Below are 69,686 nucleotides of genomic sequence, written 5' to 3'. Positions count from 1 at the left end.
CACTTGCTTTCTTCCATACTACTAGACCAATACTCACCATCTAAGGACTGACCCAATGTGCTTGAAAAGCTACTATTCCAAGGGTTTACCTTAGTTTCAGCAGTACTGCCAGGAGTTCGAATCGAGCTCGAGCTTTCATTGTCTATCTCGTACATAATATCCTTGTACCCAATCATCAAAATCTTTTGACCAAACCCAATTTTGTGGCGTTCATTTCTTTCCATAGTTGGCCTGGTTTCTTCCATACCTGCCCTCAAGAACCTTTTGTTCCTTTGTAACATCGATACCTTCCACCTCAAACTGTTGTTTCGGACTTTAACGAGTGAAAGAGACGAATCGTTGCGATGAGTTAGAGCTTCGACTTTCTTGAATACGTAATTCTTGGTTTTCTTGATCGCAAGAATGATCCACAGCATCGGGTGGATTATTTTTCCTCCCTTTTCTTTTCTCGCTAGCTTGAGAATCTCGAGTCGATGTTTGGCTACGGCAATTCCCATGCTCTGAAGAAATTCATGGTTGAAATAGAGCATGTCGTCTTCTTCAAGCTCGTTGTAAGTGAAAATCACAGCGTAGTCATAGACATGAGATGGATCGAGGCTGGTTTTCGATAGCCAATCGAACCAATCCATGACTTGGTTTGATTTTTGCAAATGCAGCGATGATTCAGAGCATTCTGAGAGTACACAGAACCAAAAAATTACAAAAAATATTCATTTCCAAAAGGGTCGAGGACTGCTCATACTGACCGCTATTTGATGTGTTTTGGGAAGTAGATCAGATCACTTAGAATTAATTGGCCCGAATAAAATTGGTTGGCAGTTGGAATTGAGAGAGACAAATCAAACTGTACACTTCGGAATAATTAATGCAATGTCCCCGTATGGAAAATTGGCAACTTCTGCCCCACTGTTTTTATTTAGATTGGAGTCATGTATTGCTTAATTAATAAAAACATAATCACAACTGTTAAGGTAAAATATATATATTCTTGGCATATATGTAATAACAATATGTGAATCATTCATTGTAGAATATGACAAGATATCACAAGTTAGGAAAATTAGTCCACTAAGTGTTATTTTTTTTATAATTTCCCCAAATTGTTGTTTATAAGGCAATTTGTTTCCCAAAATAAAATGGATGCGGTTTTAAATGTTACTTTTTACAAATCCAAACATAGTATTTTATGTCTTAAAAGTTTGGTATAATAGTTTTCGACCAGAATTTGGTTTTGTGAGAAGAAGATATATTATATAAAGTGTGAAGGTTTGTCTCGTTCTTTTTTCTAATTAAAAATGATATTTTTATTTATGAATCGGATCGTATTTGAAATATATCTCGTAAAATTGACTTGTGATATAAAAATTATTTGTGCATTATGTATATGTCAAAATAAAGTCCCTTTTTCATAGCAACATGGATGTTTTTCACCATCTCCCAATTTGGCAAGGATCCCATGGGTGTCTTTTTTCGAAAAGGTGCACCTCTATGCATTTGGTTTCATATCCAGTGTTGTCAATCAACTATTTATATTTTTTGAGAATCATTGTATTTTCGACATACATGGATGTTCATCTAAAATTCTAGTAATCTAACTGACGAAATTCGTTTAAATTTTGTTCTCAAACTTTGAAAAATGAACTTCCGTGAGTAATTTAGGTAGCCGTGGAGTAAATCAGTAAATGAAATTTCAAGAATAGTTGGGCCTATTTTATTTCACACAGGGGATTGCTTACTAACTGGCCAAGGATGAAATGAAATCAATGGAAACTAGCACACTGGTTCCAAGCTTCCTAAAAACCACACCACCAAAACAATATAGAAATGTACAAGTTTTAACATGATCTTCAATAAGTACGCGATGTAATTTTAACATCGGCATAAGAAAGAACCTATGAGCAATCTTTCATCACACAAGAAGACAGGCCACGAGAAAAAAAAAAAAAAAGGGAATAAAATCAGACTAATTTCAAGTTGGTTTCAAGTTTTGAAACATTGAATCCCACTTGATCTCTTTAACAACACAAGACCAATAATCATCATAATCTTCACTCAATTTCTCATCATCCCTTTCGATATCTTGCAAAGCATTGTGCAGAGAATTGTCCATCATCGAACTAGGCAAAAGTGTGGGGCATCTACCATTCGTGATCAAAAGTGGAGCTTCGCTTATCTTATCAGGCGCAATCAGCCTCTTGCTTTTCTTTGCCTTAGCATTCTTGTATCTTAAACTAGGCATGATGGCTAGTGCCGACTCATCACGACATGCCCAAGATTGAAAATTTGTTGAAAACTTGGGACTTCTTTTGCTTGATCGCGATGAGTAACCTTGACACGAGATGTGGGGCGCTTTCTTTTTCTTTTGTAGCAATTTTTAGGATTTCTAGCCTATGTTTTGCTATGGAAATCCCCATGCTTTGGAGGAAGTCGTGGTTGAAGTAAAAAATGTCATCTTTTTCAAGCTCATTTTGTGCGAAAGCCAGGGCATATTCGTAGACAAGAAAGGGGTCTAAGCTTGTCTTTGACAGCCAAGAGAACCAATCCATGGCCTTTGTAATATTGAGGGTATGCTTTAGAACCATATATGGATGTAGAGAACTGCACAAGACGGATTTGATAGGTACATCCACTCACTTTCTTTTTCTCAAAGTGCGATTTTGCTTTAATGGGTGGGAGTTTGTATTTTAGTGCTCAACCAATATATTTTCTTTGCTTATTGATTACAATCATAACAGTGAGATTTGGGGATTTCAAGGCTAATACATGTTGTTACAAAACTATGGGGGGGATTTTGGAACCCATTCTTGTCAAACTTTTTTTAAAAAAATAACTCTTCCAAATATATTTGAGTTGTTTTGAACTATGATGGTAGTTTATCAATACAAGAAGGGGGTTACTTTAGTCTGTGGATTTTTTTTAAAAACAAAAACAAATAATAAATTGAAAACTGTTTTACAATTTTGAATTAGGCTAAAAAAAAAAAACCATACCTTAACTGAAATAATTTATTTGCCCCTTTCCGTATGATTGAGCACAAACAAGTATTGGATTTCATCACCATCAATCACGCTTTCGGGAAGCGCATTCCCTGGGAAAGGCGAAAGACAGCAAATAAAGCAATTGATTTGGCCATTTTCATGCTAACATTTGGAGGGTAAAACGATAATAAACATATAATATATGACTTTTGTTCTTGGGCCGAAAATTTATGGACGGTACAAAGTGCGCGGGCCCAACTAGATTCGCTGCACGCCGTCCAGTAATCTTTTTTGCCTTTCCTTCTCTCTTTTAATTTTATTTTAATCACAATTTGTAATTTCCATCACTAAAACAAGTTAATTATTTGTTTTTCACTTAATAAATCAGCTTGTGTGTTTTAAATTCATATTATGCATTTACTTCTGCTTAATTTAGTTGAAATATGGAAACCGTGGGATGTTTATTCTACTTCTACAAAAGTGGTTCCGTAAAAAAAATTAATATTAGAAATATTTATTTATCAAACACTTGTCATTTATGATTTTTCACTTTTGTTTTCAAACATTACTCATGGTTTTTCTTTTACTTCTTCAGTATCCATAAATTTGATATCTTTTCTAAAAGGCAGAAGTTGACCATGCAAACACTCTCTTAATTATCGAAATCTAGCGCAACCATTCGAGATCAAAATTTTTGTATCAAATTCATTAGTAAATAAAGCAGAATTAAAGAGATAAGTCGAGACACAATAATTTAGAGATCCGAGACTGCAAATTGTGATATTAAAAATGATCGTGAAGTGAAAATTTGATAAGGGATGTGAAATTAGAGGGGACTGTCCCTATCTAAAGTTCGGTTACTTGACATTAAATAATATATAATCAAAATAGCCAAACTAGTTAAGCCAAAGTTCCATAAAATTCAAATTTTAAATTCAATTTATTGATATATTCCACTTATCTATTAGATTTAAAAAAAAAAAAGGAAAAAAGATTGAAATTGAATCAAATCAAACTAACTAAAGGCGTCGGATATTCAAATAAATATTAATAATTTACCGATAAAACAAGCCTACGCAATGAATATATTTATTTTGATTGATTATTTCGAGTAAACCAAAAATTTGGTGCCTGCCAGTTTTAAGCAGCTTTGAATCGCTATTAACTCGCATGATTTAGGCTCAACCCCCCAAAGTATACCAGGAATTGAGGTAAAACAAAGCACAACTATTTCAAATGAAAATCGTTCAAAATCAATGCTCGTTGATTTGACACTAATATCTTAAATTTGAGACGAAATCTCTGATTCGATACTCGAGTAACAAAGTTCCTCTACCAACTCCAAAAAAACACAAAAATGTCCAAAAGCATACTATAATTTCATGGAAAATAGTTTCTTGAAAGTAAACCTCGACACCCATAGTAGAACGTAGTGTAGACACTAAAGGGATATAAGGGGGTATATTGCAAAAATCAACTCTGTGCTTTTTTAAATATATGTTAAGATCTACAATAAACAAATTAAACGTTCGTTTGTATTTTTAAATTTGAAGCTGAAACTCCCATATTTTAATAAGTTTACTTGTAATTCACCACAAAAGGGTGAATTTTTTGCAATTTACTCTAGTATAAAGGGTTAATGAAAGAGTTTCTTGTCACATACACGTCACTGAAACAAGAAATCGACTTTCTTGGCTCCTCAATCCTCGTACCATTAGAGCTGTTACTTTAAGGAGTGGGTCTCATGTGAGACCGTCTCACGGATCTTAATCTGTGAGACGGGTCAACCCTACCCATATTCACAATAAAAAGTAATACTCTTTGCATAAAAAGTAATATTTTTTAATGAATGACCCAAATAAGAGATCCGTCTCACAAATACACAAGTTTTTGCCTACTTTAAGAACAATCTTTGGTTTTCATGTCTCGACATTATATCTAAAAATAAACAGAATTTCTTTTCTTTGTTCCTCGCTTTAAATAATTACAACAATCTCTACTGCTGTATATCTTGACCCGAACAAATATCATTGTGGCGGAAACGAAAATGTAGAGCATGCATCAGTAAATAAACGTTGTATTTTGACAGAAGATGGCCCTTTAACAAAGCAGAAACCAAAAGGAAAAAGGGTCGTTATGATTCGCTTTTAAGGCCATAGATATTGCCAATAACTCCTGCAATGCTAACTATAGTTGCCAATGTTAACATAAACCAAGATAACACCACCTCCTTGCGGCTCAACCCATTCCCTTCTCTGCTTAACCTTAACGCAATTAGAGCCGGGAAAGTGAAACCCAACGAGACTGCTGTTGTTGCTCCCGTAAACTTAAAAGCAGTCCAAATGTTTGGAATCATAGTCGAACCTAAATACACAAGTGCCAAGAGAACTACAGTAAGAACCAAACACCTTTTCCTACTCTCAGAAAGCGGATTTAGTCCCTCAAACAATAGTGTATCTACCGTTTGCCTTAACGAGAAATTAATTACGGGGAACACCAAAATCAAATGAAAAACATACCCAATGCGTACAATGTAACTCAAAGCTGTGCTAAACTGAATTCCAAGATCCTTGTCAAAGTTGGTGAGCACATCAGATTCGGTATCCATTCCGAAAAGTAAGTAGCCAGCAATAGCAGTTGAAACATAAACTAGAACACAAATAACCGTTGTGATCCTTCCTACACGATACATTTTGGGAGGGGTGCGCCCTTCAAGCTCGTTATAAATAGGTTGCACGTTGAAGTGACATACATAAGCATTTGACATGATGGGAATCACAACGAGCAAATCAATAATAGCTTTCTTGGATCCAAAGTCGGGCGACATCCTTGGAGGCTCGATTTTCCCTTGTACGAGTTTAATGAAAGCAATTACAAATGCGACAATAACAAACACCACTGCGAGTGCCACAGAAGCAGCCGATGTCATGCTCAATGAATCAATCTTGTCTAAAGTACAAAGGGGAGCAAGAAAAAGCACCAATACTATAAGAATAACTAGCTTCCTGTGATCCCAAACACCGTGTCCCAGCCATTGATCAAAAACACCGATATGCCGAATCGAGCCCGACATAACATCACCGATGATGATCAAATAAACGACCAAAACTCCAGCATTATTAACAATAATGCAAATTTCAGATAAAATTCTAGCTGTTCTGCCCAATGCAGCCTGAACAACTTCACCATATGACGAAGCCTTACATTGAACTGAAAAACGTACCAGCATTTCGACACTAATTTCCGACAAAATACCCATTAAGACAATCAAGATCACACCCAAAACCAAGCCCAAGACTTTCATTGTGGCAGGCAAAGCCATAATGCCAGCCCCAATAATAGAAGTGGTGAGATTAAAAACAGCCCCATAAATATCCGACCCAGTTTTTCTTTCCCCAAATATAAGGGGTAAATCATCAAAGTCTAGCACATCATCAACATCTAAATCATCCCCTGTATTGGGATGTAAATACCCATGTTTTTCTTCATCTAAAGAACCTAATCCCAATGGATTCTTGAATCCGAAGTTTCCATTTTTCACATCTAATCTCGCGTAATTGCTATCCATCTATTGTTTTCCACTATATGCACACAAATCAATAGAGAGAAGGAGAAACTTACGGAAGAATCGATGACAAGTTCGATATGGGATTTCTGTAATCTATTGCATTTTCTGAAAGGGGCTCTAGATATCAGTTTAATTGTTGACTTTCATCCTTTGTATGGTAGACCAAATCCGTATAAAACACGAAATCCATACCATTTGAGGATATTAACCTACGAGAGAATGCATTTATGACGTCTCAGCTATGAATTTGCGTTTTGCGAACTTTTGTTGATACTTCTTGATAGTTGGGAAAAATCACATCTTTTATTTAAATATATTATATTTTGGATAAATAGTTTTATCGTTTTTTAACAAACATATAAATAATAAAAGGGTGTTTTTTTATAATGAAAAAAAAACATTTAAAATATTATATTATTATTACATCAAGAGTTATTATTTAAATTTCCTTAAAAAAAAGAGTTATTATTTAAATTAAGATTTGTAAAATTATGTAATGATTTTTTTTAATGGAGAAGTTTTTAAAATGCAAATTTTGCTTTCAGGTCTCGGATAAAAATTTAGAGTAGGTCTCTTGACGATCTCACGAATCTTTATCTGTGAGACGAGTCAACCCTACCGATATTCACAATAAAAAATAATATTTTTAGCATAAAAAGTAATACTTTTTCATGGATGACCCAAATAAGAGATCCGTCTCACAAAATACGACCCGTGAAACCGTCTCACACAAGTTTTTGCCAAATAACGTAACAATATATTACCATTGTTTATTATTTCTTTTTGGTTACAATTTTGATTGGATACTGTTTGGGTCTTGTCACTGTTCCTTAGGTCTTATCACTCTCCTTAGGCTGCCAATCCAATTAGTTATAGAATGGAAACTGGGCTTCATCAGTACCAATTACAGGCTACAACCTTGCCGGGCCCGAATTTTGAACTTCAAATGAAAGGTATCCAACTTTTTTTAATGACATAGAAATTCACTATCATTATTTTTTGATACGTGAATTGGGTAAATTTTAAGATTAACACAAAAACTTGTAAATCATATTATTCAAGTATATCACATTCTACAAGCTCTATGAGATAGGACCGTCCAAAAAAGTATTAAGCTACTTTTAATAATCTGTGACTTAGTATACATTAGTGCATCGACGCTTGTACAATATTTTTTTTATAATTCATTAAGTTTAAATTTAAATGAGGATCAAAATATAATTATAAGAAATAGTGAGAGGCTATACTGTAATTTTGATATATGAATTAAAAAATAAATAGAAAAATAAAGAAATAAAAAAAGACTCAAGTAAGAATTGAACCTACAACTTAAAGCATAAAAAACAAAGATTTTATCTACTCTCAAACTTAATAATATAATATAGTTAGTATAGATATAGTATAGATGTTAAAGTTTGTATTGCTTAAAGATTTCATATAAAAACATTTCAAGTTGTAGTTTCTTTCCATAAAATATAATATACATATTCTTTTAGGATGAAAAGATAATTATCAAATATTTTTGTAAAAATAAAATAAAATCAGACACGTACTTATTTGGAATATGCATATCATTCATATAATGTTGATGTTTATTTGTACTATATATAAAGAGGGAGAGGGGGGGCTAGACAGACGAAATGACAAAATACTCCTGAACAATTTTTATAATTAAAATGTAACATAAACTTTCAAAAAATCAGATTTTATAAATGCACTCAACGAGTGTGCGATAAAAAACCGATCAATTTTTCGTAATGAGAGAGGAATAGGATAACTGGTGAAGATGTGTGGCACACATGGAATCCTATTTTTTAAAAAATATAGATATAATAAATCGAGGTCTTTATTGTTACATAGTTATTTATTTTCTTCTTAAGAATTTTTTATTATCCTGGTAAAAAAAAAAAGTTGATCTATAAGTATTTTACATTAAAATTCACGCGTTTTTTATTTAAAAAAAAAAAGAAAGAAAGAAAAAATAGAAATCATTTAAAAATATATATATTCGTACCAATAATATTCGTACGATATAAACGAACGATTCAAATTATAACCAATCAGAAGTATTTTAATTGGTTTCAGGTACTACTCAGTCGCGAATAATTCCTGTGTTTCATATCGGATTCACTTAATTTATCGGGAAAAGTTGGCGAAGCTATTGCTTTCATAATAAAAAAATCAAATTGCACTTATAATTAAAACTTAACGTGTGTTAAACTCATTGATTTTATTAGCATATGTTTAGTCAAGAAAATGACCTCATGTCATGATCTCGTGCTCCATGATGAACTCGTGAGATCCCTTCGTAATGTCAAAGCCGATATCTCTTACATTTTCTCGTAAAATATTTTTCTCATTGAATCAATCGTTCAAGGATGTGACTCGAATTGAGATGGATTTGGGCGGACGTGAGAGGAAAACTAAATAGAGAAACTGGAAGGATTTGAAATCCGGTCTCAGAAAATGTTGGGAGGGTAGGGATTTTGGGTCTGTATGTTTTACGTCTTCAAAGATCTTACAAAATCTTGAACTGACGATTGTGTTTTGATTCGGTTCTAAACTTTATATCGTCTTTGCTATCCATTTATATATATTCTAAAATAAAATAAAAGTAATTTTTTTATAAGACAAAAACTTGTGTGAGACGATCTCACGGGTCGTATTTGTGAGATGGATCTCTTATTTGGGTCAACAATGAAAAAGTATTACTTTTTATGTTAAGATTATTACTTTTTATAGTGAATATCGGTAGGGTTGACCCGTCTCACATATTAGAATCCGTGAGACGGTCTCACATGAGACCTACCCTTTTTATAATAGAGTCTCATTGATTTATATACATCTCTGAGATATATCGATTCAATGCATATTTGACATGAAGTATAATAAGTTTGATAAAAAAAATATTTTTACATAAGTTGGGTCGGATAAAAAATATGTATCACAAATTTGAACGACGATCTCGCAATAGTTTTTTTTGAATAAAATAAATACCAATTTAATGATATCAACAAATTTTCTTATGTCTAAATTTGAATAAAATAAGTCAACTTTGTGGATTTATCTTCATTTTTTTCGATATCAGATATTGTATGTCAATGTGATGGATAATTATGTCAATATAAAACAAAAACATACATGAAATCAAGACATAAACAACTCGAAATTTAAAATCTAAATCGTGATGATAAAATATAAATCGCTAGATAAAGAAAAAACATTTGAAATAAATATTTTATACAAATTTATATGACATCATCTTTTATAAAGATCATAATTTTTATGATAAATTTTATAAAAAAAATATAAATTAATTGGATTTTTAATTTTTTACATGCTAGACTGCTAGTATATAATGTCCATTTATAAAGTAGGAGTATGTCTCTTGTGATACGCTCTCACGAATCTTTATCTGTGAGACGGATCAACTCTACCAATATTCACAATAAAAAGTAATACTATTAGCATAACAAGTAATATTTTTTATGGATGACCTAAATAAGAAATCTGTATCACAAAATACGATCCGTGAGATCGTCTCACACTAATTTTTGTCATAAAATAGATATGATCTACCCGAAATGGGGGGCTCCACTGAACTCGGCCAAACCAGCTTAACCAGTCGGCAGCCGCTGTTCATTTATTTACTTCCTTTTTAAAAAAAATAATAAAATATATATATTTTTTTCTTTTATTTTACACCGTATATAATTTTTTATTATATTATTATATATACGTGGGCCCCATCCATCACGTTCCCCCACAAATTCATCTTTAATTTTTTAAAAGGTTATTAATATATTTATTTCTTTTGATAGGATAATAAAAGGTAATATTTTTGAATTCTTGATATTTTATCATCTCGTTTAAGAATATATCGTGGATTTATATATCTTTTCGTCTGAAAATAAGATTTTCATTTCCCAGTGCATTGATACGACGACGAGCAGGACGTGGCAGCTAGTGGTTCCATCAATTATGCTCTCTTTTTTTTCTTTTTTCTTTTTTGAAAGAAAAAGGGCCATGATACCCTTTCTTTAATACAATATATTTTACTTTAACGACACTTTTATTTTTATATACTTGTTGATTAGACTCCACCTTTTTTTAAAAAAATTATTTTGCGAGAAATCGAAATATTTAGACCTAACTCAACTTCAAAAGCTAGCTCAAAAAAGGAGGATTGTCCAAGTTCATATATGAAACTCTCAGTGATTTTATCGAACCGATGTGGGACAACTAACACACCCTCTCACGCCCAAGAATGAATATCTGGAGCGTGAAGTTTACAAATAACTCAATTATGGACAGAACGGGTGTCTCAATTATAAGCAATCCAACACATAACGGTAGAACATGAGCTCTAATACCATGTTAAGATTGAAACTTGGACCTAACTCAACCCCAAAAGATAGCTCAAGATGGGAGGATTGTCCAAGTCCATACATACAACTCAAATAAATTTTATCTAACCGATGCGAGACAAGGAACAGTTTTGAGTACCTGTATTCCTCATCCCATGTTGCATTAATAAAAATTCGAAGCACAACAACACATGTAGGATGAGGAGAAAATACAAAAAATCAAACGAGTTTTTTATTATTTAGTTGATTTTTTTCTAGCCGCATATGTTGAATCCATGTAACTATTTAGATCATGCAAACTAGAGACCAAAATTATTTGTGGTCCCTAAATTCGGTCTCTAATGCCATCGCCAATAAGTGTTTTTTAAATTAAATTGGTACATGATGTCGTTACTCAATTATGTGTATTGGATAAACATTCGTGCTAACGTAACAACTTGTAAATCACGATAGTCAAGTAAACTACATCGAGCAAATCAAACAACTCGAACACTTTTTTGAGATAAATACAGATGTCAAACAGAAAAACCTGCCATTTGAAGAGGTGAGGAGTGGCGGGCTGGAAATCCTCACCCCAATATGGATTGTTAGGCGAGTTGACCTAAAAAAATAAAATAAATTAAAAAAATCATTATAATTAATTTAAATTTTCATTTCATAAATAAATATTTATAAAAAAATGTCAATAAAATTTTTAATTAATGATTTCACACGTCAACATTTTATACAAAGTAATCAATACAAAAAATTCACAACATTTATTAAAAAATACATGTTTCAACATAAATCTATAATATAAAAAATTTATTTTCTTTACAGACCCGCGGTCCAACCCAAGCTCGACTATGCCCGCGACTTGCAATGGTTGGCCCGTCTTTAAATTGGTTGAAAAAAATTTAACCCAACCTACTTAAATTGTGTGGCGGGACGAACAGACCCGACGAACTCAAACCAAATTTATGACTCTAAAGGTAAAAGTGTGTTATCCACGTGGTGATGTGTGTATAATTGTCGATCATCCAAAATAAAATCATGTAATTGATTGTTTCGACGATATAAAAATGACCTAATTAAATAAAAAAAATTGCATTTATTTATATGTCATTTCTCAAACGAATTGAAGTTGATAACAATAAAACTTAAATTATTTTTAAATCGTACAACGACGACTCAAACATCATTGTTCGATCGATCTCCAAACATGGTTCATATAATTAAATACTCCTAACGAGTTTCATACAATTAAATAATTTCCGGTCACAAATTGGATAAACACGCATTTTTATTTTGAGCGTTAGTTTCATACAATTAAATAATTTCCGGTCACAAATTGGATAAACATGCATTTTTATTTTGAGAAATTCATTTTAATCCATTATAAGCTTATTAAAATCAAACGTAGCTTTCGAAAAAATAGTCTTATCTGGAGACCCATAGTAGATCCAATTATATGCTTATTATATACCACTGAGCACATAATTAAATAAAATAATATTGGACTGGAATTGTGTTGAAGCTGTGTTTTAAGTTGACCTACAATATTACAAGACTTGCCTCACGGGGCTATTCTAATTCAACTACCATCCAATTTCGTTTGGTAAGCAATTCACATTATTATTATTGTGGTCTCTATTCTTATATANGAATGCGTCGAATATCGAACCGATCAAGATAAAACTGTCCACTAAAAAAATAGCAAAAGTCATGTAAATTTTAGTGGACAGATTTTCGTTCTCAATCCCATGTTCCACGTAGTGTTATTATTAAATTACGCCAGCTTTTTCCGTATATTTATTTATTTATTTAAATTTAAAAAAGAAATATAGGATAGGTGGGCCTATGCTAGTTTTGATATTGAAGCAGGGAGAACCACACACGACCATAAATATGAACAAAGTTTAAAATATTAATGGCATAATTCTTCTACTTTTCTGCGTATTATTTTATTGAAAACGCGAATCTGACACTGACAACTTAACATTGTATTCGTTCCCTGCCGAGACGAAACTCTCACTTTCTCGCGATATTTTTAGATGAAATCTCGTGGTATTTGATATTATTGCTCTAAATACATATGAATATAAAATACTGCTATTTACTATTTATAATATAATAATCACGAAAGCAAAGAGTGTCGGGTAATGCTCAACTGAATTGTCGAAGTGGTAAGGTAGGGCCCACAAGTGACAGTAAAAAATATTTATAAAATATCCGCTCAGCTAATAAAGTGACTGCGCACCAATCATATCATAAAAATTAAAAAGTGAGTCTCATGTGAAGAGTCAACCCTATCCATATTCACAATAAAAAGTAATTCTCTTTGCATAAAAAGTAATACTTTTTCATGGATGACCCAAATAAGAGATCCGTCTCACAAATACGACCCGTGAGACCGTCTCACACAAGTTTTTGCCAAAATTAAATCACTTATTTGGATAGAATGAGTCCGGATACTGATTAATGAGCATATTTAAATTAAATATTATAACAACATAAAATTTCATGTGTACATATTAATTTTATTTGATTTATTTATTAAAAAATTTATTAGTTTTTATTGTAAATATAGACAATATTGATCTGTCTCAAGAGTAAAGATTTGCGAGATGATCTTACAAGAAACTTACTCTTTAAAAAAATATCAGTTTTTGCTTTCAAAATATTCATATTGCTGAGTTTCTTAAATTCATATTATGTGTTAGTTTTTTGATTGATTTAATTAAAATCTAAAATATGATGGATCTAGATTAGACTTCTACAATAAAAAATTATTTTAACATTATAATCACACATTAATCAAACTTTACTCAATTTTCGGTTTTCTATTTCTGTTTTGAAAAACTATCAACTTGTAAATGTAATTACTTTATTTATTAAAACTTAAAAGAAGAAGAATGTTGCAAACATTCTCTCATAACTCATTTAAACAACTCCAAATTTTGCTGTTAATGGTTTTATATATGATATGCATTTATACAATCTAAACATATTTTTAAAATATAAATATATAGAAGTTTTTAGTGTACGAAATGGCCCATTTAATAAGAACAGCATGCATAAAATGTTTAGATGAAAACAGCTATAGAACAATAAATAATTTATAGATTATTTAATTGTTTAGATGGAATATTAAATGTCCCAACGGCTCGTGGTTCGAAAACATGACACATTCAATACCTATTATTGTATTAAAAAATCTGATGAAATTTAAGAGGTTCGTTCACTTGCATGGGTAGCCAATAAATAATTACATAAATATTAGATGGGGAACTCTGAAAAATTATTTTAGAAAAACTTAGGCACATTAGGGCATCTCCAACCCTATTTTTCATCTTCTATTCTTTTTATTTTGAAAAACCTTTACCAACTTATATCCTCAAAATATTATTAAATACTCTATTTTTTTAATTTATTTCAGTTTCGAATATACATACACACACATATACAATTAATTAATTATATAATATATTATTTAACTAAAATTAATTATTTCGCTAAACATGACACAACTATACGTGTATTCGACTCGATATCTTTAAAAAAATACATTTATTTTGTCATAAAATTGCAAACAAAAGACAACATTCATCATACTAGCATAAAATATAAATCAAGACAAACATAAACGACACATATGATTTAAAGAACAAAACATTAATGTCATTGTTTGAACCTGACAAACCGAAGTATGCATGCCATATCCATAACTCGTAATCTGCTATGGCCTCCAAAATGATTGTTGGTTTTCCGCTACGACCAGCATATTGTTCAACCCAATTTATTGGACATTTTTTCTGCTACGACTAGCATATTAGTTCAATCTCATGATTGCAATGACCTAAAAATGTGTTTATCTATATTGTTGTGTGTGTGTGTGTTTTTTTTATTTTCGGTGATATGTCTAGTATTGTCTACTTTTTTTATGTCTAAAAATATCGCATGTTTATCAATTTAAATTATGCCAATAATAAGTGTGTGTAATAAATTGTGTTATGTATTTATTTCTCATTAAATTGTTCATTAGTTCCATTTGATAACTATTATAAACAGTAAATTGTAATTAATTCATTAGAAAAATAAAACAATTATAATAAAATTTCAGAATTAAATAATTCAAAATAAAAAATGGACCAAAAAATTATTTAACATTAAAAACAATTTAAAAAAATTAAAAATAAAAACTGGCCAAAAATTTTAATAAAACTACAAAAGGACTATATTGCAATTTTTAGAATGTCAATTTTGTAATTATTTCCATCTCCTACTCAATCATCTATATGAATAGTGGTACTCCATAAATGGAGAATCACTATTGCATGCTCTAAAACGGAGGAGGAAAATAGAGCATTGTTTGAGAATATTTTCTCCTCTAGAATGGAAGAATCCTTCGTTATATTATAGAGGAGGGTATTTGAGATGCCCTTATAAATGTCAGTATGTATAAAAATTTCAACGTCGATTGAAAAAAGATATACACACACAACACACACCAATGGTCATAAGTTTAATTTATTTATCTAAACTTTTTCGGACGAAATTATCAAACATGTTTGCATGTTAATGCATTGAATTGAAGGGTTATCCAGTGCATATTGAAGGGTAACAACTGTGGGTTCCATCGAATTCAAAAAAATATTATATTCAGATTAATTTGAAATAAAAAGCATTACATAAAAAACAAATATGTCAATCCATAAAAAAAAACAGCATCAAAGTTGAAAGAATTGTTTAACATAAAATTATTGTATAATTGAAGATTTGTGTGCTTCATATTTAAGTGTTGTGTGCAGTGTTGCAACATCTAATATAACATGCAGCAGAATAATCCAACACACAGAGCTTTATGTAAATGAATTAAGACACAAGCAATTATGTTGTCTCAGGACAAGAGATTAACAAAAAAATAGTCAGTTTACACACGAAAAGAATACTGGTAAACAATAAAAAACTAATTTCCTCAACACAATGAGAGAGTATAGTGCTTCTCAAACTTTTATCACTAGAAATAACTAAATAACAATTGATGCAAACTTATGTGAAACCGAAATCAAGGCCAATAAACAACTCTCTAATAATAACTTTGATTAGATGTTGTGATTGACACTTCAACACAACACATATTTCTCTAGCCTTACTCTCCCCACCCTCTTCCGCAACTTTTATTTTTTATTATATATAAATTTTATTTGACCTATAGTTACTTTTTAGTAGAGATGCTTACAAAACATGAAAAATAGATTTTTATTAAGAAATATTTTTTTTGAAATAAAAATATTATATTTAGATATATTATCATTAACAAAACTCTTGATAAACTTTATTTTGATGCATATCTTTATTAAATAAAAACATCTATAAAATAAATAAATTTTATCTTTTATGGCAAGACATTCTTTAATTTCAAAACTAAACTCTTTTTTAATTTTATTTTCAAGACTAACTCATGACCACAGCACAATAATGACACCCTTATTTATATAAATATCCAATGGACCATTACAAGCATTAAATGAATCACGATCTTACTTTACCAGACATTCAAATTTTATGTTTCTAAATAATTTTTTAAGCATAAATTTTTTATAAAATCGTCTCACGAATCAAAATTAAACTCAAAGATTTGTGACGATAAGTGTTAATATAACAAATATTTTCTGTCTATACTGTAAAAAAGAACAAGGATAAATTATATTTTTTCAAATTAAATATTAATTAATTAAATTATATTGGTATTGAAGACAAATAAAAAAATAGCCCGGCTGAGAATCCCGAGCCGAAAACAATAATAAGGGGGCCGGCTTGATGGGCCCCACCTTGATTGATACGTTAAAGAACCTCTTAAAAATAAGCCAACTCACGTATCGTAGTTATCAAAATGATAAGTACACGGACTTATCATTTCCACTATTTCCTAACCTCTTAGTTTTTTTTCCAATCAACAACGATAGAATGGAGAGAGAAAGTAGAGAGAAACTGACAGACCGTGTAAGTAAATGTATGTACGTATAATACATACAATCAGTAAATGTAGAGAGAGAAAGCAAGAGAGATCCCTCTCATCTTCACCCGGGGTTCGCCGTTTCTCTCCACAGATCGATCTATCACTTCCCTTTTGGAAAGTATACTCTCTTACCTTTGTTTCTCCCTCTGCATATATATTTATATATATGTGTATCGGTGTGTTGGAGCGTGTGTGTGTGTGTTTTTCAAAGGGGATTCTGGTGTTTTTTTTTCTTACCACTGAAAAGTGGAAAACTTTATTTCTTCTCCAAGTGTAGACGCATAATATTGATTCTTGACTTCGCTTTTTAGGGGGTTTGTATCTTCTTTTCTCATTTTTCCATTTGCTTCCCTTTTTCTGTGCATCTTGGATTCCTCTTGTTGTTTTTTAAAGTAGCTTTCATTTCTCTGATCCATTCAATTAACCTCGGATTTTTTCTTTAAAAAACTTTTTTATTCGTATTTTTGTCGGTGCATGTTCCAACCCTTGTGTTGATACCGAAGGAAAATAAGGATTTTTTTTTTGTTTTTTGAGTTTTCCGATCGATGATGACATAAGATCTAGGTCTATGTTACGTCTTGTTGATGAATTTTTTGCCTGGTTTTATTTTTGAGTGCTTTTTCGTGGTAGTTTGATATTGCATATTTTCTTGATATTTTGATTCTTGTGTCAAGCAATTATTAAATAGATGCTCTGTTTGATAATTAAATAAGTCTAGTGGTAGGTTATATGACCCTCTTCTTTTATATTTTATTTGATTTATATTTATATTTAGTATTTTTTCGTGGGTTTTACAGATCTGCGACTAAATTAGCATTTGAAAATTTCCCCTGGCTTGAAGAAGTGTTTGGTATAATGTCTTCTCTCAGTAGAGAGCTTGTATTCCTGATCCTACAGTTCTTGGATGAGGAGAAATTTAAAGAGACTGTTCACAAGTACGTTGTTTTTTATTTTTTATTTTTTATTATACATGTGCCCATGTGTGTATTTTTTCTTCTCTGGTTATTTGTGATGGATAAGCTTTTTATTAAATAGAAGTGTTCCTAATTATAGGCTTGAGCAAGAATCTGGATTTTTCTTTAACATGAAGTATTTTGAGGATGAAGTGCACAATGGGAACTGGGATGAGGTTGAAAGATACCTTTCCGGTTTCACCAAAGTGGATGACAATAGATATTCAATGAAGATATTTTTCGAAATTAGGAAACAGAAGTATCTTGAAGCTTTGGATAAGTGAGATTTTACTTTAATTTTGATGAATTTAAATGGAGTGCAACATTGAAACTTACATGAGTTTGTCATAATCAGGCAGGATCGGTCCAAAGCTGTTGAAATCCTTGTTAAGGATCTTAAAGTTTTTGCATCTTTCAATGAAGACCTTTTCAAGGAGATTACGCAGCTGTTGACATTAGAGAATTTCAGGTATTGATGAAGTTGTTATTTGTTGATGTTTGCCATTACATTTATTGGAATGCCTTTTATGCAAGTTCATTGTTGCTTAGGGAGAATGAACAACTATCAAAATATGGAGATACAAAATCTGCCCGTGCCATTATGCTGGTTGAACTGAAGAAGCTTATTGAAGCGAATCCCTTGTTTCGGGACAAGTTACAATTCCCAAACCTCAAGAATTCAAGGCTCCGTACTCTCATCAACCAAAGGTAGACTTCTACATGTGACAAATAAGTAGTCATAAATTGGGTTTTCTTTGTTGCACAACAATTTTAGTTGCTGATTATGTCCCATTTTCTTGATATGGTAAGGAAATATATTTCATATGCGTGACTTGGAGTAAAGTTTGTCTCAACAGTTACACGGTGATTTGAAATGCTCCCCGAGTTTAGTTTCTTGTCACATTAATTGTTGATATTATATTATACCAGATAAATTCCCATTGTAGGACTCATATTTTCTAGTTATCACTTCCATGCAAAGAAGAAACTTACACCTGCTAGTTCTGCAGCTTAAATTGGCAGCACCAACTTTGTAAGAATCCTCGGCCAAACCCGGATATCAAAACTTTATTTGTGGATCACTCATGTGGACAGTCAAATGGCGTTCATGCGCCTTCTCCAGCTAACAATCCTCTACTTGGAGCAGTACCAAAACCTGGAGGCTTTTCTCCTCTGGGTGCACACGTGGTTGGGATTATTTTCTGCAGTTGTTATCTTGTCTTATAGTTACTTCTTGCTTACCGACCTGTGATTGATACGGCAGCCATTTCAAACAACTCCAGCCTCAGTTCAGACCCCTCTTGCTGGTTGGATGTCGAATCCCCCCACTGGATCTCATCCGTCTGTTTCTGGAGGACCTTTAGGTCTTGGTGGTCCATCAATTGCTGGTAGCTCTCCTTTTGAATTTAGAGATCAAAAACTTGTCATGGAGTTTCACATGTTGAAGATTACATTTAGACTGCAGTACTGTTGAAAAATTGTATTGGAAGTAGAATAATTTTCCTCTAGAACTGTGGAAAGAAGTTGAAATTTTGTTATGCGGACTTTTGACATTTTTTTCGATGCTCTGATTTCAAGCGATAATGTGAATTGAAGTATTTTCCTACTATATGTCCCTGCTGTTCTATTAAATAGTTATGTTCTTGTTGCAGCTGGCATGAAGAATCCAAGAACTCCATCTGCAAATCCTTCTGTTGATTTTCCATTGGGTGATTCTGATCATATAAGTAAAAGAATCAGGCCTATGGGAATTTCTGATGAGGTATTTGGATAAGTGGTAGATACAATCGTGTGCCCTGAATTTTTTTCCCGATAATGCTTTCACATTGTAATCTTTATTTTTGTTTAGCAGGTAAGTCTACCGGTAAATGTTCTTCCTGTATCATTTCCCGGGCATGCACATAGCCAGTCTTTCAATGTGCCAGATGACCTTCCCAAGACCGTGGCACGGAATTTGATCCAAGGATCATCTCCCACAAGCATGGATTTCCATCCTATCCAGCAGAGTCTACTTCTAGGTTTGGTCTCCGAGAACACAACATCCTTGGACTTTTTTTTCACAAAATTTTGACGTGAAAAGTTTAAAGATTTTTATTCTCTTTACTGTCTTTGTTTTGCTATAATCCAGTTGGTACTAATATGGGAGATATTGGATTGTGGGAAGTTGGTTCAAGAGAGAGGCTGGTTCAGAAAAACTTCAAAGTTTGGGATTTGAGTGCATGTACAATGCCTTTACAGGTGCCCACCTATTCTCATTATTAAATTGATTTCCGATATCCTAAAATTTCATCCCGACTAAATCTTTAAGGCACTTGTTTTTGAAACACAAAGTTTTGTTGTTTATCTTAGGCTGCTCTCGTGAAAGATCCAGGGGTCTTGGTGAATCGTGTGATTTGGAGCCCTGATGGTTCTTTGTTTGGTATTTGAGATTAAAATAAAAGGATGCGTATACTTAGAAAATTAATGGCTTAATATGACGTAAATCGTTGTTTATCTGTTCTTCCATATAGGAGTTGCATACTCCAGACACCTTGTACATATTTATTCATATAATGGAAACGATGATGTTCGTCAGCATTTGGAGGTATAGTCCAGTGTTCTTTTTTATTAACTTGAAGTTTCACTTTTATAATTTTTTGGCACCAACTGCTGCTATTGTAGATTGATGCTCATGTTGGTGGAGTTAATGATCTTGCATTCTCACACCCCACTAAGCAGCTTTCTGTGGTGACATGTGGGGATGATAAGCTCATCAAGGTTGGTTAAAGATAAATTTATGTACTTTTTTTTTAAAAAATACACTGATATTAGGGAACAATGTATCGGTTTGTTCTAGGTTTGGGATGCCACAAATGGTGCAAAACAATTTACTTTTGAAGGTCATGAAGCTCCTGTATATTCTGTTTGCCCTCACCATAAAGAGAGCATTCAGGTAATGGATCCATCATATTACATTTATTAAAAAGACGAGGCATAATCATCTTGTTTTTTTGAATTTCCTATTGATTATGAAGCCTTTCCATGATCTTCAGTTCATCTTTTCCACGGCTTCTGATGGAAAGATTAAAGCATGGTTGTATGACAATTTGGGATCTCGAGTTGATTATGATGCTCCTGGTCGTTTTTGCACCACCATGGCCTATAGTGCTGATGGAACAAGGTCGATCACCTGCTACAAGGATGATATCATGTGCAATTGTTTCTCTTTCGACCATATTTTAAGTTGGCAACTTTATTGTCCAGGTTGTTCTCTTGTGGGACCAGTAAAGAAGGTGAATCGCACATTGTTGAATGGAATGAAAGTGAAGGAGCCGTCAAAAGAACGTATCAAGGTTTCCGAAAACGATCTATGGATGTTGTGCAGTTTGACACGACTAAAAATAGGTTCTTGGCTGCTGGTGATGATTTTTCCATCAAAATTTGGGATATGGACAATACTCAGTTGTTGACCAGTATTGATGCTGATGGAGGTCTTCCTGTGAGATTTCTTTGATTATGTGATTTTATATGCTTGTGTGAAAGTGTGCGTGAAATCTTATTTTACTTGTACACATTCAAGGCAAGTCCTCGGATACGCTTCAACAAAGATGGGAGCCTGTTGGCTGTTTCTGCAAATGAAAATGGAATAAAAGTTTTGGCAAACACTGATGGTCTTCGATTACTACGCCAGTTTGAAAATCTTGCTTTCGATGCTTCCAGATCATCTGAAGCTTCAAGGGTATTTGCTTCTATTGTTTAAATATCTTCAGAGCCACCTCACTGAGTTGATAATAATCAAAAGCTTTTCATACTTGTTTATCGTGTGGCAGCCCACGCTAATCCCAATTCTAACATCTCCCAGTAGTGGTGCTGCTAGCCTTGCGGACAGGGTTGCCTCTGCTGGTATCCCTGCAATGGTATCTCTTGTTTTTCTTTCTGCGGGCATATTTTTGTCAGTTTTAGCTGTATTGAAGAATTTTGTTTATCGTCTTTCATTCATAAAATATGTCTGGGTTAATGTTAGAATGGGGATGCAAAAATTCTTGGAGACGTGAAACCTAGAATAGCTGATGAAACTAATGACAAATCAAAGATTTGGAAGCTCACTGAAATTAGTGAACCCTCACAATGTCGGTCGTTGAGACTCCCTGAGAATCTAAGAGTAACAAAGGTGAATCCTTTTGTCAAGTGCATTTCTTCATCTGATATATTTATGTATTTATTTATTATTTATTATTTATTATTATTATTATTATTATTATTATTATTCGATAAGATAAATATTCATTAAGCACTTCCATTAACGACCGTATGTATTTACCTATTCCACCCTTATTGTTTTCACCCATATTAATGTACCTCGATTAGCTTATATGTGTTTGGTATAACAAGGTTTTTCTTGTGTTGATCTCAGATATCGAGGTTAATATATACTAATTCAGGTAATGCTATACTAGCCTTAGCTTCAAATGCGATCCATTTACTTTGGAAATGGCAACGAAATGATCGTAATTCAAGTGGAAAGGTAGGAGTTGGGCCAAATTTACATCACAGCATTTCAAAAAGTTGATTCAGCTACATTTGGAATATAAAATCATCTTGATATCGGGCATTTCATCTGTAGGCAACAGCTAGTGTTTCACCTCAATTATGGCAACCATCAAGTGGCATTTTGATGACAAATGATATCACTGACACGAACCCCGAGGAGGCTGTTTCTTGTTTTGCTTTGTCCAAAAATGATTCTTATGTAATGTCAGCATCTGGAGGAAAGATCTCTTTGTTCAATATGATGACTTTCAAGGTAACATTTTACCGAGTATTTCTTTGCTGTATTTGGTTATTGCACTAGATGTAGCCATCCGTCACTTGGTGTATATCACCAATTGTAGCAAACAAAGAGCCTGTATATATAAATACACACATTGTTTTTACAATTCGCACATACTCATTTCTCTCTATTTCTTATGGACGAGGTCAGACCATGACAACTTTTATGCCTCCACCACCGGCAGCAACATTTTTGGCATTTCATCCCCAAGATAATAATATAATTGCTATTGGCATGGATGATTCTACTATACAGATATATAATGTTCGTGTAGATGAGGTATATAACATCAGAGCACTTAATAGTTTGTTTTCTGGTGAATGGTATTCTTATGCCTAAACGTTGAGAGTCAAAGTGGTCTTATTAATCTCAAATTTTACAGGTCAAAAGCAAGCTTAAAGGCCATTCTAAAAGAATTACAGGTCTGGCTTTCTCACATGCATTGAATGTTCTAGTTTCGTCAGGAGCAGATTCTCAGGTGGACGACTTTTATTATTTGGCCTTTATTGATTTTTTTCTGAAGCTTAATGGTGTTGAAGATTTTTGCGAGTCATTCGCCCATCTTTATTGAATTATTCTTCTAACATCGTTCCTCTCCAGCTTATTGTATGGAACTCCGATGGATGGGAAAAGCAGAAATCAAAATATTTGCAACTTCCTTCTGGAAGATCACCACCAATGTCACAATCTGAAACACGCGTCCAGTTTCATCAGGACCAGATGCACTTTCTGGTTATACATGAGACTCAGCTTGCTATATACGAGACAACTAAATTAGAATGCATAAAGCAGGTATATTTTACCCCATGAAAACTTGATCAATGAAAACGCATTTACTTGCGAATATTTGATTTGTAATTTGTTTCATTTCAGTGGATCCCACGTGAATCAGCTGCCCTTATATCTCATGCTACATTTTCATGTGATAGCCAACTGATATATGCCAGTTTCCTGGATTCTACTGTCTGCATTTTCACCGCTGCACACCTCCGCTTAAGATGTCGAATAAATCCTACTGCTTATCTCACTTCAAGTGTCAGGCAAGTTTGTCAAGCTAACGAATTTCGAAATATTTACATTATAGTCTCGACTGAAAGATCTTCTGAATAAAATAACAAATTAATTTATTATTTCAACTACATATTTCACCTGGATTTTGAATTTTGTTAATTTATTTATCTTTAATGCCTCGCCTAAAGCATTTTTTTCTTTCATCTAGCAATTCAAGTGTGCACCCCCATCACCCACTTGTGGTCGCGGCCCATCCACTAGAACCGAACCAATTTGCATTAGGTTTGTCGGATGGTTCAGTTCATGTTATTGAACCCCTTGAATCTGAAGGCAAATGGGGCGTGCCACCACCCAATGAAAACGGGTCCTCGAGTAGTGTACCAAATACGCCTTTAGTTGGAGTCTCTGCTTCAGATCAGGCACAAAGATAATCTATTGGCTGTCAATGCACAAACTTTACACAACCCACCTCCCTTCCTACAGTGTGTTTCTTTATCTATTGCATTGTCTATATTTGGTAGTAAACAGCTTCCTTTTTGCAAATTAAACTGATAAATAAACATGCATCCGACTGTTAATCGGACTGTTTTGTTTTTGGCATTCTGTTATATACTTCTCTTTGAAGACATGCGGTTTAGGGAGCTGGACTTGTAATTAAATTCGGTCTGTGACTCGAAACATTTTGATTACTAACAGTTTGACTGAATAGATGTTATGTAAGATGAACAGTTCAGGTAACTTCAATGATCGATTTTTTATTTTTACATCGATGATGAGATATTTGTGTTTCATGTTTCTCGAACACACTGCTTTTTATTTGGCATCAAATTCCCGTCTTAGAATTTGTTTCTGGAGAACTGATTTTTTAGCATTTCGATAGATTTTATGCCTTGTCGAGATATTCCACAAGTTTTGCTTCATCCCACGTTTCGTGTCGAAGCTGAATGTTTAGTCTTTTACGAATCATGGATTGAAAAAGAAGACTTGTCAGCATGAACATTAAGAGAAATGAAACATGTATATGTTCCATGGCACAAGAGAATTTAGAGTTTGCAACTAAGTTTATCTTTTCTTCGTTGGTTGTAGTTAATACATGAGGTTTTGAGGAATAGAGAAAAAGAGATGCTGTGCTGGAATCATTAGGAGATAATATTTGCCAATATCGGAGAAGTTCGAAGGTCTAAGTAGTGAAATTATTATAATAATTGAATCGGAATGTAAGCAAGTTTGATGCAAGAATTTTTTTAACGTTTGTCCAAACCATTTACTCAAAGCTACATACATTCTGCGACAAGGGTATGCCAAACGTCCTTTGTTTACAAACGACACACAATTTCCCTAGGTAAGTTTTAATAAATTAGATAAGCATAATGCTTCAATTTTTTCATCTACTTTCTTTTAGTATTTTTTTTAGATTATCCATAAAATAATGTTAGTTAAATTTACCAAAATATCATATGAAATAGAACTTTAAAGTTTTATTACAAAACGGGGTCGTGTTCATAGGAAATAATCTGTAGGCAAAAGGGATAGAGAGAGGATTTAAAACCTGTCTATTATGATGCAACCTCTGTGACTGTTGTTGATGCTATGTTTCTTGCCATTAGCTTCGGTAGACCAAGAACTTGAATGATGTTCTCGATAAGACGAAGAAGATGAAGTTCTTGAAGAAAATAGCTTTCATTTTTTTAATAAAACGTGTCTAAATAATTAGTTTTTTCGTTAAATTGTTGTTAGAAAATAGAAGGATTTGATCTTAGTTTTGGTGTTTGAAAGCATGTGGTGATGGACGAATTCGTTGGGCTGCCAAGTAACAAGGAGAAATAACTTTTCCACATAAAGATTTTTTAAGCAAATTATTTGAAACAAATAAAACTTATTTCATGGGTTTTGAGTGTGCATCAGAAAATTATACTATAATGCAATCAAGTTCTTGTAATACATATAAATCTAATTTCACTTTATTTAAAAGCTCCAATCTCAGTCTTCACCACATTAACAAATAACTCGTTTAACTTTTACAAGACACCAGCATTAACATATTCAACATCGATACCTACATAACATGTATCTATTTAGTATACGCAGATGCAGCACTTCTTTTCATCTGTTTGCACCTCGTATCACATTCTCCTTCCTCACAAAATCTGCTAGTGTCTGAAAATTGAATGGTGTACTGACCTGGCAAAGCATCCCCCAACCTGCAAGTTTATGAAAACAACATTTTATTTGGACTTTCGACATTAGCAATTCAGAAACTGAACAAATGGAATGGTTTAACCTGGAAGAACTAAGAGGACAAGAAGGAGATTCACGGAAGCAGCGCTGACCAGCTTCACACAATCGATCTTCTGTTTTTGTATTCAAAGTTGAAAACGACACCCCTTATAGCAAGTAGATTCATCTAACTTTGAGAACATGCAAAATATATAATCCCATTCAAAGATTACAAAAATTGGGAAGACTACAGTAAAAATGTGCAGAAAGTTTCGAATTTCTGTAAATGTCAGCCAAACCACTTTATGCTAGTCAGATACAGAGTACAGATCAATTTGAACGCATATGATTACATATCATTGAAAATTTCTAGCAAAGATTACAACTAGCTATTGGAAGACTAAGATTAATTTAGATATAAACAAGTAAACTTGAGACTTGAAGAGCAAATTCTGGCCGCTACGAATTAATCTCAAGATTCAGATTCCATATTACGAAAAGTAGACAAATGGGAAGATCGGAAGAATACAGGATAGGAATAAGAAACAATATTTCTATTGAAAAAATTAACCTTGTACGGTATACTACATGTCTACACTCACACTTTATTTCAAAGGTCTAATCTCAACATTTACTTTTACAACAGCAAACACAATAAAACTTAAATGGATGCCTACACAAACATGTATCTATTGATTCACACTTCCCAACCATTTCAAAACCCTTGGGCTGCTTGCAGGTCAAAATACATTCTTGGATGTTACAGAAGCCATTTCCAACGTGAAACAGAACAGTGCACTGATTCCTCAAAGTATATCGGCCTCCTGCAATAGCATGGACACACAAAATTTCATATGATGCAATGGACAGATACTGACCGACAATATTTACAGCAACAATCTCAATTACGTCCAATCCTTGCATGCAAATTCTTCTAATCTCTAGATAAGAGGGAAAATTAGAGATACAATATCGTTAGATAGCAACAATTGTGTCCTCTGTTTTATATGATTGTCCATGTGGTGTGGAGATTGAACTCAATTAAAGGTGCCGCTTCGATTGCTTTCGATTTACAGGTTTTGAGAGGTACTATATCGATTCTACAATTGCCATCATAATCAAAGTTATGTGTTGGAACAATTATCAAAGATAGTATCGATCATTCTCTGCGTTTGTCTATATAATAGCATCGATCATTCTCTGTGTTTGTCTATATACCGGAAGATGTGAGTGTACACTGTTACCATCACAATGACATATATTCAGAGTCTTTTACTTAATTGTTTAAAGTTGGCAATTCAGAAATAACTCCCAAGCTAATGCATCGAAAGAATCAATGACTTACCTTTAAAGCTGAAGGTCAGGAAAAAAAACAGAGTTTACCCTCACAGAGGCAATTTTCGAGCTCGGAATATTGCAAACTTCGAGACCTCCGAGTACTTATACTCAATCCCATTACTCTTCAACAACCCTTCAAGTAAATTCTTAGCAATCTCCGGCTCCGGCGTCTCACATTCAATTTCATAACAAGTCCCGAAATCATACTGCGTTTCATCCAGCTCCAATTTCAACCCGTTCCACTCATAAACAGATCTCACATTCCTGAAACCCCCCAAACACACCAGACCCTCGTCTTCTGTGACTTCAAACTCCTCCTTCACCCGTCGAATAATGTCGGAGGATGAGTCGAAGCGGAGGAGACGCCAGGGCTCCGCAGCGCATTGCCGGGCGATGATGGGATCAAAGGGCTCCTCTTGTTCTTCTATACGGCTGATTCCGGCATATATCTTGGGTTTGGATTTGAGAGAGAGGATGCAGCGGCAGTCGAGGTCGTAGAAGCGGAGGCGGAGGGCGGCGAGGTTGGAGGAGAGCTCGGAGTTGGGACCGTCGAAGAAGATGTTTTCTTGGAGGTGGGTTTGGCGGTGGTGAGGGGAGAGAACGGTGGAGAGGTGCTCGTGGGCGGCTGAGGAGAGGAGGCGGAGCTTCACTTCAACTTCCATTGTGAGCGGCGACAGATTTTCAGCTCATAGATAATACGATAAATGTCACGCCAAAAAACGAATATAGAACTTTTTTCTTATTAGAACTTACGAACTTTTAATATCATATTATAAAATAAATAAAACACATCGAACAATGGAGATCAAGAATATTCCCTATGCTTAAATTAAAATTATATAAAGCTTTTATTGTTTATATATTACCTGTATATATCGTTCCAATTTAGTACACAAACTTTTGGGCATGAACAATCATTGTTGTTAAATTAAATTAAATATATATAAAAAGACGTTCTGTAAATCTTTCTAAAAAATGTTTTTTTTATATAATATTATTATTATTTAATTAAAGTCGAGAATTCTATATTAGTTAATTTTTAATTGATTTAGTTAAGCTTTATTTAAATTACAATTAAAAGTCATTACATGAGAACTTTTTAATCTAATCAGGTAGGTTATTTTTAAGTCTTCTGGGACGATTTAGGATGCAACAAGGTTTAGTTGTTCTTAGAAAAGACCACCCTGCGCATAGAGTTTTGGCGTGTGCTTGACTTCAAAATTCAATTGTTGAGCTAAATCTATGTTTTTTTTTTAAAGTTAAATCTATGTTTATTTGAACAAAAATAGTTGCAGAAATTACGAAGTCAACATGAAAAACATTAGTATTTTTTTTAATTAAGAAAAACAGTAATTCTAAATGGTAACAAAAAAGGAAAAAAAATATGTATTTGATATCTATCTCACTCTTGTCCTGTGAAGGATGCTGATTTGCACTAACATACTCATCACAACAATTATCATAGTCAACTCAACAAAGAGTAAAATCACATCAGCTATAATCTGACAAAGAAAATTCTGATTCTCGTGAGAATGGACTCGAAATATCAACAAGAAAAAAACTCAAGTGAAAAATAATTCGAAATGATTGGTGTTTCTCTTTTCTCAGATCTTAAACAGCAACCCGCCATGAGCGGCGAAGAAAGGAGCAAACACAAGCGATTCTACTGCCATAAGTTTGATGAGGATGTTGAGCGATGGACCTAAAGTGTCCTTTAGAGGGTCTCCAATCGTATCTCCCATAACGGCAGCCTTGTGCGGTTCTGATCCTTTCGGTCCAAGGTTTCTCGCATGCGCAGATGCACCAGCCTGAGAGGGGACAAAATTGGAGTTGAAGCTGAAAAGGTGATCTATTATCGAACTTTAGGATAATGAAATAAGCGAGTGGCGCAGTTCAATCAAAGTTAAAAAATGCAATTCAATCAACTCAAGGCTCAAGCTCAAGTCATGTTTACATGATTTTTCATGTCACTTAAACATAATACTTTTCCAATGATCATATTTGAAATTCAAACATTTCAAACTCCCTCATATAAGTCAATACACACCATACATGCTAGTCTGACTTTGAATATAAACAGACTATTAATTCAAGTTCAGTTGTATGGCAAGTCGAGTCAAGCATGATTAAATCACATGTTTAAGCTCCAACCGACTTGTGCGCAAACTTCTAATTTGAAATTCAGATTATATAGTGAACTTTATTTACTACTATTAAAACAAAGCGCTTACCTCAATGTATTTCTTGGCATTGTCCCATGCTCCACCAGTGTTGGAGGCAGATATTGCAATCTTAGAAAGTTAACAAGGGAATAAGAGTTCAGTGTTGTAGTCAACGTAGCGATTAAATCATTAAGCCTTAAAAAGTTCACTTCTAGCACAGATCCAAGTCATGTACCTGGACACCAGAGACAAGGGAACCGGCAAGAACACCAGAAAGCGTCTCAAAGCCGAAAAATACTCCAACAATGAGAGGAGTCAGCATGACAAGGGCGCCAGGGGGAATCATCTCCTTAAAAGATGCATCTGTTGAAATCTGGACACAAGTGGCATAATCTGGCTTCATGTGGCCATCCATAATGCCTGGAATAGTGTTAAATTGCCTACGAACTTCCTCCACCATTTTCAAAGCAGCTATACCAACACTCTTCATGGTCATGGCAGAAAACCAGTATGGAAGCATTGCACCGACGATTAAACCAATGAAGACTTTGGGTGTTAGAAGATCAACAGTCGTAATGCCTGCACGGCTCACAAAAGCACCATAAAGTGCAAATGAAACAAGTGCAGCAGATCCAATGGCAAATCCCTGAAAGAAAACGCAAAGGAATAAAATAAGATTAGAGCGCAAAACAGATATCTTCATGTTTAAAGTATTAAGACGGTGAACAAAACAGAATATGCTACCTTCCCAATAGCAGCAGTGGTGTTCCCAGCAGCATCAAGGGCATCTGTTCTCTCTCGAATCCTGTGGCTCATGGCAGCCATCTCAGCTATACCTCCAGCATTATCACTTATAGGACCATAAGCATCAATGGCCAAACCAGTGGCAATTGTGCTCAGCATGCCCAGAGCGGCCACTGCAATACCATACATGGCAGCGAAGGTAAAACTAACAAAAATGCTAATTGCGATAGCAAAAATGGGGATTATAACGGATTTATATCCCAAGGCAAGGCCAAATATGACATTGGTCGCAGCACCAGTCCTGCACGAATCAGCAACTTCTTGCACGGGGCTGCATACCAAAGTTCAGAAAATGGAGTTGGAAGATAATTGAAAGATAAAAAAAACCCATGGAACAGATGGAAAACTATGGAACAAAATGATATTTGTCAAAGGAAAGAACAAAAGAACTGTGATAGCACCTGTAAGCATTGCTGGTGTGATATTCTGTAACAATTCCAATGATGAGCCCAGCCCACAGCCCAACGGAAACACAAAGGAATAGTTTCCTGTCGTGTTAATGAGTTGTATAAGAAAAAATTTATAGTAGTTATGCCTTAAACACGGTAGTTGTGAAAGATATGAAGAGAAGCAAACATGAGAACTAATGGTGATGAGATTTGTACTTCGTGGTGGAGAACAATTTAGAATTAATGGAAACTAACTGGACACTAATTACATGAAAAACATAAATTCTAGAATCTATATACATTGAAGACTTCATTTCATGTCAACCAAATCGACCCCCCTTTTTAGATTTGTGAGGGAAAAGCAACTACTCGGAAGCAAATATAAGGAAGTTGACCTCTTCAATATAAGATCGTCTAAGAATATCCCTATAGTTGCCAGATGTTAATAAAAGTCCAAACAGATAAACAAGAATTTCTTCGCAACCAGGGTCCATTTCAATTTTCAAAGTTATTAGGTGCTTACCAGTTCTTCACAACATTTTGGGTTCCAAAATTGAAGATAGTAAAGGTTGATGGCACACAAGTCCACGTAACAATTGCAATTCCCAGAGTCATGAGAATGGTGGAGATAACAAGTTGTTTCTTTAATGATGGTTCAATCTCCTTGGCAACCTTGATTTCAAAAAAGTCCTCGGTGGCGAATAGGGTCGTTATCAAACAAACAAGAATTCCCATGGAACTAATGAGCAGAGGGTAGCACATTGCAGTGAAGTCGTGAGTTATTCCAAAAGAGGATATTGAAGCCACGACAAGTGCAGCGCATGAAGATTCGGCATATGAACCAAAGAGATCAGACCCCATTCCAGCAATATCTCCGACATTGTCACCAACATTGTCAGCAATCACCTGCAAAACAAAATGAATATTTTCGACCATTAAATCTCTTGATAAATAGCACCAACTTTTCAAAGGTGTGCGGCATCTTACAGCAGGATTTCTGGGGTCATCTTCCGGTATGTTTCTTTCAACTTTTCCTACAAGGTCGGCACCAACATCAGCAGCCTTAGTGTAAATACCGCCTCCAACTCGTCCAAACATAGCCATTGACGATCCACCAAGACCATATCCAGTAATTGCCTCAAAAAGGCCTTCCCAATCATCTCCGTAGTAGATCTTGAATAGATTGATAGTAATATACAGAACCAAGAGACCATTTGCCGCGAGGAAAAAACCCATAACTGCACCAGATCTAAATGCGACAATAAAAGCTCTTCCGACCCCTTTCCTAGCTTCCAATGCGGTCCTTGCGTTTGCATAAGTCGCAATTTTCATCCCAAGGAAACCAGAAACGACAGAGGTAATTGCACCAAGCAAGAAGGATAAAGTACTGAAGATTGCAGTTACGACAGCAGGCTTGCACAACTTCTCCTTGTCATACGTGCAAGGCTGGTGCTTTGTGCTGAAACCCTCAACTGATCCCAGGAACAGGAAAATGAGAATTGCAAAAGCAACCATGAAGACACCGACATACTGATACTCAGTGAATAGGAAAGATGTAATACCTGGTATGCAAAAAATATATTTTAATCTCAGGCAAATCAAAACCAATCATGCTTAACTCATTTGTGCAATGATTATACTACATTATATCAAAATAGAATGCGAACCCATACAAAAACAAATCGCTTCGATGGTCCAAATCAATAAATTGCACATACGCACCTCTGCTCGACTGCACCTGCAAAAACCGTATGCTGACGCAACCAAGTGCAGTCAAACAGAATTCAATACCGATCTTGCTCCAAATTGAATATTCCTATATATATATATATATATATATATACACACACACTTCGGTGTTAACCCTTTTTCTAAAATTACAAAAAATATTTTATTTTTTATTTAATAAAAATGTCATTAAACCTAATTTTAGTAAAATTTTCATCTTATCTATCATATCTACCACATCCTAATAAAATATTTCTTAAACTATATTTTGAACTTTTAAATTAAATAATCATATCATTCCTAGCACAAAAAATATCATAAAAAACATTTTTATAGTTTTAAATTTTAACATAATATCTCAAATTAACGAAAAATTATTCAATAATAAATTTTTTTAATACACATGCATACATCACATACTAAATGACAACAGATATTCAATCCAAGGATCTAGGTAACTTTATAAAAAAAGTTAAGTTTCCGTGCATGGGAGATGAAACGTAAAAAATCAGGTAAATAAAACACCCGCGTTCACACGACATCATCTTCTCACGTGCTTCAACAAGGCGTGAGTAGAAATATCCATAATTGTCAGATGAAAGCTAATTATAACAAAATTTTGACTTCGATACACAATCAATAAAGTAATAGGATAATCTTCCCTCGCTGCACGTAAAAATCGTACAGAAATTAACTAATGAAGGTACGTTCAACAACGTCCCCAAAAGAACGGGGCATTGAATAATTTCAATAACGGAGACAAGAACCTCTCCACCAACACATCAAACCAAACCTCACACCAATATTGACACTCGTAAAACCCTAATCCACCTCTCTCCGTGAGCCAAATCCTCCAAAATAAGATTTACCATAAGATACTTTAACGTTTATAAAAAATTTAAAAATCCGAAATAAAACGAAAATTCATTCGACTGGTAGTTTTCAATTAATATCTAATTATAGACTGAAAAAAAAACCTTCGTCATGAATTTCGCAGAAAGTTATGGTACGAGATTCGACATTATATTCACGTAAAAACAACATTGTAAACTCTAAACCACTAGAACGGTGTATTTCATTATTTGAATGTAGAAGTATAAGAGGATGCGCAGGTTTAAATGAAGAAGCACAGACCTGAAAGTGGGAAAAATTTTAAAATCTAAATTAAGGCAATTTATGTTTGTAAATTATTTTTTGTGGTTTATTTATTAAGATGGTTTAAGAGCTGTTGAGGAAGACACGTCACAGGGTTTTACATTAAAAAAAAATCTTTTGAAAAGACATTAAAACATTTTCTGATGTAAAAGGGTGGAAATTTTTTTTTTTTTAAAAAAATATATATTATTCTTTTTTTATTTAACTAGAGGGAAAATCGACTTCAAAAACAATAAACAAGCATTTACGTATACTTTTTTAAACGGTCCCCGCAGCAAAACAAATTCCAGGAGCAGGTTCAGAAAACCTGAAAAAGTCTCTCTTCGACTATTCATCTTATTCCAGCGGTTAATCCAAAAATCATATCTGAAATTCTAAAAACCTGATTTTCTTTGAAAGGAAGTAATGCAGCAACTTCCTACTAAAACTTTGAGGTTTTTTACTCTTTCAGTACCAAAACAGAGAAGCTCACATAAAAGCTGAGGAAAATGAATGACGTCCAAAGCTCGCAACACATTCTACTAACGCATTTCAGGTAGACATAAAGTGAACATGACAAACTTTTAAAAATCAGATCTAGCGATATAATATTGAGATCTAAAGCTACACTGACCCTCGGAGATAGCGTTCTGGATTTCGACGCACGTCTCGACAACGTTCTGGTCGTTGATCCCTTCCTCTTCCTCTATCAAGTAATCACCGTGTGCATTCCGAACGTTCTTCACAGAATCCGAGACGTCGCTTTCCAACGAGAGTTTCACGCGCGAGACCAGTAACCATTGCACGAGCGAGAAAACGATGCCTATGACAGCGCACACCGGAATCACAATCTGTGTCCCCAAATCTGGAAGCAAAGCTGAAGACGACTCCATCCTCTCCGGAACCTTAACTGCACTCGCCGGCGAAAATGAAGCGAATGAAGAGTGAATCGAGAGTAAAAAAGAAGGAAACTATACTACTGTAACGAATTTGGGGTGGTTGAGGAAGGGTGAGTCCCTGGTATTTATAGCACGCATTCTGAGTAATATTCCAAGGAGGTGGAGTGTTAGGGTGCGAGCAAGTCCACCACATCTGCATTGTGTATCCACTAAGCTTGTCCGTTAGGATTTGGGAAGTCTTTCTTTGTGCATTTTTTTTATCTAATGAGTAGCATGCATCGACAGAAAATATTATTGAAAAGCAGTAGTTGTAGATTTCTAGTCATAAATTATTATTTTTTACCGTTGACAATAGTAAAATGGCAAAACATTGATAATTACATCAACTGATAAGATAATATCCTTAGGATAATTATTTAAACTCAACCTAGCATATACATTATTAGATAAAAATAAATTTCGTTCGTATTAATTTAATTAGTTTATTGATAATTGCAAAATATTTTAATAATTACTATGTATATTTTTATCAAGTAAAGAGTCCTTCGCCATTCGCCAATGTAGGGTAAAATTAATTGCATCTATTTAAAATTGGTTAAAACTTGTCCTTTCACACCACAAATTTTACATCGAAATCCTATCCCATACTAGCTTCTTTAAATGATTTTTTTATATATATATATAAATTGCTGAAAATTGGAAATTGGATTTATTAAATAATTAAATTTGATGATTATATAATTTTTGAACAGTGAACCTTAAACTACTTTCACCTCTAACAAAATTGATCAAAATCTTGAATAATCCATATCCTTCTCGCACATATTTTTCTTTTGTAAACAGAGACGGGAGACCATTTTTGATTTAGTAACTTCTGTCCAATGTCCAATATATTTTAATCTTGAATACTCATGAAATCGTGTGATACTTTTAATCCATCTCCTTCAAGCATATATATTCCATCTGCAATTATAACTTCCCCATTGGTATGGATGAATTGGACTAATTTATTGGCTACTACAAAAGAAATAGCAATGATGCATCAGCATACATTATAATATGCTTCTCCTTTCATTTTTCAAGTTACAAAACCACAAAAAGAGTTCATCAAGGGAAAAGTTATCAGTTGAGGAGCTTACAAATGTTTACTAGTGATTCTGAAGAAGTTTTCATGAAATCGAGAAAAAATAAATAACAAAATTGAACCACAAAAGAGAGACAATTAATGAATTTGCCGCGTTATTCTTTTCTTATATGGAGTAGTAGATGAAACACCAATTGGAATAGAAGATCGGGGTTGTCTCGATTGATTTTGTAAGGAGTATTTACGACTCACGTTCTCAGAGCATTTCTTCGGCTTGACCTGTAATGTTAAGACAGGTAGATGCTTACCTCTGATGCTTAGCCTTGAGAATCCTCCTCCTCAACGTGCCGATGCACATATCGACTGTTGATTGTACAAGTCATTTACATCGTTTGTGAACTGCCGGCGGTTTCTTCTTCGCTTTGTGACGAGAACAAATCCTTCCCTATCTCTACTGCCATTCTTCACATTCTTCATTTGTAGCCTTTGGTTGTTATTGTTATCGGGGACAGATTCTTTGTTTCTCTCGTTTCCATAGAATATCTTTATAATTGCACTGTCATTTGCAATTGCTTCGGCAGGAGAGGTTGATGTATCATACTTCTTACCGCTAGCTGGAGTGGTGTTTGGAGGGTCTGAAGAATTCTGCGCTGACTTAACTATGAAGCTGAAAAGTATCTGCCTTGCTAGCTCTTCTTTCTTGGCATCAAAACTGCTTTCCTTAGACGTTTCTCGACTAATACTAGATGTAATATTTTGGTTAAGCTCCTCTCTATTTGAAAGTGGTGGAACCGTGGCATTAGAATCAATAGACGGGCTTGAAGCTTCCACAGCTGCATTCGTTTCCCATGCTTTTCGAGGAACAAATTCGGGTGCATGTGGATTCATGGTCTTGGAAGAAGTGAAACCATTTTTCCCAACAATGGGGATTCGGTAATTTGAGAAACCATGCCTTATCCGGAAAGTATGACCTGCTCTGTAATAGATAGGTAACCTAGGTCCACAAGGAACTCTTGCCGCAACTGATGGGAATCCCTGGAGCTCTGCAAGCATGCCTTGGCCTCCTGTAACCTCGTAGATACTTGGTGCAGCATTAGGCAAAGGGTAAGGACCTGGACTGAAGGGCTGAGCAGCAGCAGAAAGTTTGCTTCCGTTTGTCTCTGCAGATTTCTCCTGGTTACTAGAACATGAACTGTCTTCAGTATCCGAGGAGGAATTTTCCAAAGGGGATTCATTTTCGTAGACTTCACCTTGGTTGTCCCCTTTTATACCTTCATCATCCGGTAGTGACTCACATAAGCCATCTAAAGAAAATCCATTCCTCCTTTCCTGCTGTGGTGTCTCTTTTGGACTAGAGCACATCTGATCATCAGTATTTTCCTCACATAATTCTTCCGCTCTCTCCAGAAAAGGCTTTAAAACCGTACCTGGTGCAGCTGCTGCTACTTCTTTGTAAGACAATGATTTTGAAGCCATTGCAGGCAGAGTGGCAGGGACAGGAGAATCTTTAAATGCTGATGTAGGAGAAATTTTGCTCGTCGAGCTCTTTGGAGGCACTCTACTGGAATCATCAATTTTATTTAAGCTGGCAGTGCTGGTTTGCTTCAATGGAGACACTTCAGCAAAACTTGCCTTGAATGTTGTCTGATGCCCTTGAGATACAGCCTCATTTCTATACCTGCTGTCCTTAAAGTTTGAGTAGACAGAATTTATCTTTAATTTGGCAAGCTCTGGATGCTTTCTGGTAAACTTTTTAACAGCACTGTTTCCCGACCGACCTTTTGAGCTAGCTTCCTGCCATCCTCCATCCGAGTTTGCTTCTTGGGTTTCTTCTGACAATGGATGGTCACTTATTGTGCTTTCAATGGACTTGGATGATTCTTGGGAGAGTTTGGTATCTAAAGTGTTACTTTCCTCAACTGTGGTACTAATTTCTGTACTTCCACTTTCAGGGCCAATTTCATTTTTTCCTCCTGACTCCTCTTCATTCAATTTATAACGAACTGGAGTAAACTGTGAGATCATAAAACAAAAGACGAGGATTATATAGTTCAGAAGAAAATTTGATCGTTGCACTCGCCACAACAATAGTGAGAACAATGAAAAAATAAATGCATCTCCCAATACGACCTCTCAAAAGGCTGAAAGTTGATACAAAAAATCTCTGGCATCAAGTATCATAAATTTCAAAACAATTTTGTAATAGAAAAAATGATTTAAGCAACTCCCTGGTAGTATTTAACATCTTTCGTAAAAAATTATCATTTATTTCAATGAACTAGACATTAGATATAAAAATGGACAAACTTGTTTATCAACTAGTCCTTTTTAACATGAAAAAACACCTTGGTTTGTCGTTTCCTCGTGGTATCTGCAGCTTTTGACTGCTCATCAGGATTTATATAATCAAGGAGATCTGACACACTGCACAAGAAGGATCAAGGTGATGGTTGGCTGGAATATGGTAGAAGGTTTCCAAAGTATTAAATCATTACCTTAGATGACCTTTGCTGGCAATAGAAGCATCAGGTTTAGGTGTTCCATTTCGAGCTGCTTCTTGCTGTTCCAAGGCTTTTGATTCAAAATATTCAAGCCATGCAGCAGCATCCTGAAGGTGCTTGGTTCATTAGTTCTCAACTTTCTAAGTTCACGTAAAGAGATGCATGTCTTGATATGAACCTTTTAGAGGGTCAAAACTAGTAATAGTATATTCATGCATTTGAAAGTTTGTTTTGCAAACATTAATTTTCATCATAATCAAACAGAAAGCTCTTGTAATAATCAATAGCTGAAAAAGAAAAACTAAATGCACGTGTAAAATTGCATTAGAAGAGTGGTTTCATTAAGAAGTCTTCCGCAGTCGGTAGGCATGGGAGCAGATGAAATGTGAGTACACCACAAGATGTATCAAAACAATGATTGTCATCTTATAGCATGGTGGTATCAGTAGAACACCTAAAACGAATTTCTTAGAAGTAACCAATTATTAAAGAGGCAAAAAACATAACCAAAGATTGCCAAGGGTTCCTTGGCCTAGTGTCAAGGGTGAGACCCCACCACTTGTGTGGGTATTGTAAATAGTTTAGATAGGAAATCCCCCGCCCCCATTTTATAAAAAGAAAATAACCAAAGATTAAGTGAACCTGAGTTCGAAGATCCTCAGCTCCTAGCTTAGCCTGAAGAATTTGTAATGTAGTTTGTTCGTGTTGAACACTGAGTGAGTAGGCTTCCATCAAAGAAAGTGCTATTGCTATGGCGTGATAGCTAGCAGCAGTCTGTCACATACAACGTCATATTAGTCATAGATTATATAATTTTTGGTAATTCATGGGTATGATGTGTCATGCATTTAAAGCTGTTTCATTGTTGTAAGCTCATGGCGCAGCCAGGGAGATCCAATGAAATGTGTGTATTAATTTTGTGCCAGTATGAGCCATAAAAATGGAGTTGTGTATGTGCCAAGGGATACAGTGACGCTGGACAGACCTGTATGTGATCTGCTCCTAATAATCTCTGGTTGCACTTAAGTGCTTCGTGTAAATATCTGAGAGCGACATGAACATTTCCGATACCTTCTTCCATCATAGCAATGTTGATATAAGTAGCTGCAGTGTTTGGGTGAGACAGCCCACATGTAAAATGAAGAAGGTACATAGCCCGATTGACATATCTGCCCAAGTTAATAACAATTAAGGCGGGTGAGTTTAAGAACCAGGAATGAGAGGAGAAATATTTTGGCCATACAGAAGGAACAAAAAAATAGACAAAAGCGGGGTAACTGGAAAAACCAACCAAAACGTGGTAACTTTTTCAACGGTGAGAAAATCTAAATAGTTAAGGGGTATACCCACAGAATGACAAGTCATAGTTTGATCACAAAAAATTTAATGTATGAAACTGAAGAAGATAACATCAATACTAAAATAAAATCTGACTCAGCAAGGAGCCTCACACAATTGAAAATATACAGCTTTCAAAGATAAACCTTAAACAACTTTTGGATTCATGACATAAAGCAAAATAGACATGTGAATCAAAGATAAGAAGTTTCCATACTACAAAGAATCCGTGTAACTTACTTTAAAGCCAATTCAATGTGTTGGAGACGATAGTAAAACACAGATAGATCGCCATAGCTTTTCATCGTGTCGGGATGATCAAGCCCCAGCTCCCTCTCATTGATATCTAATGCCTTTTGCTGATATATAGTAGCCTGGACGAGACCATGGCAGACAAAATTAACTAGGCAGCTCTCCTATATGTCATGGCATCAGCTTTCTAAAAGGAAACCAGCATCTTGATGTTTCATGATGCAATAAATCTTAACATACGCTCCATGGCATTACATAATCATTCTTTTATACAACTTGTACATCTGTAAAGTTTGTATAGTTTCCTCGGAGAGGCAGATATATACAGTATTCAGTCAAACAATATATAGCTTTATAACCAAAGTGAAGCTGAAAAATAGTCCTACCTGATTAAAATCTCCAGTGTGGTATAGAACAACAGCTAGAAGACTGTAAGCACATGCAGTTGTACGATGATAGGGACCACAAACAGCAATCATCTTTGCAAGAGCCTTAAGTTCCAAAGTCAAAACCAGATTCAACTATGAGGACGTGAAAAGTTGCAGAACACTTGAAACATGACTGACAACTTTGGTACCTTTGTCCCATAGTTAGCAGCATCTTCTAGCTTTCCCTTGTCTAGAGCAATCTTGGATGACTCAAGTAGAGTTCTCCCATCAGCAGAAGAACACCCTACATACTGTACATCATGAAGTAAAAGAAAATATGCAATCATTCAGATAATTAGTCATAGAAAAACATAAATAAAAATTCGAATTTATGGAGTATGCTCGGACCTTGCAGACTGGCACTATACTGATGATATCAGAATTCTTGAACGGCGTAGAGCTTTCCAAATCATAGTCTTTAGGAACCAACTCTAATCCAATCTAAAGAACAGGAATTCAACAAATATTTGTAGGTTGATAAGGAAATAAGATAAATTATCAGTTAATACCTTGTGACAAAGTCCCCTGAGAATTGATAGCTTTCTCAAATGTTGAAATTCATCTCCCATTCTCCAACCAAATCTTTTCTCCAAATATATTCGCAGCCATTGCAGTTTGAGAATTTGATCACTGAGGCCATTATCCCCAACATTGTTAGAGGCAAACAAGAAATTTAAGGTCGAGGCAATTGCAGTGGACAGAGTATCTTTACTCTGAACAGAAGCAATAACAGCTCGAATTAAATGCTTAAAAGCTCGAGCAATCATCTCATGTATACAAAGAGACTGTATATGAGGAAGCTTCTCAGCAAGTTCAACCTGGTTCAAGCAATACAATTAATTCCAAAGACAATCATCCAGAGGATAAAAGAACAACCACCCAAACACACACGGACAGAGATATTATTCACTCACCACGCGGCCTAAGGAGCGCATTTGTAACCCTCTAAGATGCATAAAGTCAGTCAGTGTACGACCATCAACTGGAGATAGTTCAAGTGAGGCAAAGTCCGTCACCTGAAAAACAAAGTTATAGCTACAACATTTGTCGTAAACCAAAGGTGGTTCTCCCATAGTCGTATCAATTTGAACTAATAACGAAATAAATACCAGCTTAGGCAGAGCTACATCAACATAATACGTGTGCACCATCTTGATCAGCTCGTCCACTGACTGCGAGTTGTAACAATGAATTAATAGAACACAAGCAATTGAATTATGTTTGGAAATGATAATGAGCAGAAGTTCTTATTCTTACAGAATCAAACAAGTTAACCTGAGAGAAACTACAGCTGTATTACATTGGGAGGGGTCAAATACTTAAATCACTGAGTCCTTGCCCCTCAAAATGCAGGCTAATCATGAAATTTTGCATCTAAATGGAAGCCTACCATTGAACAATAACAAGCAACATAAAATCTATATCATCATCCCATAGAGCTACTCACAGTAGGAGACAACAGCATAACGTCCTAAAGGCATTAGTATACATTTTCGAGGAAGTGATGCTTTTTTTATGACGATTCGACACGTACTGGGTTAACCCCGGGTTAACGCAATAGCCTGCAAACCACGTTAGCCAGGTAAAACGCACTAAACAAACCCTGTGCGATAGGCTCGCCTGAGAAAAAGTTGGTAGGAGGAAGTGAACTCCTGAATATTAGTCAAACGCTCAACTACTCCACAAATTCAGACACCCTCAGGGGAGAAATGATGAAATATTATTCAATCCTCATTTTGTCAAAAAGGAAATCAAATGACTCAATGTCGACCATACTCAAAAGTCACTATAACTGTTGTAAAAGAAAACAGCAAAAATAATTTTCTAGAGATAACATTTCTTGTTGAGAACTGACAGCGAGGCTTTTTACATGCATCAAAAGATATCGGTCATCCTGTCCTTTCAACATGCCTTTAGGCCTTTGTATCTTGGACCCCAGGATTTGGCTTCGAAGGAAACAAGAGGGAACCATTACGCACTATTTCTTGCCCATGTGAATGATACAAAATATTGAAGCAATACCTTTGTATGAAGGCCAATCCCAGTTTCTTTCAAACGTGAAAAGGCCTCTTGAGGAACATATTTCAGCAAGTCCACTACACCGTCAGAATCACAGGTATTTATCTCTCCCATGTTGCTCTCCATGTGTAGATCGCTGGCATCAGCATCATTTGCTTCATCCTTACTACCATCACTAAGTGTTCTCTTATCCCTCTTCTTTAGCATTTTAAATTTTCTCCCAAGTCCTTTGACCATTGATTCAGTCTTCTTGTCATCCTCGTGATCTCCAGATTTGTTATCTGCAGGTGTTTCCTGCTTTTGTAGATGCTGCACCCAACAAGAACCAAGTTCCCATCTGATACACCTTTCGGTTATAGCAGGATTGTCCACTAACCTTTTCAGACCCTCTTTAATAACTTTCTGGACCAGACATCTTGAACTTTCAACATCCCTTAAATGAGGTTGAAGAGCCTGGCCTCCGACGGATGCTTCAGAACATGGATCCATTAGAATTACCCTTAAACTGTCAAAAAGTAAGGCATCGGTTATTTTTATATATGATGATTGATTTCACCAACAAAGAGACAACCAACTTTTTCAACAGTAACAAGTTATAAGCAATTCAACAACATAGTTCAAATATCCTAGATAAAAATAGAATACAAACCTCTATATAAATATAAATTTTGATAAGCAACAATCCAGAGCGTAACTCAAATAATTAATTCATTTATACCAAAAACCTTTCCAGAGAACAGGATAGCTCAGAATTACATAAATTACAAGGCGAAGCACTCAGCTAACTAATTTCAACAGGCGAATTATTTCGTGACAACCCTGAAAAGATGCTAATGCCAAAGAAAGACTGTAATCTATGCTAGTTGGTTATTTTGGTAAAGTACTAAATTATCTTTGACAACAGTTCAATTATACCTGTTCGAAGACTTACGACGCCCACTATAAACACATCTGTAAACCAAGTTTTCTCATAATCGACTGTACCACTGATACCAAAAATGGATGACTAAACAGGAACTGTTTATATACCTATTCTGATCATTCATGACTTTGGTTTTTCAAACTAAACTTCACATTCGCAACCACACAAAGATAAGTAACAAAACCTGTTGATGTTAAGTGCATTGCTGCCACCATCGGGTTGCTCCTCAATTTCAATATCTTGCATACAACTCCTACCCTTTTTAACATCTCCATTGACCTTGACAGTTGCGGTGTAGCCGCACTGCCTGACAACAACTACACCCAAGGAAGAAATGTCCTGCCATATATAGCACATGTATCATTATCACACCATAATTGGCTCGACATTAGAATGCTTGAACTTCGCATGCAGCACAGAAGAAGAATTAGGTTACCCAAAGCATGCTAGTGATTAATGATATGCCTGCAAAAGACCATGGAAGAGGGTGGGGTTCTACAGAATTTCTTTTAAAAATGGAAGGAAACTGAAGAAGTTTAAATTCCATTGATTGACAGGGAACAAAATATAATTCCACCATTTAACTGAAAAGCCAGTTTTTTGGTTTATGGCGAGAAAAGAAATTAAGCATCACAAAGAAGTATGCTAGTTCTTTAAAAGCTATGCATTGATAAATAATTACATAAGGAGTATTTGACTATTTCATATGAAATGATGGATTATCTGAATGGATTCACAATCTGATAATATGCCACATGGAACATTCCACCATAACCAAGCTAATGACCTTTAATATGATAGGGAAAAAATGCATAAATAGGCTGATGATGTTAGTTTTTAGTAAAGTGAGCAGTGAAAAGCAACCATGGCCATATATACCGAAAGATGTAAAAACCGGAATTATGATGCATGAGATAACTGGAAATACACATCTCGTGTACAGCCAAGCTATTCAAATACTCCTTCTCCAACCAAAGTAGGTTAGTGAATAAAGTTGCGTCATAAGAGGTAAAAGTCAACTCACGTGTATTACTACATTTTCATCTGCAGTTACACCTTTTAGTAGATTTCTTCGAGAAACTTCATCAGCAGATTCATTGGATGTAATACTGCCTAAAATCTTGGATCCAGATTTCAAGCCTGCGTCTGCGTCATCTCTTTCGACAATAATTGAAAGGTCACCGACGCGACTCTCATGCACGACTGAACCAGGACTGAAATTTGTCTCGCGCTGTGGAGTGGAATTGATAACTTTCTGTATAGCTGAAACAGCTTTAAATATGGAAACATCCAGAAAAAGATTATGAACCAAAAACGCCTTTCTATCTCGAATCACCCTGTCTTCTTCAGTTTTGCAAGGCATGCTTGCCAATATTGCAAAGTCTGTCGCCCATGGTCTACTGTCATACTCTCCAAATCGTCCATGGCCTCCACCATTTCCTCCCAAGCTCTCATCCTCTGCCGGCAAGGGAACAAAGTTTGAAACTGAATCAGCGACAGACGGAGGGAGAAGCCAGGTATTCGCACGGAATCCATATGGAAGGTTGCCAAACTGAAAGGAGCATCACGCCCACTCATTCCTCGTAAAAGCTTAATTTCAATTTGGATAACATTTGCTTTGTCCGAATGGAAATTTACCTTATTGCGTTCCACAAATGCTTTCATCAAGGATGCATACGCCTGCAAGTACGATATTTCTATCAATTATATTGTTTGATTTGACAGATGTGGTAGCATTCTTTTATAAATTACCTATTTTGAAAACAACCGCTACAAAATATTGAAGGGTCTTTCTGTAATATCTCAATAAAATTTTAACTCCCAAACAAACTTGACTTGCTCAATACACATGCCAGCTGAGTTCGGAAGCAGCATTTAACTACTTGCTCAGTCTCGTTATCAAAAGTGTCAGTGAAGTTGAGGCCGAAGATAACTCACATTGGCAAAAGCTCGGCTTTGCTGTTGCAAAAGATCCACCAAGGAACGGCTCCTCAAAAGTTGTTTCCCCACGGTGTAGAATCCTTTCACAGATGCTATCACTTGTACGATCTTCCCATTGCATATCTTAATCTACATTCACATTGTATAATTATTGATTCTGCAACAGAAGCTCAGTCATGACTGATCGCGTATGCTCATTGGAGAAAGAAAATTTAAAATTTCATGCGCAAAGTTTTAAAAATATAAATTTTACCCAAAAAGGACATTAAATTATTTGTTCTACTCCCCAACTCAACTCGATTTACTGCTAAAAATCCTTCAACTAGCTCGGCATGATCATGTGACAGTTGCCCTAATCTTCAATCGTGCAATTCTTAACAAAAAATATAACCTTTCCCGATACCGAGAATCCGCGTCAAAGATTTTGGGACCGGTAATGAGTTTAACTCAACTTAAAGAAGAAAAAATCACCTGCATTACAAAGTAATCGCCATCTTTCCTTGCTTCTCCGTCTTTAATTTTCAGTATTTTCCAATCTGCATTTATCAGAAACAATTACCAAATAAGATGGAAAGAATATCAAATCCCTCGACAGAAAAAGGAGAGAGAGATAAACGCACGTAGAATTGGAGGGGATAGCTGAGAGAAAGAGAAGAACTCGTAGAAATCCGAGAGCCTCGGAGTCAGATGTATTGCCGCCATCCCGTAAAAATCCGATATCGCGGGAGGATGATTCTCCGGGGACCTTGCTTCTCCATCGGTGGCGCTCGGCTGGATTTTGTTTTTCTTCGAACGGGACTCCGCCCCGCCGCCCTTATGCTTGGCGAAGCGTGTGGTGCACGCGAAGATGTCCAGGAGCCTCCGTACGTGGGCAACTGCCAACGACGACTCAGTATAGTCCTCTGTGTACGCAGTGGCATTTCCGTTAATACGGAGAAATTTCTGGTCAAATGTAGAACACTACCCGTTGTTCGCTAAAAAATTTGTGAAAAGCTTTGGAGTTTGCTAATTTTTGGAAAAAGCGCATTTGGAAAACAATAAATAACACTGTCAGCATCTGTCACTGATATTGGGTATCCTCAGCTGCAGCTCTCCCAAAGATACCTTCCATCAACTTATTCAACGGAACGGCCCCATGCATTTGTAATAATTGTTTTATGAACATTAAATGTGTGTTAAATACTTGTCAGATGGATTATTTTTCTTACTAACGTATACACAATTTTTTTTAAATAAATATATGATATTTTATAATTAAATATTTAAAATCTAACAAAACTATATAATTTTTGAATATTGAAATATGCTTAACAAATTTTGATACTAATGACACGTCTTTTGTGGATGAAAATCCAGTTCAAAAACTTGAAAATCTCGTGTTAATATATAATATTTGAGTACAAATATTTCAAATTTGACACTAATTTATGTTTTGAGTACCCAAACATATATAATGAATTTTGATATTAATGATATATGTTTTTATTCGGAAAAAAATTGGTACAAAACATTAAATATGTGGTACTAATATATGATATTTCAGTATAAATTTTTTCAGTTCGGGTACACATTTAACTATGATGTTGAGGATTGAAAAACAAATCTCCCTTGTTTTATTTACCGACCGAATTTCAAAAAATTATTATTTGACAATATAACCAATTTTGTATACTACTTTCATAAAATTAAACATTTAGAAAATTTAATTTTGGCATTTTATTTAAAAATCAAACCCCAGCAGCCCACGCCGCTCATTAGTGTTGTACCTGTTCATATGAAAGTTGAACCTACCTTCAACCATTCTCAGCAAACAAGGCTTCAGATTAGCAACCTCAACCTTGTCATTCAATTTGTGTCCCTTCACCTGTCACACATTTTCAATGAATAGTTAGATTTCGTGAATTGATTATTCCAATCATCCACATAGACATACAACAGAAAAAAATAATGACTTTCATGAACAAATGGTTCAGCTAAATAAATATCTTTGGGTATTTAATTGACATGACAAGTAAAGTAATAATGGAGAATGGTATTATTTCAAACATAATTAAATTAAATACTTGATTTATAAAAATCCAAATTTTTTTTAGAGATTACAAACCCTGTCTTGCTTACCTCGTGAGAAAGAGAATAGTTTGTGAAGTGGCATGTCTCCACATTAGCAGCCAACAACTTCTTCACATCGATTATTTTATCAGTCGATATTCCCTTCATTTCAAGTAAGATCAATCAGTCCATCGAATCAAATATTATCTATCATAGAATTTTAAACATATCAAATTAGTAACTGCATTGGCATTTTGTTTGGAAATATGCGGATCCACTAGCATCGAATAAGGACACCAGTTCTTGAATGAATAAATATTTGATTTCAAATTTTTTTTTTTAAAAAAATAATGAATTTGGAGTTTACCGTGGCGTACGTGAAGAATTCAATTCGAATGAAAATAAACCAATACCTTGAGAACAACTTGGCTATCATAGGGAGTGACGATAACTATTTCAAGCACATGAGGTACAACTACAAGGGAAGAGAAACGAATTAGTTAAGCAGAAAAAGAAACGAAAATCGAATTCAAAATAAAATATAGAACAGAGATTACTTCTAACCTTTCTCCTCTTTCTTCTTCTTCTTCTCTGTCGTCTTACCTTTGTGGTTCCCCTTGCCTTTAGATGACCTCGGCGCCATTTTCTGCAACTCAGCTAAAAAAAAAAAACTTGAAAACTCGAGTTTATATAATTATATATCAACGTTGATTTGATTTGAGACTGAATTGTTGAATGGAGTACTGAAACAAAGCTAATCAGAACAAGTGCAGATAAGGCAACAGAAAGAGGATGTTAGATATTGGTTTGAAGATGGAAGAAGGAAGCTGCTGGTTACGGAAGAGAAGATAGGATAAGGGGTTTTGGTGTTGAGTTCTTTGGCTAGATGATTTTGAGTGAATGAATCCTGGCCTCTCCTTCCCTCACGCAAAATGAAAACTTGCCTTTTTCTCTCTCTACGGTAATTGCAAGACACACGTGAATTGTGATGGCCGTATTTAAAGGTGAATAGGCTCGAGACTGATGGGATGGACGGCTGGGATCGCTTACCGTAGTTAGGCATCAATTGTGAACGATTGATTTTTATGGATTTTAATTTGTATAATCATATTTTTATTTCAAAATTTTCGTTATGTATTTCTCAAATCAATAGTTAATTTTTTAAGCTTTGAGATGGTTTTTTATTAAAATTATTATTACAAATAGATTTTCATCTTTAAATATTAACCTTGAAATAAGATAGATTCTAGAAATCACGCTATCATATTTATCGGTAGTATTTAATAATTTTTAGAAACGATATTATAGGTTAAATCCAAAAAACATCGGTCTGACATGTTTATTTTAGGAAAGTAAACGAATCGAACCAGCTCAAAAAAAGCGTGAACTGGATCGGTTCATTTACAACTCAAAAATATTTGATTTGTATTCGAGCTTATCGATTCAAGCCGAACTTGAACTCAAATTATTTTGTTCGATAGTTCGCGAACCGCTCGTGAGTTTTAGTATTTTATTAATACAATATAATTATATATTAAATAAATAAATTTTGAGGCTTTTAAGTACTTATTTTGGAACGATAAAGTTTTAAACTTTTCAAGATTCGAATCGAGCTTGAACTCGAATAAAACTTATTTGAGCTGAATTCGAACCTTCAAATTTTCGTCATACTCGATTAAGTTTTTTTACACTCCTGATTCATCTTCTTTAAATTTTTTTGAATTTAATTATTTCTTATATTTAGTTTAGTAGTATTAGACCTTATTTGATTTATTTTTTTGTTATATATATACATATATATATTATTTGATATTTTGATTATATATATATATATGTATGTATATATATATGTTGTTCCTTATATTTTAAATTTTGATAAATATTTTTTTTATATTTTTTTTAATCATAATCAATTGTTATTTTTTTTTTAAAGAATCAATTGTTATCATTGAATGACTATATATTGTGTTTGGCAGAAACGATGGTGATGTTGGGAAATTGACCGCTTATTTTGTGCCACGTGGCATCTGGTAATGGGCCATGCTTCCGTCCAGCCTTGTTCTCCTTGGTTTTTATCGACCGCTCGTGATCGGTAAATAAATTTTTTAAAAAAATTATATGGGTGTGATAGTTTTAGTCATGAATTTAATATTGAATCATTTATAACTTCGTATTTATTTATATTCTGACTATCAATTTTATTTTATTTTTTCAAAATTATATAATTAAAAGACTAATTTCATTATTAAATTTTTATAATTACATCGATAAATATATTTACATATCACAAGATATTTTTTTACACTAATTAATATAACTAACAACAATATTGCTAATTTAATTACATGATTTTTGAGAAAACGACTAAAATTGGTCACGAAGACATTGTTACAAAACTATAATTTATTCAACAAAATATATATGACAAAAAATATTATATCTCAATATATACATAACATTTTGCCAAGTTATATTTTATCATAACATGATATACATCTATTATACTATTAAGTGACGTCAACATTTTTGTAAATTTGTATTAGAAATTATCTGAACCTCGTTCATTGATTTGTAATATTAGTTCACACAAACTAATTTAAGGAGTGTGAGACTTATGAAAAATGACTCGAGTTGTAGGACAAATTTATCAAAAGTTATTGTTAGTGATAAATTTGCAATTCAATATTTTAAATCATATAATAGTTCAAGTGTAATGTTTTTATGATTTTCTATTAAAGACAATTATTGTACCATAATAATTTTTTCTCAATAATTACACTTTTTGTAAGTGTAATTCATAATTATTAAACATATGACATCAACTCTGTTATCAATCGTATGAAACTTTTATCGTTTTAATAAAATATATAATTGATGATAACAATGCAACTCTATTATAATATTTTAAACCGCACACAGCCCAAACGTCGTGTTAATGATAAAATTGTAATAATACAATATATGAAATAATATAAATATAAAATTATGAAAAATAATAAATAGAAGTATGCATATTTCTATATTTATATATACCATGTGTGTATATATCTTTAATATAATATATTGGGGCAGGTTCGAGACGGGTTCACCCAAACCTGATACCCACTCGGACCCATCATTGGACTTGTTGATTCAGCCGCACCCCACCCCGCCCCACCAGAAACCCGTTTGACATGTTTTTAACCTGCTCTGAATGGGACGAGTTTAAAATTAAAATGCGACTCATTATCATCCTTATTAATTTTTGTTGTAACAAGTGTGTGCATGCCTTTAACTAGTTTTATCAAGTGGGCGTTATTACATACTAGCTAGGACAACACATAAATAAACCAAATTTTTTTTTTTTTTGAATGGTGGTGTACGTCTTTGTTAATGCTAGTATACTAATATTCGATGCCTACGCAATTTTGTATTTGTAAATTAAAAATCAAAGTTTTTTGTGTGGATATTTTGATTTATTGAAATTCTATGTTGATAATCTGATCTTTTAAGATTAAAATTGAAGTGAAGAAATAGATTGTTACTACATTGACCTTGAAGTTTTTGGAGAAAATGGAGAGGAATTCATGTCTTTCAACCTATTTTCGAGACATTTTTATATCCTCTTGAAAAAAATTCGTTAAATCTAACTTAAATATACTATTTGTTATACAATATCAACATTAATTCTTCACAAAAACTAGAGTTGTTGATTCAAGAAAATTTAAAAAGTACGTATATATAATTAGACCGACTGATCTCTCGATGGTTTGAAAACCCTTAGTCTGGCATAAATTAGGTCACTTACTCAAACCATGTCAAGTGTATGCATAGATTAAATTACAAAAGAAAAATACGTATATTTAAAAATATAGAGCTATATTTAATTGGTTTGTCCTCTTATAAATTGCTAAAATTAGTTGAGTAAGGCATATAGAACAAAGACATTTAGCACAACACGATTTGACTAATAAATTATTTCAAGGTGACAGCTTGTTTCGGATCCTACAATGCAGGAAAATATTACCAAGCAATCTCCATGATATATATATATATATATATATATCCAGCACACCTACTGTGCACACTTATGTGAGCACCGATGAGGTGTCACTCATCCATTGAATGCACAATTTTTCTATATTTCATCACATCCAATGGGTGAGTAACACTTCATCGGTGCTCACATAGGTGTGCACGGTAGGTGTGCAGGATATCAAAACTATATATATATATATATGTATATATATATATATATATGTATATATATGTATATATTGAAACATTCAATATCTTTAAACCTTTTTACCCCATATATCTGATGTGAGTTTGTGATTGTAGTTAGCCACATGTCTAATAAATAGCCATATACTATAGAATCAACTATGTTATTAGTGTTATAAATTATTTAAAACAGCTAGTTATAAAATTATTAAACAACTTTTCTAAAAGTATTTAGTATATAATTTTTTTTAAAAAAAAAACTAATAATATATGACAAGATACTTTTGAAAATTCCTCGACATTTTTAGATAATATATATAAAACCTAGCTATTCAATATGATTAAGATGATCTCAATATTTATTTTTAATATATCCTAAATAATTATCGGTTCAATATTTATTCGGCATTTTACCACAGCCTCAAGTCTCAACCATCAATTGATTAATTTCTCTTAACCATGGACTTTTTTTCTCTATATGTGACAACTTATTTGTTTAGAAGCTTGATTTCAGAATAAAATGTAAGGGCGTTTAATTAATTTATAAATTATAAAAAAAATTTCTAAGATGTTTAATATTTATTTAGCCGAATGGATTCTAATTAATCAAGACATGCGTGACAGCATATAAGAAATCAATTGCATGACAAGCCTTAATTTATTTATGGGCATATTAAATTGTTAGGTGAATCAAACAACCGTATGTGTCATCATGTCCAATGAAAGCCTACAATATAGGCGTACTAAATCAGCTCGCAATTATTTATTTACATTATAAAAACTCAAAAAAGAAAAGAAAAAAAAATCTCATTGTGATTAATTTAAAAACTATGATAATAGAGACCGGACTCGTAGCCCAATGATCTCACCCTCTGTCGGATTAGCCGGTTTCTCGGCTTTGATCCCCCTCCCCGCGTGCGTTGTAATAAAAAAAAACTATGGTAATATAATCCCGTTTAGAATTAATTATAAAAGGCTAAATCCGGACCAAAAAAATAAATTTAAAATCACAATCTTCTAAATTATAAGCTAGCTGACGAGTTCAATTTGAATTTTGAACCCAGAAAAATATTTAAGAACATGTTCAGGAGATCATTGAGTTCATTAACGTATGTAATGAGGATTGTATAAAATTAACAATGATATTTTTGCGATGATAATAAAATATTTAAAAATAAATTTAGAACAACTAGCCAGTTCACGAGTTCTTGCCCTAGCGCATGAAGCATTTAAGCTTTCGAGTTGATTAAATTTTTTTTAAAGTTTGACCGGATTCGAATCTAGCTAGCTCGGTTGGGCTTATATAACTAGGGTAATTCCGTTTGAAAAGAATGAAGGCAAGATCACGTGGTACCGGAAATGTCACTTGTTGATATCGGCTTATGGAGGTTCGAGTCTAACCTCCCCTCACCAACACCAAAAAAATGGTAGAATTTACATTTACTAGGTTTTCCGGGGCTACAGTTCAATATTGACATTGTTTGGTTCAAAGCGAAATTGCTAATATCAAAATTATAGAATCAAAAAATATAGAAGCATGAAACAAAAACAATCTCGTAAAGACAAAACACTAAACGAAAAATGAGCATACTATTGAAAGTATAAAAATCGTGTATAAAATAACAACAAAAAAACTATAATATTCCAAACCGAGGCATGTACGAATTAGTAAATTTTCCTTAAAACATATATGTTCTCTACTGTGCTTTGAGGATCTGGACGGACAACTTTTTTCCAGAATACAACGGCAACACCTTGCATCAACTTAGCAAGTCCCCCAAGGTTCATTACTTTAAATTTTATTGATGATAAAAAAAAATTATATATCGAACGTTAACTCGTATAATTACCCCTGCTCTAGCTCAAAAAAAAAAAAAAACATGTCCCTCTGCTGTTCTCCATAAAATTAAATGTGACTCATTGATGTGCAGCCGCAAATACAGTTTAATTATTTAGATTTAGATTAGAAAATTAGTAACTTGATTATTATCATGTCCCTTACGCTGGCTAGCTGATGATGGATGTAGAATTAGGTCCATCTCCTTATTACTTTATCTTCTTATTTTGCTCATTCGATTTTTGAAAAATAAGTAAACAGCTAATATTAATTTCACTCTACAGAATGAGATGAAATGAAACTTGAAAAATTACAATGTCCAGGTTACACAATTTTAGAGTATGATCATCCTTGTCCCTCGAAAAAGTGTAAATATTCAACAAGTCACTTTCTGACCTAATGTGGGACTGAGGGTATGCTATCTAAGAATATGAAATTTGGGTCAAATGATCTTTAACATCTTACAGTGTCTTTCATCGTATCTCAAATTCTTTGTGCTAGTGAAGATAACAGTATACTGTGCTTCTGACTGGTCAGAAGTGAAGGATACGGATGAGTGGCCTTCTAAGTATTCCAAGTTCTTTGTGGAGGCCAGGTTTACTGTCCTCGGTGTACTGGAGTTGTCACTGCTGTTCATACAAAGTTAAAGAATAGAAGAAAAGTAGGTGTGTGTTAGTATCTACACGTGTGTGTGTGTGTGTGTGTGTATATGCATAATGCATGCGTATGTGTATATGCAGCTATGCGTTGTGGTTTCAGAGTCAGAGATGTGTTTTTTTCTTATTCACTGACAAAAAGGAGGTTCGACAAAGTTCGCTTGCTTGACGATGTAATGTACAGCTGCTTGCAGAATTATGTTTTCGTTCATGGAACTGATCAGTTTACCAAGAAGCTATTGTAATGGAAATCCTTGCAGCCTGTTTCTGTTCCGCGAATCTCTGAGCTTGGTCCTGATGCATTACTGGGGCCCATGACAGTGGATGAGTTCTGGAACTCCCTGAGCAAGAAGAAGATTGGAATGAAGGCTCTTTTACTTGACCTGGTATAACCATTTTTCTCATCTCCTCGCTTTTTGGATACCGTGAATCTTGGAGTGAGTTGTGGAGGGTTTCTTTTTATCAAATTTTTGTAGAATGAACCTGATCTGTAACATTTTGAGAGGGTTCTTTATTTTTTCTGGGGCAATGGACTTAACAAAGTCTTTCTTTTGTAACGTTCCAAGCATTTCAAAATAATATTCTGTGTTCATAAGATGTGCAGAGATTGTTTGATAGATCTAAGAAAACAAGAGGGGCTAAGAACCCTTGCTCCTGAGGACAACCAACAAAGACAAAGAAAATGACAGAGAAAATCAAAGGAAGCAAACTAGGGGAAAGAACTCTGCACAGAGAAAACAAGAAGAAAGCAATGACGAGGTTAGCAGCTTTAGTGAAAGTGATTATGTCTATGAAGACAAAGTTAACGAAGAGATGAACAGAAAACAGAGGAAGGCTGCATCATCAGCGAAGAAAATCGTTGCGTCCATTCAAAGTCGGAAGCAGCAGAGGACGAGAGTCTCATAGACAAATCTGTCATCCAACTTATGAAAATTATTAATTTTTATATTTAAAATTTACTATTTTTGTAGTGTTTTAATAATTAAATAAATAAACTAATAATACGGAAATAGGGATGATATACTGATAAAGAATAAAAAATAAGTAATCTTAAATATTAAAGTTATATTCGAGATGGAGGAAATATCAAAANAGCCAATAATAAACTTCCAGACGGGCCGAGCATCGTCCACAAAGCAATATAATAAGTTGGTCGGACTCTTTGTTATCTCCGGTCGTCGCTTGTATCTATGACATTATCCATTGGTAAGCCACTTGATTGCGCTTTTCTTTCCTCCGAACGAAGACTTCCCTTTGCTGCGGTGAAATAAGGGTGAAGTTAAAAATTGATGTTTCAGTAGATCCTATTCAGTCGTTTCTGGGCGTTGATGGTTAATTTATTAGGTTTATGGGATGTTCTATGGAGGTGAGCAGCCAAATTCAAAGAATTGTTTTTTCATCCTGGACGGACCGGAATTAGTTTCATATATTTCATTTTTAAATGAAGTAGGTGAGAGAGAACTGAAGGGTTACGGTTCAAATTTATATTACTTGATTTTTTTTCCTCAGCAATTTGATTGTTTCTCGTTTCATGAAAAATGGATTAATTGTGTGTTTTACATTAAATTTGTGGGAACAAAATCGCTTGCACAAATTCCTACTTTTTTCGATGTAGTTTAAAACAAGCTGTTTTTTCAGTGTGTGAAGACTTGGGATCATTGGCGGATCTAAAAACTCAATAGTGAGGTGGGGAAATTTGATCAGGTTCCTTGTCATGGTTTACCGGCGAAGGATTTGCATTTTCTTATTCGCAGATTTTGATAGTTTCTTTTAGTTTTAGATTGTGATATGACTGTGAACGTGCAATCAAGCATCATAAATTTCTTTCTGATTTTGGGTTCAAGTTTCTACTTCAATTGAATGAAAGAGGCAATTTTTCTTCTATTAAGGCATATAGAAGGTGGACTGGAGCAATAGTCCTTAACTCCTTATTCAGTTGTTACTTCACCTGTAGTTCTTTGGGAACGAGTTTTGCATCATTCACCTGCTTTTACCTTTTGTATTCTTTAAACTATATGTATGGACTTGGTTACCAAAACTATTCTTGCCCCAGCCAAGGTTCCAAGTTACCATATTTCTATGCACATTGACTGCGGAGAATGATTTGTTGCTGCAAACTGTATAAAGAAATATCATGAATGTTCAAATTTCGAATGTGCAGATCATTATTAGATGGGTTTTTATTCAATCAGTTTATAGCCATTGGTCGATATTCTAACTCGGCTATTCTTCTGGAGAGATCATCTCAATTTTGTATGGAAGAAACTTTATTTAACACCGAGAAAGTGTCGGATGGTGTAGGCTCTGACAATGCACCGGAAATCAGTGATGAGAAAACAGCATTTGGTTGTAAAAATGGCATCCTCGAAGGCGATCTTTCTCATGGGGCCAATGAATTTGTTACTCTGGCCATTGGTATGGAATTTGATTCTTATGACGATGCATACAACTATTACAATTGTTATGCGAGGGAGGCTGGCTTTAGTGTCAGAGTGAAAAACTCATGGTTTAAAAGAAATAGCAGAGAGAAATATGGTGCAGTGCTTTGTTGCAGCAGCCAGGGATTTAAAAGAGCTAAAGATGTGAACCGTCTAAGGAAGGAAACAAGAACGGGTTGTCCTGCTATGATGCGGATGAGGTTAGTGGATTCTAAAAGATGGCGGATACTTGAAGTTACTCTTGAGCACAATCATTTATTAGGAGCAAAAGGCTACAAGTGCAGCAAGAAGATGGGTAGTGAATCAAAGAAAAATCTACTGTCAAAAAGTGATTTAGAAGTGCAGCCTGTCAAGTTGTACCAGGCTGTTGTGATTGATGCAGGAGGTGATGAGACGTCAAATTTCAGTCAAACAGTGGCTAAGGCATCATCCTATCGTCCTAATCAGTTAAATTTAAGAAAAGGCGATGCACAAGCAATGTATAATTACCTCTGCCGATTGCAGTTGACAAATTCGAACTTTTTCTATTTGATGGATTTAAATGATGATGGGCGGGTGAGGAACGTGATATGGGTTGATGCTAAGTCCCGTGCAGCGAGTAGTTATTTTAGTGATGTGATATATTTTGACAATTCATGCTTATCAAACAAGTACGAAGTTCCCCTTGTAGCATTTGTTGGCATAAATAATCATGGTCAATCTGTATTACTCGGCTGTGGACTGCTTTCTGGGGAGAATAAGGAGTCGTATACATGGCTATTCAAGGCTTGGATTTCTTGTACGTCCGTGAATTCCCCAGAAACCATAATCAGTGACCGATGCAAGATTTTGCAGAGTGTCGTCGCTGATGTGTTCCCAAAGTCCCTTCATCGATTCTCTCTGTCCCTCATCATGCAAAAAGTCCCTGAGAAATTGGGAGGGCTGCGCAACTATGATGATATAAAAAAATCATTGCTTAAAGGAGTTTATGAGACTCTAAAACCGTTTGATTTTGAAGCAGCTTGGAGATTTATGATCCAGCAATTCAGAATCATGGATAATGAATGGCTGTGGTCTTTGTATGAAGATCGTGCTCAATGGGCTACTGTTTATCTCAAGGACACATTTTTCATGGGAATGGCTGCTGCACGTCCTTGCGAGACCATGACTGCCTTTTTTGATAAATATGTGCATAAGCAAACTCCACTGAAAGAATTTCTCGACAAGTATGAGTTAGCTTTGCAGAAAAAACACAAGGAAGAAGTTCTGGCGGACATGGAGTCGAGAAACTCAAGCCCCAAACTAAAAACTAGATGTTCCTTTGAACTGCAGCTATCCAAAGTATACACCAGAGACATATTTAGAAGATTTCAATTGGAGGTTGAGGAGATGTACTCTTGCTTCGGTACCACACAACTACATGTTGATGGGCCGATAACGATATTTTTAGTCAAGGAACGCATTATGTCTGAGGGAAATAGAAGAGAAATAAGGGATTATGAAGTTCTATACAATGTAGCATTGTCTGAGGTTCGTTGTATCTGCAGCTGCTTCAACTTCTACGGGTACTTGTGTAGGCATGCTTTGTGTGTACTTAACTTTAACGGGGTAGAAGAAATCCCATCAAAGTACATTTTATCTCGATGGAAGAAGGATTACAAACGCTTGTATATGTCACCTGACCAAATGTCCGGTGGTTCACATATTACCGAGCAGGTGGAACAGTTCACTCAATTATACAGAAGTGCATTGAAAGTCGTGGAGGAGGGAATGATCTCCTTAGACCATTACAAGGCGGCAATGCTTGCATTTGAAGAGTCTCTGGACAAAATTTACAGCGTGGAAGAAAAATGATGGCAATGACATTTTTTCTAGAACCATTGGCATGTGAAGATTGGTGTGCATGCTCTTGAAGTTTGTCAACTAATCAGAGGACATACATACATTAAAAATTATTTTTCTGGACTCTATAAATGATTCAAATCCTGATTTTAGAGGTTAGATTTAACTGGTTGTAGATGTTGTACACTGAAATTTCATTCATGTCCTGGTCGCAATAATCTGGTGGCTGTAAATGTATACTTGTTTGTTGATAAATTATTTATCACAATCTTGGACATGATAAGATTCTATATTCCTACTTCATCCAGTATTTAACTCAAATCCTATCATTATTTAAGTTAAACCTTTCAATTTATTATCTCATATTTTTTTAATTTCTGCGAAACCATTAATTTGTGTAATGGGGATGTTTTGAAAAATATATTTGATATTTGGAGAGAAAAAAAGGCGGACGTCGTGGGCGATTCTCTCCAAAGGAAATTGGGTCCTTAATTCGAGAACAGCCACGAAAGATATTACATGGTTTGAAAGAGAAGCTCAAATAGCTAACTTTAGTTACCGATTTAAAATCAAGATTGTTGCAACGAATGCTTCAATGCATGCATTGACGATATAGTTCTTGATATCATTACTGAGACAGCAAACAAATAAATTTGCTCCAAAAGACTAAAAATTTTAAAAAAACAGCGAACGACTAGATGGCCGAATGACTTCTTTCCCAAAAGCAGACAAGGTCCTAAATAGAAAAACAAACCAAAAAACAGAGAGATTCTATTACTAAAATTAGCTTCTTTTTTGCTCTGTGGAATTGGGGTGAGGATGCTGGCTTTGAATTTAATAAGACAATTTAACGAACAAAGAATGATAACCTTCAGTGACTCAAATTTTAGAAATCTACAATCTACCAAAATAGAATGTGTTGAGTTATATTTAGAATTCAGGCTTGACAATTTCCGTAGGGATATCTTTACCCGAAATTCTATATGGACTATCAGAGCATTCATATTGAAGCCAATCCTTTGCACAGACTAGTGCCTGAAGTGTGGTGGGTTGTAATGAACTCTGATGACCACCAATCTTTCTATCTCCTGTGTCAAACACTGAATCTGGAGGAACAGTTGAAAAGGGAATCGACAAAACATCAGAAGCCATTTTTGCAAGAGTTGGGTATTTTGTTCTGTTCACTTTCCACCAACCCAAAACATCAAATCCTTGTACACGGGGAAGAACAGATTCCTCCAGATATTGATCTAATTCCGACTTCAAATGCTGTTGACCACCCATAATATCAGAGATGTATATGTCAAAATCTGGAAAATCATCTCCATTTGACACGAGATTATCCTCTTGAGGTGCCTCTATTTTTAGCAGAGTGTCATTTCCCTCTTCTAAAAACGTTGGTGCAGGAAGGCACTGCACCACGTACTCGAGATATAGTTCGTGCAACCCCTCGTCAACAATCTTGATCCAACTTTCAGCATCCACACCATATATCCTGGAGAAGTTGAACTTTACAAGCTGCATCTTAAACCGTGGATCCATTACAACAGCGATTGCCAAAACCAGGTAGCAATCCTCCCAATACCTAGAAAAATTTTCCAGCAACCGTTTAGATAAGTGGCATAGAAAGAAATCCGGACTCGCATAATCTTCCATCAGTTTAAGCTGGATTCCACACACCTTATGGAAGAATATATTGCTTGTCGGATAGACAGGTGAGGTTAGAATACTGGCTGCTTCATATAAAACTTCCAAGTATTTGCAGAGAGCTTTCACCTGGAGCCATTCTTCCGTTGATGGAGTCAACTTGTAATCTGGATCAATGGTATCTAAGCAAGAAAATACTTGCTCTAGCTCAGAGGCAGCCATTAACATGTCATAGGTGGTGTTCCATTTTGTAAGGTCATCGGTTGCCAAGGTCTTGTTACTGGACACTTGAAGCAGTAGTCTCAATTTGTTAAATCTTTCTTCATGAGCTTCTGAAGTTTTTACAAATTTCACACAATCACGGACCATGTTGATGGTCTCCTTTATACAACCAATTGCATCTTTTGCAAGACTACTCAATGTACGAGTATAGCAGCTGTTGATTATTAGCTGACCGTTTAGGATAAGAGAGTTCTTGATTGATATTAGGCGTCTAAGATTTCCCCTGGCATTTTTATTGGCATTGGAATGATCCACAGTGATAGTCAATAGCTTTCCTTCAGAATTCCAATCAGCCATACAAGAAGCAACCACATTATTAAACACGGTATCAGAATCAGGGAAGGGTATCCTGACAAAATTCAAGATCCGCCTCTGCAACTTCCAATCCTTATCTATAAAGTGCCCGGAAAGAAGTACGTAAACAAGGCTTTGATTAGAAGTCCAGAAGTCTATAGCAAGACTGATATGTCCTGAAATCCCATTAAGAAGGTCCAGAATCTGCTGCTTCTCCCTCAAGTAAGTACGCAAAATTTGCTCTTCTACATCACTGACACTCGTCATATTTAACTCAGGGTGAAGAGCCCGTACAAAATCAACAAATCCAGAATGTTGGCACATGTGAAGTGGGTAGTCATGCCGAATTATCATTTTTACAAATTCACGACTGCAGAAGTCCTCATTGAGATAAATATTGGCCACTTTACTGCCAGCTTGGTAACGTTTTCTTGGTCGATTGGTACCATTAACAGAAATGATACTTCTGGGAGATGGGGTGGAAGGACCCAATTGATCATTGTCCTGATTATTCCGGCTAACAGGGCAGATTCCCAAAGCAATATGTCGTTTCAGGTGGCTTGTGCCTGCTTGCTTTGAGCCTGATATATAAGCAAATGACTTCTTGCACTGGTTACAGAAGGCCCTGACACAGTCAGCATTTACGGTAAAAATTGTGAAGTGGTCCCAAACCATGGACGTCTTTTTCCTGCGTTTATTAAACTTGACATCTGAATCGAGTGAATCAGTTTGTTTAATAGGGATATCCATAGAGCCTTCCGGCTATCCAAGCAAAAAACAGAGAAATTACGAGCACGTCTTCCTTCTTTAAGTCGAAAAAAAATGTGAACTCCACTACTCTTCCAGCAATCCGAGCAACTGAGATTTCATGAGCACAATTTCCCTTCTTTAAGTTGAAAATACATGTGAACTCCACGACTTCAAAAGACTTTAAAGAGGGATCCAGCCACCTAACAGGGAAACAGGGGAGGCACCAGTTTGCGAACAGTTATATTCGTCATTGAGCAATGTAAAATTCTATAACAGGAGTCTAATGCTCTCCAACCGCCTATCTCGTTTTTGTACTCCGCAAAGCAAAATGGGAAAAAAAAGAAGAAGAGAAATCTACAGAAACCAGTGTACTTCAATTTATACTTGTGAACTCTATCTAAGTAAGTACACATGTTTAGTCTCAACAACATATATAATCCAGAAAATTGCATGGACAATATAAGAATTACTAGTTGGAAGTAAAGTGGAAGCAAATACAACAATTTAACATAAACGAGTGAAATAAAAAATTAATAAAATTGACCTCCACTCCATGGCAGTCGACTGTGTTACCGACAATTCTCCTGCACAGTAAAAATTCGTCTGGACTAACACTTTCAAAACATGCTAAACAATGGGTTTGTTTGGTGCATTAGTGTATTGTATTTTCAAGTTTCTTCCTCTTGTTTGTTTGTTTTTATCCCGATTTCCGAAAAACAAATAAACATGTTGTTGCTTGGTAGATGAAAGCATTATTCACAGAATTAAAAGGGAACGAAAATTTTTCAACTTCAATATCCAAAATTGACTAAAAAGAGCATTAATAGTAGTGCCATCTTTATTTCTGTAGAACAATTTTCAATTAACTAAAATCATTAATAATACGTTTAACTAAATTTTGAGATATTGATGTGTATAAATATTTTATACCAAGAAAATAAATAAACAAAATAATAAAGCCAAAAGCATGTTTAAACAACAAATATAAGATTAGTTACAATAAAGATGATTTAATAACTAAAAATAATAAATTTTATAAATTCCAAAGAAAAGTAAAAATAAAAAATTTAACGATCATATTTATCAATATAATAACTAAATAATACAATAATTTTTTATTCATGAATTCACGGTTTTATAGAATAAATCTAACATTCTCAAATTCTGGTTGAAGATAAATTAATTTTAGTTTCGATCATACACGCGAAAAAGATGTGAGCTATTTAACATTGGAAAAGATCGCAAGGCATACCCTCAAGGTGGTCATTATTGTACACTCTTAAGAAGGCTAATATTCCAAATCAACATGCGATTACAATGAAGGAAAATAAATGAAAAAAAAATCTGTAGACGACAAAACAAACTTAACAAAAAATACATCCAAGCTCCCCATCCAATCCAAGAACAAACACAACATTCCCAGTAAAAATAAGCACAATCAAAACAATTATCATTCCACCAACATCACACAATAAAGCGACATACGCACCAAAAATCCAAACAAAATTATCACAAAAAAAGAAAAACCAGAAAATCACTACCATCATGTGGAAACTGAAAGCAACAAAATCGAATTAAACGAGAAATACACAATTCAGAAACACTCACCTCAACAACAGGATGAAATTCGAAGCGACGGAAAACGCAGGGTTTAGGGTTTTTCCAATGACGGGAGATTTTTGAAGAGATTGAAGGAGGGAGTGCGAGAAGATGATGGGCTTCAAGTCTCTCCAAAACCCTAACGGACTTTTTGCTGGGTGGCGGCCTATTGGGCATGTCCATTAAATAGGGATGTTAAATAACCTAATCTGTGTCCGTCCATTGAGCCCAGTCTCTATAACGTGATCTCAACCGTTGAAATTTCTATTTAATTTTATTTGACTCCGAGAATTTTCCATCTCCATCTAAACTTCCTCAACAAGTAATGAAAAGATACTAATTCCATGTGGGCTCAATCTTCTTAACTAATTTAGATAATTATACTTTATACCAAATTTATTTCACTTTCAATGACATTATTTTTACACTAAAGTGTGTTTTTTATATTAAAAAAATGTTTGAATAAAATATATTTAAATAACCTATCCATAAATTTCAAAAAGGGCAATTTTCGTATTAAAAATATTAATTGTCATTCTCATCAATGGTGAGTGAATAAAACATATATGGCTAGTGTGTGTCTTTGAGTGATTGCGTTCGAATTTATAACATCAGAAACATATGAAGTTACCTCGGTAACACGAAAATTATATTGTTCAATTTTTCATTAACATTAATCTTTGGGAAATTTAGATAAAAAATTTTTTGTGATACGGTAGTGTGATACGGAGAGACGGACCACTTTTTTGATAATTCAGAAAACAAATAAAAAGATGCAGCTTTAAAGAAAAATTGTAGCAGAGCTGTGTGGAGACTGACGTCCCTTCACGTTCTTGGTGCAATACATCAAGCTGCTGAGCATGCCCCCAACGAGCAGCACTCAATGTTGTATTTAAATTCCACGTGACAAATATCAACTTCTTTCAACGGTAAACAACTACGGTTTTTGCAGAACCGTGACCAACTTAGTGACGGTTTCATGGATGTTATAAGTTGATCCAAATTAATCTAATTATTAATTGCGATTAATCTTGGAATATTTTAATTTACCTCGAAAGCAACACTAATGATCTCACTGTTACTAGGAAATCCTATTGCGCAATTAGAGAATAATAAAAGATAATTTAATCAATAGAGCCAAACAATAGCTCAAATAATCTTTAGCATCAATAGGCAGGGAAAAAAATTTTTTAGGACGTCAACACTTTTTCAAAGAATCACAAAGTTGATTCTCAGCACATACAAAAGGCTGGTTAACTATATGAATATTGACCATATACGGCCCAAAATATATACTGGCAATAGTGATCACAGTTCATGTTATCAATATATATAGCAAAATAAAATTGAAATCATCAATTCTCACAACCATTTCAGAATCTCCGGAATACATAATGATAATACATAACATACGTGAAACATCAATGCAAGTACAACAGGAGCAAAATTTAGGTCTAAGTGGTGGTCTTCATCTCCAGCAGTTCAACCCCTTGACGTTTACACATTCAACCTTGATCAAAAACAAGGGGATCGAAAGCAAAGTGAGGGAAAGCGAATGGGCTCCATCCTCGGAAATAAAAGGCCTCCAACTTGTATAATGACATTATATTATTATACTTAAAAGGGATGTAAAAGAAAGCATAACAATATATAATATCAGTATCCAACATGTCCGACGAACTGTCTGCTATAGATTGAAAGCTTAACTTCCAACTTAACAGCATTAAAATATGTCTGGGTGAAAATGCCCAGGTATTGAGTTGCTTTGCTCAGCCTGGCGCAAATGCAGTTTCAATGCATAGTTGTTCACCTGCAAGAATGATTAAATCAGGATTTCTACTGATGGCTGTATCTTTAGAAGCAATTAATTCTTGTTAAATTCTTCAGGGATTAAAGAAAGTTCTTAAGCCTTTTCCATAAATTGGCATGTATATTTGCCAGTAGAAGTTTAGATTATTACAGCTGGGCGCCATCAGATGGTTTGTACGCATTCAACATAACCCCTAGGGATACCTATGAGTCAGTGAGGAAGGACACATACTGACAGTAAAACTCAAATAAAGAGAGAATAACCAAAATTAACATGAAAATAAGTCAAAAAACATGGTATAACTTTATTGGGATTCAATGAAGCCTTTAATTTCAAGTGGAGGAGACGGGCACAAAGTGACATACACAACTAATTTGAAATTAAGGTCTGTGCAACGATGATGAAGGTTATGCAAATGGCCTAATAATTATAAATATCTACGGACTCCAGATATGTTTTTCTTAATATCCAAAGATTATAAAGTTACAGCATTGACCTCAAGAGTCCGCAGCTGCTCTTGATATTGAGTCAACAACAGCTTCAATTGCTGCACCTCCCGGTTCCTCTCATCATGCTCTTTTTGACGTTCATGCTGGATGGCTACTGCTCGCTTGAGGATGACATTCTCTCGAAGAAGGGCCTCAATTTGTTCCTTAAGCATCATATTTTCCTGGATTCATAAAAATATCCGAAAACTTGGATAACACATGCTTCCATAAAACAGTAAAAAAAAAATTCATGCAGGGAAAAAGTGTTGGACAACAGCAAAAACATTTTAGATCAACCTATCGAGCATGAAGATAAGACACCATCTTTTAGTGGACAAAACAGCCATGGCTGTCTATGGTACTAAGGCTCATCGAAAGGAAAGCAATAGCACTTTGATCAGTTATATCTTAAAACTCAGAAAACCTCAAAGAGTAGATAGCAATGATATCATAACATTTTTTTCGTCATCCAACACATTTAGCATTGCTATATATTTATAAGAGAGGAAATGATACAGACCTTAAGAAAATTTTGAGCTGCTTCAACACCAGCCCGAGCACTGATAGATTTCTCCAGACTCTCCAATACTCTTGCTGCCCGGGTTCTAGCATCATCTATGCTAGTTGCGCTTATCATCTCCCGAACAAAAAAGTCCACCCATCCTGCACCATCTACAGGAAGGATGTTTTGAACTTGAGGCTCCTCCACAGGGAATGGATCCCCTTCAGTTGGTGTATCATCTGTCAATTATATAAAAGCATTATTTTCAAATTATTTAATTTAAATTAATAAAGTAAAAGAACTCAGAATCTGTTAAATAATCAAAGAGCAAATAAGCATGAAGAGCATCAAACACCAAAAATATTTCTAGAGGAATTAAATTCTGCCTGAAAAAATATGCCACCTCATCGAGTGAAAAATGATTGTGTAAATACAGCCGTTCTAGCGTAAAAATAACAAAGCATGGGTATGGCCATCATTCTTGTCGAGGTGCAACCAAGAATCAAAATGTGCAATGCTTGGTTCACAACCTCGGAAAGTACACTTCTATCCACTTCTATCGATATGGTAAGGTTCATTAACCAATTAATCTCAGCGTATATTTTTTTACCACCACACCATTATATGACTAAGCTGATACAAGACCATGTAAATATTCTGTAGCAATAACAGAAGTATTCCAGATTTCCTATCAATCTTACACAATTTTAACAAGCAATTACCTGCATCCTACTTATGATCCAAATAGTACTTAGACGGATCATTCATGCAATGCAATGGAAAATCAAGTCAACAATCCTTTGAACTAGGGTTTTTCTGACGTTTTAACCTCATACCTTCCAGAGCTATTTTATTTGCAATGAGTAGGACAATCAATACAATCATCTCAACATGTAAAATACGAAGGAACATCAAACATACATGGTAACTATGCATAGAAATATGAGACATTGAAACACAACACATGATCATGACCACAAACAGAGCAGACATACCGTTTTGAAAATTTGCATCTTCTTCAGAAGTGGAGCCCAAGTTGCCCTCGTATACAAGACGAAGCTCGTGAAGGCTCTTAACAGCAGAATCTAAGTCATCACCATACTTTTCCAAGGCATTCTCAATAAGCTGAAAATATATGTCAAATAAGAATAGTGCTTATTATTCTTCAAACATATGAGGAAGAAAACTAATGTTCGAACATTCAAAAACCCGGGGTTAAACATATCAGCTAGGAAAATAACGCAATCAATTTTATCAATGAAGCTTAAAGATACACAAAATACTTGCAAACTACATTTTTCAAGAATCCAAAAAACTACACATTTGGTAAGGGAAAAAGGATGCTAGACCCTGCTGCAAACATATCATGTCACCGTAATATAATAACCTCGAAAACAAATACAAGCAAAATTGCTAAAAGATACTTCATAAATTATTCCGATATAGTAGCGTATTTCTTTGAGCCTAAGCAGAACCAATGTGCCTTCCCCTTTTCAATAATCACAGCACCGTGACCCCCACTGTAATGAATTAAGTGCTGGCAACAAATCATCATAGGGATACAAATATGGGATTTCTAGTGATTACCAATACCACTAAAAGCGACAAAAACATAACAATAAGTTCTTTTAAAATCAATAGAAGCAAAAGAACTTGATAAAAATTGATTGAAATTTAGACAACATTCTAAACATTGAACTCAAAGCCTGAAAAAAATCGAACAAAATCAATTATTTGTAGCAAATAACAAACAACTAATAAACACACCAGATACAGCAAATCATGGATTCAAAAAAAAAAAAAAACCCTCGACCGTGAGAACATAGCATAATAAAAAATAATAGAAAAAAGCTTACCTGAGTTTCCATATCAGGAAACAAAGCCTTGAGCTGATCAAATGGAACAGGAGAAATAGGAGGTGAGTAAGAGAATCTAACAGGAGACGTGGCCGAAGAGCACCGGAACTTCTTGTAAACCGGTGGCGAAGCAGAAGTGGGCGATGTCGCTGCAGAATCGGTATCCTCGAAGAACGATCTCTTCCCACAAACAATAGCAGACATTATTTACACAATCGGATTTCAATCCAATATATTATCGTTTCAGAAAAGAAAAGAAAAAAGCAGCAGCAGAAATGAGGAGAATTCAAAACTCAAAGTGAGGAATGAATCGAAGTATACGAGAATCTGGAATCAGGGTTACGGTTAAGGGTGGATTAGGGATTCCAATGGGGTAAGAGATGTCCTTTTATTAACACTTCAGAACACCAATGCTGCATTGGGTAGCAAGCATGGGTATTTATACTGGTAGGGGATAGGACGGTGGCCACCAATAGATAATATAAAGAAAATACTAAATGGGCGATTCAGGAGATTTTTAAAAGGTCTGTAGTTGGCCGCAATGAAATAGGCCCAGTTTTAAGTGGGCTATGGAATCAAGAGTGTAAAGAATGGCCCAATTGACCCAATGAGAATGGAATGGACCGAGGTTTATCTTATTCCACAACGGTCCTTTGATACGTTTTTTGAATTTCCTAAATTATCATTACCAATAACTAAATTGGTATATTAATTATTTATTTTTCACAAACATTTGTTTTATTTAACCAATGATAAAATATATTGAAACGCGGAAGGGATCCTTATTATTTATCACAAGTCCAATGAAATTCCAAATTCAGATACTGCAATTAGGAATGAAATAAAATAAATAAATAAATTTGGATTTTCTCCTCATTCTTGATTTCTGTCAAATAAAAATAAAATATTACAAGCGCACTCTACGTCGCCCGATACATGCTCCTAGTTTTCTCATCATCTTCATTTCACATGCAGATATCCGGCAACTCCACAGCCACCATCACGGATCGCCGCCGCTGGCTTCATGACCGAAAATCCACAAGCACACATCTTATTTGAAAAGGAGTTTCCAGCAGCTGTAAGTCTTTTTATTTCATCCATCTTTTTCACCAATGGATTGCTTAGTTAGCAGAGTATGGGGAAAATGGAGCAAGTACACCTCAAGTCATAATCACCATCGCTAGTTGATGCACTTGATTTCATTGTCTGCACTTGTTCTTCTAACTTGTTCACTTGCTTCACCCAACCTTCCACCTGGGCTCGAAGAACACATCCCATTTGCTCCTGTAGAACGAGTTTTCTGCCAACACACCACCTGATGAGTACTGTCAAGATATTTGTGTCATCCTGCAAGACTTTGAAATTCGATTCTCTCTTGCGAAATTTTTTTATTCTTACATGGATAGAGCCAAATAAAATTGGTTAACAAGCAGATTTTGAAAGAAAAACAATATTATAAGGATTTGAGAGAAAATGAAAATGATTTGCTGAATGAATGCAGTTCATGAACAAAAGTTTATGATTATATTTTATAGAATTATATCCTTGTCTTGGCATATTTGAAGTTGATATGATTTTTTTATATTAAATTGATAATGAATTTATATTTGATATATAGTTTTCTTGTTATAAATTATTATAAAAAGAAAATAATTCGTCAACGTGACATAAAACCATTTGGTTCAACTCTTTTCAATCTTATTATATTGGTATCAACATTTATATTTCTCACTATCAACCAATACATTTGGTTCAACTATTCACCGATCTCCATATATTAAAAAAAATCATACCCTAACCTTTACAAATATCCATTCAAAAATAATTCGAATAAATTTATATTAAAAAAAATCATACCCTAACCTTTACAAATATCCATTCAAAAATAATTCGAATACATTTATTAAATAAAATCTTACTTAAACAATATCCCCATCCATTCACAGTCTAACCGTTGCTAAATAATGAAAATAGCTAATTCAAAATATGAAATCAATTTCGACTAAATTGCTTCGAGCTTTTAATATCAATGTTATTTCGAAATGTTACTCGAGTTTCTTCCCTAAGTTTATGTAGCGGTTGCACTTCTAAAAACAAATGATTATAGAATTTTTCTTTCCCGATCACTTCTAATACTTCAATAAGTTGATCTTTGTACCCTTTCTTGAGCAAACGTGTAGGGATGGGTCTAGTAAATAATTTTCATACTAGGATAAAAAGTATCATTTTCATTAAACCCAATTTCTGATTTTCTTTCTTTCTTTCTTTTTTAAAGGAAAAGATTCACGAGTCCTAGTCGGCGAACTGGCATAGTACAATAAAAAAGATTACCTGTATATTTTCAAAAATAAAAAAAATAAAATTTACCCATACAATCTAAAAAATGTCTTGCCAGTTGCATCTCCAAGTCCTGGGGCATTTATGTTCAAAAAATTTAATTGGGGTTGTGATTTTTAGAACCTTTGTGTTGAATTCAAATGCAACATTTCTCAAGATTCAATTGGGTCCTATTTCATTAATCGTCAATTTGATCATGGTACCATATGAGAGTTAAGATGAAGGAGATGGTGAAGTGAAAACACAGACAAAGACGAAGGTTTAGCTGATTAT

General features: G+C 34.6%; 8 protein-coding genes across 29 annotated transcripts; 2 read left to right on the top strand and 6 right to left on the bottom strand.

Annotated features, from left to right (window-relative positions):
• Nucleotides 1–5,039: 5,039 nt before the first annotated feature.
• On the bottom strand, nt 5,040–6,787 carry LOC140978322 (amino acid transporter AVT6E-like). 2 transcript variants are annotated; one of them, XM_073443256.1, is made up of 2 exons: nt 5,498–6,787; nt 5,040–5,342 (listed from the first exon to the last, which is right to left on the bottom strand). In XM_073443256.1, exons 1-2 carry the CDS (start codon nt 6,544–6,546, stop codon nt 5,306–5,308), a joined length of 1,086 nt encoding a protein of 361 aa, XP_073299357.1. In that variant the 5' UTR covers nt 6,547–6,787; the 3' UTR covers nt 5,040–5,305. The 2 variants fall into 2 exon arrangements, with proteins under 2 accessions (XP_073299357.1, XP_073299356.1); XM_073443255.1 differs by having other exon boundaries at nt 5,040–6,782.
• A 10,073-nt stretch (nt 6,788–16,860) lies between these two features.
• On the top strand, nt 16,861–24,456 carry LOC140978320 (topless-related protein 1-like). Of its 6 annotated transcripts, none has more exons than XM_073443249.1 (26): nt 16,861–17,032; nt 17,712–17,849; nt 17,968–18,147; nt 18,223–18,336; nt 18,417–18,575; nt 18,878–19,055; nt 19,132–19,255; nt 19,520–19,629; nt 19,717–19,885; nt 19,996–20,105; nt 20,217–20,286; nt 20,378–20,451; nt 20,529–20,624; nt 20,704–20,799; nt 20,900–21,027; nt 21,111–21,345; nt 21,427–21,585; nt 21,677–21,763; nt 21,871–22,017; nt 22,261–22,371; nt 22,471–22,650; nt 22,828–22,956; nt 23,060–23,155; nt 23,278–23,469; nt 23,551–23,717; nt 23,897–24,456. In XM_073443249.1, the coding sequence occupies exons 2-26, from the start codon at nt 17,770–17,772 to the stop codon at nt 24,117–24,119; spliced, it is 3,414 nt and encodes a 1,137-aa protein (XP_073299350.1). In that variant the 5' UTR covers nt 16,861–17,032; nt 17,712–17,769; the 3' UTR covers nt 24,120–24,456. The 6 variants fall into 6 exon arrangements, with proteins under 6 accessions (XP_073299350.1, XP_073299354.1, XP_073299351.1 ...); XM_073443253.1 differs by having other exon boundaries at nt 16,862–17,032; nt 19,720–19,885; XM_073443250.1 differs by lacking the exon at nt 16,861–17,032 and adding an exon at nt 17,104–17,228.
• Nucleotides 24,457–25,627: 1,171 nt separating this feature from the next.
• On the bottom strand, nt 25,628–27,961 carry LOC140978319 (triphosphate tunnel metalloenzyme 3-like). 6 transcript variants are annotated; one of them, XR_012175555.1, is made up of 3 exons: nt 27,289–27,961; nt 25,970–26,729; nt 25,634–25,889 (listed from the first exon to the last, which is right to left on the bottom strand). XR_012175555.1 is itself a non-coding variant. In XM_073443248.1 (2 exons), the coding sequence occupies exon 1, from the start codon at nt 27,903–27,905 to the stop codon at nt 27,291–27,293; it is 615 nt and encodes a 204-aa protein (XP_073299349.1). In that variant the 5' UTR covers nt 27,906–27,961; the 3' UTR covers nt 25,628–26,846; nt 27,289–27,290. The 6 variants fall into 6 exon arrangements, 3 of the variants coding, with proteins under 3 accessions (XP_073299349.1, XP_073299348.1, XP_073299347.1); XR_012175556.1 differs by having other exon boundaries at nt 25,639–26,096; nt 26,583–26,729; XR_012175557.1 differs by having other exon boundaries at nt 25,640–25,889; nt 26,583–26,729.
• A 633-nt stretch (nt 27,962–28,594) lies between these two features.
• On the bottom strand, nt 28,595–34,446 carry LOC140978636 (pyrophosphate-energized vacuolar membrane proton pump 1-like). Of its 3 annotated transcripts, none has more exons than XM_073443830.1 (8): nt 34,095–34,446; nt 31,586–32,160; nt 31,122–31,504; nt 30,611–30,697; nt 30,150–30,480; nt 29,641–30,051; nt 29,475–29,534; nt 28,595–29,051 (listed from the first exon to the last, which is right to left on the bottom strand). In XM_073443830.1, exons 1-8 carry the CDS (start codon nt 34,351–34,353, stop codon nt 28,848–28,850), a joined length of 2,310 nt encoding a protein of 769 aa, XP_073299931.1. In that variant the 5' UTR covers nt 34,354–34,446; the 3' UTR covers nt 28,595–28,847. The 3 variants fall into 3 exon arrangements, with proteins under 3 accessions (XP_073299931.1, XP_073299934.1, XP_073299932.1); XM_073443833.1 differs by lacking the exon at nt 34,095–34,446 and adding an exon at nt 32,321–32,399 and having other exon boundaries at nt 28,596–29,051; XM_073443831.1 differs by lacking the exon at nt 34,095–34,446 and adding an exon at nt 32,272–32,363 and having other exon boundaries at nt 28,596–29,051.
• Nucleotides 34,447–35,407: 961 nt separating this feature from the next.
• LOC140978318 (protein REDUCED CHLOROPLAST COVERAGE 3-like) lies at nt 35,408–47,856 on the bottom strand. The gene is made up of 23 exons (XM_073443245.1): nt 47,458–47,856; nt 47,307–47,368; nt 46,963–47,055; nt 46,636–46,708; nt 45,465–45,746; nt 45,316–45,380; nt 44,842–44,973; nt 44,542–44,583; nt 43,928–44,455; nt 43,088–43,242; nt 41,985–42,486; nt 41,072–41,134; nt 40,877–40,978; nt 40,472–40,780; nt 40,311–40,403; nt 40,112–40,213; nt 39,921–40,025; nt 39,523–39,656; nt 38,930–39,113; nt 38,587–38,718; nt 37,939–38,051; nt 37,789–37,867; nt 35,408–37,456 (listed from the first exon to the last, which is right to left on the bottom strand). The coding sequence occupies exons 1-23, from the start codon at nt 47,534–47,536 to the stop codon at nt 35,783–35,785; spliced, it is 5,103 nt and encodes a 1,700-aa protein (XP_073299346.1). The 5' UTR covers nt 47,537–47,856; the 3' UTR covers nt 35,408–35,782.
• Nucleotides 47,857–54,678: 6,822 nt separating this feature from the next.
• Nucleotides 54,679–58,140, top strand: LOC140978316 (protein FAR1-RELATED SEQUENCE 6-like). Of its 7 annotated transcripts, none has more exons than XM_073443242.1 (3): nt 54,679–54,795; nt 54,934–55,039; nt 55,751–58,140. In XM_073443242.1, exon 3 carries the CDS (start codon nt 55,845–55,847, stop codon nt 57,858–57,860), a length of 2,016 nt encoding a protein of 671 aa, XP_073299343.1. In that variant the 5' UTR covers nt 54,679–54,795; nt 54,934–55,039; nt 55,751–55,844; the 3' UTR covers nt 57,861–58,140. The 7 variants fall into 7 exon arrangements, with proteins under 7 accessions (XP_073299343.1, XP_073299340.1, XP_073299345.1 ...); XM_073443239.1 differs by having other exon boundaries at nt 55,228–58,140; XM_073443241.1 differs by adding an exon at nt 55,228–55,275 and having other exon boundaries at nt 54,690–55,039.
• A 399-nt stretch (nt 58,141–58,539) lies between these two features.
• Nucleotides 58,540–62,574, bottom strand: LOC140978315 (zinc finger BED domain-containing protein DAYSLEEPER-like). Of its 3 annotated transcripts, XM_073443236.1 has the most exons (3): nt 62,430–62,568; nt 61,366–61,405; nt 58,540–60,833 (listed from the first exon to the last, which is right to left on the bottom strand). In XM_073443236.1, exon 3 carries the CDS (start codon nt 60,819–60,821, stop codon nt 58,779–58,781), a length of 2,043 nt encoding a protein of 680 aa, XP_073299337.1. In that variant the 5' UTR covers nt 60,822–60,833; nt 61,366–61,405; nt 62,430–62,568; the 3' UTR covers nt 58,540–58,778. The 3 variants fall into 3 exon arrangements, with proteins under 3 accessions (XP_073299337.1, XP_073299336.1, XP_073299335.1); XM_073443235.1 differs by lacking the exon at nt 61,366–61,405 and having other exon boundaries at nt 58,541–60,833; XM_073443234.1 differs by lacking the exon at nt 61,366–61,405 and having other exon boundaries at nt 58,542–61,021; nt 62,430–62,574.
• A 1,184-nt stretch (nt 62,575–63,758) lies between these two features.
• On the bottom strand, nt 63,759–67,493 carry LOC140978312 (uncharacterized). Its single transcript, XM_073443232.1, has 5 exons — nt 67,077–67,493; nt 66,216–66,345; nt 65,239–65,459; nt 64,727–64,900; nt 63,759–64,230 (listed from the first exon to the last, which is right to left on the bottom strand). Exons 1-5 carry the CDS (start codon nt 67,278–67,280, stop codon nt 64,144–64,146), a joined length of 816 nt encoding a protein of 271 aa, XP_073299333.1. The 5' UTR covers nt 67,281–67,493; the 3' UTR covers nt 63,759–64,143.
• Nucleotides 67,494–69,686: the final 2,193 nt, after the last annotated feature.

The sequence above is a fragment of the Primulina huaijiensis genome, chromosome 6 (genome assembly GCF_012295235.1).
Source record: "Primulina huaijiensis isolate GDHJ02 chromosome 6, ASM1229523v2, whole genome shotgun sequence".
NCBI classification, from domain to species: Eukaryota; Viridiplantae; Streptophyta; class Magnoliopsida; order Lamiales; family Gesneriaceae; genus Primulina; species Primulina huaijiensis.
This window is presented reverse-complemented; position numbering and strand designations above follow the sequence as displayed.

Excerpts from the sequence above, each read along its gene's own strand:
- LOC140978320 (XM_073443249.1), top strand. The coding sequence starts at position 17,770 with ATGTCTTCTCTCAGTAGAGAGCTTGTATTCCTGATCCTACAGTTCTTG. Across the intron at positions 21,346-21,426 it reads ATGCTGATGGAGGTCTTCCT|GCAAGTCCTCGGATACGCTT; the intron begins GTGAGATTTCTT and ends TACACATTCAAG. Across the intron at positions 23,156-23,277 it reads CGTCAGGAGCAGATTCTCAG|CTTATTGTATGGAACTCCGA; the intron begins GTGGACGACTTT and ends GTTCCTCTCCAG.
- LOC140978315 (XM_073443234.1), bottom strand. The coding sequence starts at position 60,821 with ATGGATATCCCTATTAAACAAACTGATTCACTCGATTCAGATGTCAAG.
- LOC140978636 (XM_073443830.1), bottom strand. The coding sequence starts at position 34,353 with ATGGAGTCGTCTTCAGCTTTGCTTCCAGATTTGGGGACACAGATTGTG. Across the intron at positions 32,161-34,094 it reads CCAGAACGCTATCTCCGAGG|GTATTACATCTTTCCTATTC; the intron begins GTCAGTGTAGCT and ends TTTGCATACCAG. Across the intron at positions 29,535-29,640 it reads CCCTTGTCTCTGGTGTCCAG|ATTGCAATATCTGCCTCCAA; the intron begins GTACATGACTTG and ends TAACTTTCTAAG.
- LOC140978319 (XM_073443248.1), bottom strand. The coding sequence starts at position 27,905 with ATGGAAGTTGAAGTGAAGCTCCGCCTCCTCTCCTCAGCCGCCCACGAG.
- LOC140978322 (XM_073443255.1), bottom strand. The coding sequence starts at position 6,546 with ATGGATAGCAATTACGCGAGATTAGATGTGAAAAATGGAAACTTCGGA.
- LOC140978316 (XM_073443237.1), top strand. Across the intron at positions 54,956-55,750 it reads TTATGGGATGTTCTATGGAG|ATCATTATTAGATGGGTTTT; the intron begins GTGAGCAGCCAA and ends TCGAATGTGCAG.
- LOC140978312 (XM_073443232.1), bottom strand. The coding sequence starts at position 67,280 with ATGTCTGCTATTGTTTGTGGGAAGAGATCGTTCTTCGAGGATACCGAT. Across the intron at positions 66,346-67,076 it reads TTCCTGATATGGAAACTCAG|CTTATTGAGAATGCCTTGGA; the intron begins GTAAGCTTTTTT and ends ATATATTTTCAG. Across the intron at positions 65,460-66,215 it reads AGATGCAAATTTTCAAAACG|ATGATACACCAACTGAAGGG; the intron begins GTATGTCTGCTC and ends TATAATTGACAG.
- LOC140978318 (XM_073443245.1), bottom strand. The coding sequence starts at position 47,536 with ATGGCGCCGAGGTCATCTAAAGGCAAGGGGAACCACAAAGGTAAGACG. Across the intron at positions 38,719-38,929 it reads TAGGAGCAGATCACATACAG|ACTGCTGCTAGCTATCACGC; the intron begins GTCTGTCCAGCG and ends TGTATGTGACAG. Across the intron at positions 37,457-37,788 it reads CGAGGAAACGACAAACCAAG|TTTACTCCAGTTCGTTATAA; the intron begins GTGTTTTTTCAT and ends ATGATCTCACAG.